This window comes from Homo sapiens, chromosome Y (assembly GCF_000001405.40).
Source record: "Homo sapiens chromosome Y, GRCh38.p14 Primary Assembly".
Classification (NCBI taxonomy): Eukaryota; Metazoa; Chordata; class Mammalia; order Primates; family Hominidae; genus Homo; species Homo sapiens.
Genome location: NC_000024.10, coordinates 26,399,850 through 26,471,938, shown reverse-complemented (window position 1 = coordinate 26,471,938; position 72,089 = coordinate 26,399,850). Strand labels below are relative to the sequence as shown.

Below are 72,089 nucleotides of genomic sequence, written 5' to 3'. Positions count from 1 at the left end.
AAAGCTTTCAAATTAGGGCAACTCTCTCACCTCGTCCTCTTTTTCAAGAGTATTTTGGCTCTTCTTGGTTCTTTGCTTCTCCCTATGATGATTTCACAATACATTTATGAAGTTCCATGACAAATCCTATTGGGTCCAGGCATGGTGGCTCACGCCTGTAGTCCCAGCAGTTTGGGAAGCCAAAGTGGGTGAATCACCTGAGGTCAGGAGTTCAAGACCAGCCTGACCAACATGCTGAAACCCCACTTCTACTAAAAGTGCAAAATTAGCTGGGTGTGGGGGCGAGTACCTGTAATCCCAGCTACTCGGGAGGCTGAGGCAGGAGAATCGCTTCAACCCACGAGGTGGAGGTTGCAGTGAGCTGAGCTTGTGCCATTGCACTACAGCCTGAGCAGCAAGAGCAAAACACCATCTCAAAAAATAAAATAAAATAAATCCTATTGGAATTTTGTATGAAACTGCATTAAATCTAGAGATTAATGTGGAAAGAATTAACATCTTCATGATACTGAGCCTCTTTATTCTAGAACTTATCTACCCAATTAAATCTCTTTATTATTATTATTATTATTTTTGAGACAAAGTCTAGCTCTGTCTCGCAGGCTGCAGTGAAGTGGCGGCATAATCTCAGCTCATTGCAACCTCAACCTCCCAGGTTCAAGCGATCCTCCCACCCCAGCTTCTCAAGTAGCTGTGACTACAGGCATGTGCCACCACACCCAACTAACTTTTGTATTTTTAGTAGAGATGGGGTTTCGCCATGTTGGCCAGTCTGGTCTCGAACTCTTGACCTCAGGTGATCTGTCGGCTTCAGCTTTCCAAAGTGCTGGGATTACAGTCATGAATCACTGCGCCTAGCCTATATCTCTTTATTATTTTTATTACTAATCTGTGTTTCATTAAAGTTTTAAAACATCTTACTCAAAATCTTCTTGCATATATTTTAAGATTTTATTTATTTATATTTTTGATGCTACTGTAAATGTTAACTTTTTATAAATTATGTTTTACGTTTGTTGCTAGCATATAGAAATGCAACTGCAAAAGTGCCAAATAAATGCTGTTAATTCTTATGATTTAGCCATAGATTCTTTTGTTTTCTATGTAATCTAGTCTCTAATAACAGGTTTCTTTCTTCCTTTATTAGCTGTCTACTGGTGCATAATGAATAACCTCACACTTCGTGGCTTAAAACATGCACTTATTTTCTCACAGTTTCTGAGAGTCTCCTGCTCAGGGTCTCACAAGGCTGTAATCAAGGTGACAGCCAGACTGTGGTCCTTTTTAAAACTTAGTGTCCTCTTCTAAGCTCAGGTGGTTGTTGGCAGGATTCCCTTACCTGAAGCCATAGGATGGAGGTCCCTGCCTTGTTCTGGCTGTCAGCTGAGGGTTTCCATCAGCTCCTAGTGGTCCCCAGGGTTTCTTGCCAGGTGGCTCATTCATAGGCCGTCTTACAACATGATAGCGCACTCTAGTCCACTAACAAGCAGTCTTCTATAACATAACATAATCACAAGAGTAACTATTCCATTACTTTTGCCATATAACATGAACCAATCAAAGAAGGGACTATCCCCATCACCTTAGCCATATTCTGTTGTTGGAAGCATGTCTCAGGTCTCATCCACAATCAAAGAGAGGTTGTGATTTACTTGGGGTTACTATAGAGTGGATTTCCAATCCTAATCACTTTTTTTATTGCTGTACTGCATAGGCTAGGCCCCCAGTACAATGCTGAAATCATGATAGTGATTATCCTGCTCTTATTTATAATCTTAAAGGAAATCATTTAGTACTTCAGCATAAAGTAAGATATTTGCTGTAGGCTTTTTGTAAACGCCACTTATCAGGTTTAAAAAGTTCTCTTCTACTCCAAGTTTTCTAAGATTTATTTTTTAAAAAATTATAAATGGCTACCAAGGTTTACCAAACTTTTTTTTCTGCATCTTTTGAGATAATGGGTGACCTTTCTCCTCCATTGTTAAATGGCCCTGACATTGTGGAACAAACTCAACTTGATAATGATTTCTAGTCATTGCTGAATTTGCTTTACTATCTTGCTTTGGATTTTTCAAATTTGTCTTCATGATTGAGATTAATTGGGGAGTGCTTCCTCTTTTTCTATGCTTTGGAATAATTTATATAAGATTGGAATTATTTTTTTCCTGAATGTTCAGTAGAACATTCATGAAAACTTCTCTGAGTTTAGGGTTTGTTTTCTGGGAAGATTTTAAAATACCAATCAAATTTCTTTAATGATTATTCAGTATTTCATTAAAATTATTTTGATAACATAGTTTTGAGTAATTTGCCCATGAAATTTTCAAATTTGTTGCCATGAAATTGTTCATAATAGCTTCTTTAAAAATGAATCTCTTAATCTTTACAACATCAATAGTTATTCACATTTTAAATATTTTTTTAGATACGGGTCTTGCTCTGTCACTCAGGATGGAGTACAGTGGCACGATCATAGCTCACTGCAGCCTCCAATTCCTGGGCTTAGGCAATCCTTCCATTTCCCTCCCAAGTCACTGGGATTACAGATGTGAGCAACTCTCACAGTTTCTGAAAGTCTCCTGCTCAGGGTCTCACAAGACTGTAATCAAGGTGACAGCCATACTGTGGTCCTTTTTAAAACTTAGCTTTTTTAAAAAATAAATCTGGACAGAAATTTATTAGATTTTTAAATGAATTAGTGTTTGACTTTATGGATCCTATTATACTATTTCTATTAATTTCTGCCTTTACCTTAGATATTTCATTCTATTTCTCTTTAAGATTTACTCTGACTTATTAAATCTCCTAATGACCCCATCTCAGTTTTCTCTGTTTATATTGTGTAAATATTCCATTTCTAATGTGAAGCTAGTAGGATGTTCCTTTTTGGGGGGTAATGGGGGTTCATCTTGGCCTCATAAAAGTGTAAAAATCAAAACCAAATAAGCATATATTTCATGTAGGCCAGGCATGGTGGCTCATGCCTATAATCCCAACACTTTGAGGGGCTGAGCAGGAGAATAGCTTGAGCCCAGGAGTTCAAGACCAGCCTGGGCAACATGGTGAGACCCTGTCCCTACAAATAAAAACATTAGCTAGGCAGGGTGGTGTGAGCCTATGGTTCCAGCTACATGGGAGGCTGCAATGGGAGAATCACTTGAGCCCAGGAGGTCAAGGCAGCAGTGAGCTATGTGTCACTGTACTCTAGCCTGGGCAAGACTCTGTCTCAAAAAAAAAAAAAGAAAAAAGAAAACACTTGTTGCTTTTCTCGTATCTTAAGATTATAAATTTACTTCATTGATTTTCAGTTTTTCTTTTTCTTTTTTTTTTTTAATTAAGACAGAGTCTTGCTCTGTCACCCAGGCTGGAGTGCAGTGGCATGATCTCAGCTCACTGCAACCTCCACCTTCTGGGCTCCAGTTATCGTCCCACTTCCCAAGTAGCTGGGAGTACAGGCGTGTGCCACCACACCTGGCTAATTTTTGTAATTTTTAGTATAGACAAGGTTTCACCACATTGGCCTCAGGTGATCTGCCTGCCTCAGACTCCCAAAGTGCTGGGATTACAGGCATGAGCCACCACACTCAGCCTCTTTTTTTTTTTTTTAAGAGAGAGAGTTTCACTCTTGTATTCTAGGCTAGAGTGCAATGGGCCATCTAGGCTCACTGCAACCTCTGTACCTGGGTTCAAGTGATCTCCTGCCTCAGGCCCCCGTGTAGCTGGGACTACAAGCACCTGCCAGCACTCCGGCTAATTTTTGTATTATTAGTAGAGACAGGGTTTCACCATGTTGGTCAGGCTGGTCTCGAACTCTTGACCTCAGGTGATCTACCTCCCTCAGACTCCTAAAGTGCTGGGATTACAGGCGTAAGCCATCACGCCCGGCCACTAATGAATATTTTCATAAATAATCGCAACCATCAAGAATACTATACAAATTATATTTTTAAATAAATAAATGAAACAAGATGAAACTGTGAAAAATGTTCAGGCAGCTGACAAGAAGCCAAGAGGCCAGGTGCCATGGCTCACCCCTATAATCCCAGCACTTTGGGAGGCTGAGACAGGAGGATTGCTTGAGCACAGGAGTTCAAGACCAGACTGGGCAATATGGCGAAACACTGTCTCTACAAAATATACAAAATTAAGCTAGGTGTGATGGTAATGCCCGTAGTCCTGGCTACTTGAAAGGCTGAGGTGGGAGGATCACCTGAGCCTGGGAGATGGAGGCTGTAGTGAGCTGTGATCACACCACTGCACTCCAGCCTGGGCGAAGAGTGAGAACCTGTCTCAACAACAAAAAAAAAAAAAAAAGCCAAGAAAAGGCAGAGAATGAGAAGTAGAGAAAATGAATAGAAAATAATACTTTAAATGTAAATAATCTAAGTATACCAATTAAAAGACAGAGACTGGCACAGTGGATATAAAAACATGAACCAACTATATGCTGTTCATAAGAAATTCACCTTAAACACAATATAGGTAGATTGAAAGTAAAAAGGATGGTTAATGTTATCTTGGTAACATTGTATTTTTTTCAAAAGTATAATTGGCTATATGAATAAAAGATAACGTAGATCAACAGTCTTTTTAACTTAGAATGCTCCACGAGGGCAGAATGTATATATCCTTCCTGAATGAATCAATGAATGAATGACAGCCAAGTGGTACTGGCACATATAATGCAAAGGAAAAAAACAGAGCAATAAAGAGGATATACTATATACAAAAATAAGTTCTAGATAGATTAAATAGAAAAAGGCTATGGACCTATGTACAAATTAAATCTCTATTCATTAAAAATATTCTAAATATTCTAAGTTATTGTATTAAAAGATAAGCAGCCAGGCCAGGCACAGTGGCTCATGCCTGTAATTCCAGGAATTTCGGAGACCAAGGCAGGTAGACTGCTGGAGCCCAGCAGTTCAAGACTAGCCTGGGCAACCTGACAAAACCCCATCTCTACCAAATATACAAAAAAATTAATCGGGCATGGTGGCATGCGCTTGTCACCCCAGCTATCATACTTAAGAGGCTGAGGTGGCAGGATCATCTAAGCCTGGACTTCAAGGCTGTGGTGAACTGTGACTGTGCTACTGCAGTCCAGCCCAGGTGACAGAGTGAGACTCTGTCTCAAAAACAAAAAGCAAAACACACACATGCACACTCACACACACACACGATAGGCAGCAAGGACTAAAACTGGCAAATCGAATCCATGCTTAAATCTCTGCTCCCTTGTAACACCTACCAAATGGCCAGAAAAGAGGAAAAAGTACAAAAGCACAAAGATGAAAAGAAAAAGGACAGACAAGAGATGGGAGTAAAACTGTAAATGATGAAAAGTGCACAAATGAGTAGTAACTGACTTAGCAGAGAAGAAGATACTAAAACTATCTGTAAAAGGGAAGACAAGAAGCAAAAAGGCTTCAAAAAGCCTTAAGAAGAGAGGAATCAGGTACCATTGAAGCTATGAGTGGGGATAAGGAACAAAAAACAGGAGGATTAATTGAAAATAGGTTTAGGGAACAGTTAGATCCCCCATGTCCCAACTCCCACATGTACCTCTAGATGTGTATCCTCCTCCATTCCTGAAGAAGATGGGCAGTTTACTTTTTGGAGAAATTAAAATGGAAAGAGGAAATAAGTTGTTGGATTTATAAGAGGAGAATTAAGTGAAAGTCTGTATGCTGAATGGTGAGATAGCCCCCTCACCCCAATCCTTTTCCCCCACCCAGTTCTCAGCACACAGCCAAAGCCTACAGCCTCAAGTCAGGTGGTTGGAAGAGCTCTCATTGGAGAAACTCAGTGAGAAAAATTATAAATAAGGAGTTACAGAAGTCCCTACATGAAGAGATTTCTTCCCGATTCCTCTCAAATGAAGCCAGTGGTTAACTAGTCCCGTCCATTCATGCATCTAACAAACAGCTTTTCATGGCCTTCCTCTCAAGTATTAATAAACATTCAAAGAACAGTAGATATTTTAAGAAAGTGTCTAACATAAGTGACAGACTCCTTGGCAGGAACTCATACCTATCTCTCAAAATCTACTCTTGCTTTTTATCTTGGTAAATGAATTAAAAATCTGTCCATGGGCAGGGGATGGTGGCTCATGTCTGTTATCTCAGCACTTTGGGAGGCTGAGGCAGGAGGATAGTTTGAAGCCAGGAGTTTAAGACCAATCTGAGTAACAAAGTGAGACCCCATCTCTACAGAACATTTAAAAAGTAGCCAGGTGTTGTGGCATGCACCTGTAGTCTTAGTACCTGGAAGGGTGGGGGCAGCAGGATCAATCACTTGAGCCCAGGAGTTTGAGGCTGCAGTAAGCTGTGATCACACCACTGCACTCCAGCCTGGAAGACAGAGTGACATCACACCTCTTAAAAGAAAAAAAACCTGTGCACAGCTGTTCAGCAACATTACATTTCCCAGCCCCTATTGGTTTAGGTATGGGCATATGTTTAAATTATCACCAGCAGAACCTAAATAGATGTGATGTGTGACATTTATAGCCCAGAGCCTTCAAGAGAGTGAACTGGGCCAGGCACAATAGCTCACGCCTGTAATCCCAACACTTTGGGAAAAAAATATAATACTAAAAAGAAGAAGAAGAACAAAGCATTTAGTTAGTTTGATTTTGGGTTTTTTTTTTTTTCTCTTTTTTTTTTTTTTTGAGAGGCAGTTTCACTCTCATTGCCCAGGCTGGAGTGCAATAGCAGAATCTCGGCTCACTGCAACCTCTGCCTCCTGGGTTCAAGCAATCATCCTGCCTCAGCCTCCCAGCTAGCTGGGATTACAGGCATGCACCACCACACCCAGCTAATTTTTGTATTTTTAGTAGAGATGGGGTTTCGACATGTTGGCCAGGCTGGTCTTGAGCTCCTGACCTCAGGTGATCCACCCGCCTCAGCCTCCCAAAGTGCTGGGACTATAGGCATGAGCCACCACACCCAGCCCAATGAAGCATGTGGAAGTTAAAAACATGGCATCAGAAACAAAAACCCAATGGAGAGGTTGTAAGATAATAGTTAAGGAATGTCCCCAGAGCATAGAACAATAGGAGAAAAAGAAAAAAAAAATGGGAGGCTGAAATTATAAAATAAAACAAGAAAATTTAGCCAGAATTGAAAAATGAAGTTACTTAAAATTACCTAATAATGCCTAGAACAATGATTGTAAACAAATAAAATCCCTTACCAAGGATAGCCCTCCTGAAACTTATTAATATTATGAAGAGAAGATGCTAAAAGTTACCAAAAGAAAAAAAAAAGAGAGAGATCACATACAATGGATCTAGGATAGAATGGAAAAAATGGCAACAGCATTCTCAACAACATAAGACAGTGGAGTAGCCGGGAACATGCCTCAAGCCATAATCCCAACATTCTGGGAGGCTGAGGTGGGTGGATTGCTTGAGTTCAGGAGTTCAAGACCAGCCTGGGCAACACAGAGAAATCCCATCCCTAATAAAAATATAAAAAATTAGCCAGGCATGGTGGCGAGCGCCTGTACGGGAGGCCAAGGTGGGAGAATAACCTGAGCCTGGGAGGTCGAGGTTGCAGTGAGCTAAGAATGCGCCACCGCACCCCAGCCTGGACAACCAGAGTGAGACTCTGTCTCAGAAAAAAAAAAAAAAAAAAAAAGGCCAAGCACAGTGGCTCACATCTGTAATTCCAGCTACTTGGGAGGATGAGGCAGGAGAATCACTTGAACCCGAGAGGTGAGGGTTGCAGTGAGCTGAGATCGCGCCACTGCATTCCAGCCTGGGTGACAGAGCAAGAAAGACAATGGAGCAAAGGTTTAACGGGAAATAAAACTATTTCCAGCAAAGGCTTAATGTGAAATAAAACTATTTCCAATCTTGAATTTTATCCTCAAGTAAACCATTAAAAAAGTAACAAGACAGAGGAAAGATTTTTTTATAGATCGAGGATCTCAAAGCATGTGCTCCAACAAAATGAGATAGAGAAGAAAATATGTGGTCCAAAAAGAAAGCGTATTCAACATAGAAGAGACAAAAGGCCCAGGAGGAGGGCAAAATGATAGGAAGACAGTTGTGCCAAAAAAGCTAGGTATAGATGACAGCTACAGACAGACAGCTCCTGGTACCCATGGACAAAAAACAGAATTAACAGTTAATCCAATATTTTTTGAAATGTAGGAAAAACAAATAGGAAAAAAATAAAGCAATTGTTAACTTTGGGTGGGAACAGGGGAACAGGAAAGAAAATATACTCATCCAGGTGCAGTGGCTCACACCTGTAATCCCAGCATTTTGAGAGGCCAAGGCGGGTAGATCACAAGGTCAAGAGTTCGAGACCAGCCTGGCCAAGATGGTAAAACCCCATCTCTACTAAAAATACAAAAATTTGCTGGGCGCAGTGATGGGAGCCTAAAATCCCAGCTACTTGGGAGGCTGAGGCAGGAGAATTGCTTGAACCCGGGAGGCGGAGGTTGCAATGAGCCAAGATGATGCCACTACACTCTAGCCTGGGTGACAGAGCAGATTCTCTCTCAAAAAAAAAAAAAAAAAGAAAGAAAGAAAAGAAAGAAAAGAACATATACTCGTAGAATATTTTTGGTCTTACCATTAAACAATTTTCCAGGCTGGGCACACTGGCTCACACCTGTAATCCCAGTACTTTGGAAGGCCAAGGTGGGAAGATCATTTGAGGCCAGAGGTTTGAGGCCAGCCTGGACAATATAGTGACATCTTGTCTCCAAAAAAAAGAAAAAAAAAAGTGCCTGTGGTCCTCCTTACTAGAAAGGATGACATGGGAAGATCACTTGAGCCCAGGAATTCAAGGCTGCAGTGAGCCAAGATCCTGCCACTGCACTCCAGCCTGGGTGACAGAGTGAGACTCTGTCTCAAAAAACACCAAAAAAAAAAAGACAAAAAAAACCCCACACATTTGTCCATAGTCATATTAGTATAAACAATGAATACAGGTCTAACAAAAAATTGTGATGTATCTATATTGGAAGGATGAGGAGAAGATATATACACTAGATGATATCTAAAATAGATAGAAGCATATAATTTAGAAGTATAAAAAGTAAAATACATCTAAAAGATTAAAAGACGTTGGCTCTGAGAACAGGCCTAATAGGTGATAAAAAGAACTGCTTCATAAGCTTGTGCTTTATATTATCACCTTTTATATTAAACCAAATGCTTACTATGATTTTTAAAGTCAAATTATTTTAAAAGAAGGCAAAGAGACAGACAGGGAAACATATTTCCAGCACATGTAAGAGTTTAAGAATTGAAGCCCATAATATATTGAGTTCCTACAAACACAATTAACAAAGATCTCAACAGAAATAGTCAAAGGATGTAAAAAGTTAAGTCACAGAGGAAGTACAAATAGCCAATAATCATATGAAAAGACATGTAATCTGGTTATCAATCAGCGAAATGCAAATGAAAACACCATTGATATCAGTTTTCATCCAGAACATTGAAAGATTAACAATATCCAGTATGAGTTAGGCTGTGAAGAAATAGGATTTTTACATAATTGGTTGGAGTGGGTCAACTGGCTATCATTTCAGAAGAGAATTTGTAAGTATTTATGGCAATTTAAAATACACCTATTATTTGACCCTCCTAGGAATTGAAAGTACTCAAACATGTACACAAGAACATATGGAAAATGATGTACTATAGCTCCATTATTCAAAAAGAAAATGGTAAAAGAAATTATGGTCTGCGTTCATAACAATGGGACATATAGAACTATAAAATGAGTAAGGTCTATCTCTGTGTACTGACAAGGAAATGCTTTCAAAACATACTGCTAAGTAATGAATATAAATACATATATATATGCACACTGCAGGACAATATATGTATAGTATGGTCCCATACAAGTCAAATAAAACAGCAGATAAATGTGTAACTGCCATTTAATGTGGATTGAGAGAACATATATCAAACTAACGACAATGGTTATTTCAGAAAAAAAGAAGAGAAATGAGGGGTAAAGTATAATATTCTTTTACACCATTTGACTTTTTTTGCAAGTAAACTTTCATTATTATTTATATGATTTAAAATATGTTTAATAAACCAAAGAAGCACAATACAGTAAAGAAAACATAAGAGATAGTAAAACATTAAACGTAAGAAGGAAATTCTATATGATGCACAATCAAATAAGGTGACAGGTTAATTGTGTCTGCTTTAAATATTGAATACTTTTAAAATATGGTACAACAAATAAAGGGTGAATTGCAGTTAATAGCAATGACCAATTCTTTTTGAGAAGGGCATAGTAGAGCACTGAACCAAATTCAGTCATTTTCACTTTTAATTGTTGTTTCCACTTCTATGTATTATCAAAACTATTATTTCTTTTTCTGTCAGTGTTTTAAGGCTCTTGTTCACAGGCCATTATCTCATCTAAAACAACAAACAGATCCTGCTACCTTTCAGTTAGCACATACCTAATAATCTTTACACTTCCCCTAATTTTCTCCCACACTATACTTGCCCAAATAACAGAGCCCTTCTTTAGGGTTTTATGGTAATTTGAACTTATCTCACTGTTCTTCTTGGCTCATATTATAGATATATTCCAGATACCATAGAGGATATGTAAGAAGTGAAAAGGTTTAAGCCAACTAAAGAATAGAAACAAAAGTGTGATTAACATCCATCCTGACCTTCTTTCACCACTGAAGCCTCTAAATTGAGAGTTACTCTAGGAAAGCACATCAAAAATAGCCTTAGACTAGCCATATGCAGAAAACTGAAATTGGACCCCCACCTTTGACCATATACAAAAATCAACTCAAGATGGATTAAAGGCTTAAATGTGAAACCTAAAACTATAAAAACCCTGAAGAAGATCTAGGAAATACCATTCTAGACAACAGCCCAGGCAACGACTTCATGACAAAGTCAAAAAGCAACTGTAGGCCAGGTGCGGTGACTTACTCCTGTAATCCCAGCACTTTGGGAGGCCAAGGCAGGCAAATCACCTGAGATCAGGAGTTCAACACCAGCCTGGCCAACATGGCAAAACCCCATCTATATGAAAAATACAAAAAAATTAGCTGGGCTTGGTGGCGGGCGCCTGTATCCCAGATACTTGGGAGGCGGAGGCAGGAGAATCACTTAAGCCCGGGAGGCAGAGGTTGCAGTGAGCTGAGATCACCCCACTGCACTCCCCTCCACAAAAAGAGTGAAAACTCTGTCTCAAAAAAAAAAAAAGCAACTGTAATAAAAATAAAAATTGACAAATGCGATCTAATAAAACTAATGAGCTTCTGCACAACAAAAGAAATTTCAATCAACAGACAACCTACAGAATGAGAGAAAATATCTGCAAACTATGCAACCAACAAAGGTCTAATATCCAGAATCTATAACTCAAACAACTGAAGAAGCAAAAACAATCAACCCTATTAAAAAATGGGAAAAGGACATGAACAGACGCTTCTCAAAAAAAGACATACACATGGTTAGCAAACATATGAAAAATGCTCAATGTCATGAATCATCCTGGAAATGCAAATCAAAACCACGAGATACCACCTCACACCAGTCTGAATGACTATTATTAAAAAATCGAAAACAATAGATGCTGGTGAGGTTGCAGAGGAAGGGGAATGCTTATACACTGTTGGTGGAAATGTAAATAAGTTCAGCCACTGTGAAAAGCAGTCTGGAGATTTCTCAAAGAACTTAAAGCAGGACTACCATTCGACCCAGCAACCCCATTACTGGGTATATGCCCACATGAATATAAATTATTCTATCATAAAGATACATGCATATGTATGTTCATTGCAGCACTATTCACAATAATGAAGCCATGGAATCAATCTAGGTGCCCATGAATGGTGGATTGGATAAGGAAAATGGGTGACATATACACCATGGAATACTATGCAGCTACAAAAATAATGAAATCATGGCCTTTGCTGCAACATGGATGGAGCTGGAGGCCATTATCCTAAGTGAATTAATGCAGAAACAGAAAACCAAATACTGCATGTCCTCACTTATAAGTGGGAGCTAAACACGGAGTACATACAGACACAAATAAGGGAACAACAGACACTGAGGCCTATTTGAGGGCGGAGGGTGGGAGAAGAATGAATATTGGGAAACTACCTATCAGGTATTATGCTGATTACCTGGGTGACAAAATTATCTGTACACCAAACCCCCATGACCCTCAAGTTACCCATGTAACAAACTTGCACATGTACCCCTGAACATAAAAGTTGGAAATAAAAAAAAATAGGAAGAAAACAAAAATTAGAGACACAAATGAGAGTTTTAAAAAGAAGACATAAATTAAAAAGTGAAAATTTAGCTATTTAGAAATTAAATTTTCTCAGAAACGAGGTCAAATTTAAGATAAATTCCATTGGAGTTTGATCACTCATGATTTTGATGCTCTTAAGTGTTTCACTGTTGATGTCAATATACCATGAGTTCGTGCTTTCCTACCACCCTGTTTGGGGGTTCCCAGATAATACATACTATCCTTGTTAATATTCTAAGATTTAAAATGTTCTAGTATAAAGTAAAATTTTGAAAAATAAAATGTTACTGTATACAACAGAAAATAGTTACAGAAGCAAACTCCCTCACAATGTTGTTGCTGTAGAAACAGGGATGATGACAGTGATGATGCTTTACTGGTTAACCTCACTTACTCCTCACACCAGTGCCATATAGGAAGTCCTATTATTATTATTCCCATCATTTTAGAGATGAAGGAAGTGAGGCTTGGAGGGATCAATTCTGTAACTCACTCAGGATCTTGAACTTCTAACCACTATGCTTCGCTGACTCTCCTGAATAAAGTCACATTATTATACCTCAATACTGTTTTTTTTTTCTTTCTTCCTTATTTATTTATTTATTTATTTATTTCTTGAGACAGAGTTTCACTCTGTCACCCTGGCTAGAGTGCAGTGGTGCAATTTTGGCTGCAACCTCTGCCTCCTGGGTTCAAGTGAGTCTCCTGCCTCAGTCTCCCAAGTAACTATGATTACAGGCATGAGCCACCATGCCCAGCCTAATACTGGGTTTTCAAATCAAGTTTTTAACCATGAGGACTTGGAACATCCAAGTTTCTTCAAATAATGAAATCCAAACATGTTGTAAGAGTAGACCAAATATTTCCTTAATATCAGATATTATTTTGCAGAAGAGGAAACTAAGGCCCAGGTGCTCAAATAATTTCCTCAAAGGCAAATGGTCAATAATGGAAAGAGCTGGTACTCAGGTTGGTACAATTTAAAAAGGCGTTGGTCTTTTTACCTTACCCTGATACCTTCCAGAACACAGAAACATCCTTTAAGCAATACATACGTTATGTAATACATGAAACACAGTACCCTGTATTATTGCAGGTACAATATGAATATACAGGCCGGGTATGGTGGTTCATGCCTGTAATCCCAGCACTTTGGGAGGCCAAGGCGGGCGGATTACCTGAGGTCAGGAGTTTGAGACCAGCCTGGCCAACACTGCAAAACCCCGTCTCTAGTAAAAATACAAAAATTAGCGGGGTGTGGTGACGCACGCCCGTAATCCCAGCTACTCAGCTGGGGGATTAGAATTGCTTGAAGTTGGGAGGCGAAGATTGCAGATCAGGCCACTGCACTCCAGCCTGGTGACAGAGCAAGACTCTGTCTCAAAGAAAATAATAATAATAATAAGCAACTCCATCTCTCCCCACTTCATCCTTCTCAGCCCTCAATCCTCTGTGATCTGGCTCATGTTCCTGCTGCCTTACTGAGGCTGCTTTAGTAAGGGTACCAGTAAGCTTCTAAATGGCAACTCCAAATGACTATTTTCAGTATACAACTTACTTGGACTCTACTTAGCATCTTCAGTTATTGAACTTCCTCCTTTAACTCACTTCCAAAATACTACTCTCTCCTCCTTCTTTCTCTATTTCTTTGTTGGCTCTTCTTCCTCTGCCTTCTCTTCAAATATTTCTACTTCCTGTCACTCTTTCTAGTTCTCTCTTCTGTTTCCACAATACTTGTTCTATCAACTACTCCTTTCACTTCATTCACAATAATATTGATGATTCCCAAGCATATATCTCTCATCATGTGTCCCCCTCACATATCTGCTCTTTAATTCTTCTTTTTAATTCATTTGATACCTTCTAAAAGTCTCTCATAATTCAGATAGTCCTTCAAGCCAGGAACCTGGGAGTCGTTCTCAAATTATCTTTCTCACTCACCCACTGTCCCATCTCCAAATTTTTATATAAGCTTCAGATTTCATGGACTCTACTTAATCTTTTTTATAGTTGATGTGTCTCTATTTCAGCAGCTACTGTGTTATCATTTCTCATCTTAGACTATTACAATCTTTCTGCCTGTGTTTACAGATCTTTCCAGTCCACTCCCACACTGAGGTCAGGAGATCTTTCTAAAATGTATTTCATCCTCTATCTTGCTTAAAACTTTCAAGCGCTTAACAACTAAATGCAGTATATATTTCCAGATTGGATCCTGGACCAGGAAAAAAAATGCTGTAAAGATCATTTTTTAGAGCATCTGAATATAGACTATATCAGATAACAGAATATCAATGTTACATTTCTTTAATTTGGTAATGTACTATAATCACATAAGGAAATGTCCTTGTTCTTAGGAAATATACACAGAGGTAGTTAGGGACAAACTAGCTAATGATTTAGGGGAAAAAATGATACCTATAGAGAGAGCTAATAGAATAAAGCAAATATAGCAAAACATTTTCAATTGGTGAATCTGGGTAAAGTGTATACTAGATTCTTGCAACTCCTCTATTAGTTTGAGATCATTTTAGAAAAAAAATTTTTGGCTGGGCATGGTGACTCACGCCTATAATCACGGCACTTTGAGAGGCTACAGCAGGAGGCCTGCTTGAGCCCAGGAGTTCAAGACCAGCCCTGGCAACAGAGCAAGACCCTGTCTCAAAAAAAACAAAAAAAAATTTAAACCTCCCACATTCCCTGTTACATGTAAGGTAAAAGTTTGAACTCCTTGGTTAGGCTCTCTATGATCTGACTCTTGCCCCCTCTACCATTATCGGTCATCAACTGAGAGGAGGACCACAACCAACATCCTACTCTCCACACACAAAGATTACAAATTTCTGAACCCACCAAACTGCTTTGTTCCATGTCAAACATGTTCTCTCTACTTCCTGCACCTTGTCTGTCTCACAAGCACCTTCTTATTTGATGCTATTCAAGCCACACCTCCTCTTACTCTGAACTCCTTTCTACTTTCATCTTCCAGATGAAAATAACCACTCTGGGCCGCACGCGGTGGCTCACACCACCCAGCACCTTGGGGGCTGAGGCAGGCGGATCACGAAGTCAAGAGATAGAGACCATCCCAGCCAACATGGTGAAACCCCGTCTCTACTGAAAATACAAAAATTAGCTCGGCATGGTGGCGAGCGCCTGTAATCCCAGCTACTCAGGAGGCTGAGGCAGGAGAACTGCTTGAACCCAGGAAGTGGAGGTTGCAGTGAGCCAAGATCATGCCACTGCACTCCAGCCTGGCAACAGAGCAAAACTCCATATCAAAAAAAAAAAAAAAAAAATCTCAAATACTCGACCAGGTACATTGGCTCACGCCTGTAATCCCAGCACTTTGGGAGGCTGAGGCGGTGGATTACCTGAGGTCAGTAGTTCAAGACCAGTCTGAGCAATATGGTGTAACCCTGTCTCTACTAAAAATGCAAAAAAATTAGCCGGGCATGGTGGCATGCGCCTGTAGTCCCAGCAACTCAGGAGGCTGAGACAGGAGAATTGCTTGAGCCTGAGAGGCAGAGGCTGCGGTGAGCCGAGATCACACCACTGCACTCCAGCCTAGGCAACAAAACAGGACTCTACCTCAAAAAAAAAAAAAAATCTCACTACTCCAAAATTATGTACTTTAAAAAAAATTTTTTTTTTTTTGAGACGGAGTCTCGCTCTGTCACCCAGGCTGGAGTGCAGTGGTGCAATCTTGGCTCACTGCAAGCTCCACCTCCTGGGTTCACACCATCCTCCTGCCTTAGCCTCCCAAGTAGCTGGGACTACAGGCGCCCACCACCATGCCTGGCTAATTTTTTTATATTTTTAGTAGAGATAGGGTTTCACCGTGTTAGCCAGGATGGTCTTGATCTCCTGACCTTGTGATCTGCCCACCTCAGCCTCCCAAAGTGCTGGGATTACAGGCGTGAGCCACCACGCCCAGCCTAAAAATGTTTTTTCTTTCCATGTCCCTACTACAGCTTTTCATCAACTTTCCCAAAGTATGAAAAGAAACACGTATTTTTCACTAAGAGGTCAACCTATTTTCAATGTCTTACACCATTTAAAGATTCTACATGATGATGAACATAAGTTCTAATAAAATTTTATCTGTTTCTCATTATTCATAAATATAATCTATTTATCTAACTGCATCTAAATGCTATTTTATTGCAAATATCCCATTCACCAACTTCAAAAAGAGAAAAACAAAACAAGCATCATTAAAAACAAAGCAAGAAAGTAGCAAAATAGATAATTCCAATATCACCTATAAGTACTCAGTTATCTAAAACAAATGAACTCAGATTGTTGACAAAAAAATCCAAGGCATATTCATTAAAGCAAATAAATAACTCATATAACTTCCAAAAATCTCACTCACGACCTATTTTCCTTTACTTGTGACCCAAATTTAGTTACTGGAGTATCTTAGACACTAACAAAATAGGTAAGATAAGCTTCTGGACAGATTGTAATGGAAGACAGCAAAGGAGTAAAATACACAAAAAAAGTCTATAGGCTGGGAGTGGTGGCTCACGCTTGTAATCCCAGCACTTTGGGAGGCCAAGATTGGGGGATCACGAGGTCAGGAGATCAAGACCATCCTGGCTAACATGGTGAATCCCCATCTCTACTAAAAATATAAAAAATTAGCCAGGCGTGGTGGCGGGCGCCTGTAGTCCCATCTACTTGGGAGGCTGAGGCAGGAGAATGGCATGAACCCTGGAGGAGGAGCTTGCAGTGAGCCGAGATTGCACCACCGCACTCCATCATGGGCGACAGAGTGAGACTCCATTTCAAAAAAACCAAAAAAAAAAAAAAAAATGTCTACATAGAATCTTAACATAGTCTCTTAACATAGTCAGCTAGAACAATTTTTTTCTAAAGAAAACACATCAAATTGAATAATATTAAATGACAGGAAAAGGAGTAAACATTATAGAAACTTCCTTTAAAAATTAAAAACTATTTCAACTTTAAAATGAATGGGTATTAACAGTTCAGGGAGCACATCTGCTTCTTCAGAACAGGCAGAGTAGGAAAAAAATGTTGCTAATTTTTAAGAAATCATATAAATCAGTTTTTTGATCATTATTAAATTATTAATAATAAAATTAACATATTACAACCATTCATACAAATATTTACTACAGACACACCTGAACTCAAGCAGTATTAACATTTCAATTTATTTTAGGAAAGATGAAAAATTTATTCCAACATTTAAGAGACCAATATTTTGGCCAGGCCCAGTGGCTCACACCTGTAATGCCAGCACTTTAGGAGGCCGAGGTGGGCAGATCACCTGAAGTCAGGAGTTCGAGACCAGCCTGACCAACATGGAGAAACCCCGTCTCTACTAAAAATACAAAATTAGCTGGGTGTGGTGGTGCATGCCTATAATCCCAGCTACTGGGGAGGCTGAGGCAGGAGAATTGCTTGAAACAGGGAGGTGGAGGTTGCAGTGAGCCAAGATCACACCATTTCACCCCAGCCTGGGCAACAAGAATGAAACTCTGTCTCAAAACAAACAAACAAAAAAAGAATATCACTTTTCATTTTACTGAATTACCTTTTCTGTTTAAGAGCATACTCCAACATTTTGATCCTCCTCACAAGATCCTTCTTCAAATTTTCTTGGCCCTTCCTTTCTCCCTGTAGGAAGGCAATCTGGGCCTGAGTAGGGGAAAGACAGACAAAATTCAGTTTAGACTAAAAAAAAAGTTTTTTTAACTCAGTAAAGAATCTTTGGAAGTTAGAACAATTAGATGCAAAAATATTTCCTTTACACATTTCTCACAAAGTATGTACAAATATAAAAATGCACTGACTGCAAGGGGGAAAAAGGATTTAAGTTAAAAAGGGAAGTGGGGGCCATCTAAATGCATTTTACTTCAGGGTATGGATTTTACAACACATAGTCCACATCATTTAAGAGTCTACAATATAAAACAACTAATACTGCTGGGTGTGGTGGCTCACACCTGTAATCCCAGCACTTTGGGAGACTGAGGCGGGTGGATCACTTGAGGTCAAGAGTTCAAGACCAGCTTGGCCAACATGGTGAACCCTGTCTCTACTAAAAATACAAAAATTAGCCGGGTCTGATGGCACCTGTAACCCCAGCTACTCGGGAGGCTGAGACAGGAGAATTGCTTGAATCCAGGAGGCAGGGGTTACAGTGAGCTGAGATTGCACCACTGCACTCCATCCCGGGTAGCAGAGTGAGACTCCATATCAAAAAATTAAATAAAACAACTAATATTAATACAAACAAATGCAAGGTTTACAGGACAATTTGCTAAAGTGTTTGTCTTTTTGCCATCAACAAGATCTTTTTATAAAGCAGGGAGGGTTAAAGTAAAATCAGTTCTTATAATCCCCTTGCACAAGCTTCATCATATATTTAAATTTTATGACAGATTCCTTAAGTGACTTTACTTTGTACCTCCCCTACAAACAATAAATTGCTCCCTTTTCTCAATCTCCCCCATTTTTCTCACCCACCTTGACATGTAATCCATAGAAAAAAGAAAGTGAAAGTTGGAAAAAGGAAAATTAGAGACAATGGCCTTCTGCCCATTCCTGCCCCCCACCCCAAGGAATTACTAAAACCCTACATTTGAACATGAAACAAACTGTAAACAACTTTTAAAGTCAGTAAAACTGAGTGGCTAGGAAAGAGTAGCTCTCCAGAATATTAAAAGAACATTTACAATTGAAATAACGTCTTTCACATAAGAAATTGAAACTATGTCACAAACACTAACTTGTTAAAGTGACTCATAATACCTCTTAAAAGTCATAAGGGCCTCAAAACTAGCTATAAATTTCACCATTTTCACATGTACCACCACCCCTATTATACTGACCCACTAAGACAGGTAACAATGTTATTTATATATCTACAGTGCTTTCCATTAAGTGAGCAAAAACTTTACATTTAAGGATAACCTTGCCACATCCCTAAGGAATTGTGAGAATTGTGCAACTCAGGTTTAGCAAGTGAGCCATTAAACTTAATTCTCATTCAAACTTAGTTTGAATGACCTTTGTTTCTATGCGGTACCACAAGAAACATAAAATCTAACTTATCTAGTGTCTTACAACTTTCAAAATGTAGGTAGTGTTAAGCTTTTGTTTTCATTTCAATGTGCTCTTAAATTTTGCATTACAATTAAAGGAAGGATTACATTTATCTTACTGAAATAAAAGTGGTTTGAAAACAATTCCATTGTTTTCAGAGGAAAAGGCATCAAATATCCACAAGACTCTTGAAATTATATATTCTGCAGTAGGATAATTATGTTATCTAACCAGAATAGTAATGACACATGCATTTAAAGCTGATAAAAATGAGTCTTGTCAAAAGGAAGTGACAGCCCAACTTGTCAGGCCAAACACGCTTTGGCATAGAACTTTATATGCTCTTTAAAATGACTTTAATAAAAACAATAAGCTAACCAATGCAATCAAACTTTGAAGGTAATAACAATATCAGTTATCAATTTTGTCCTCTCGATACTCCTTGGCTAGTTTTGCATTTCTGCTAACATCATTGGTCCTGGATGATTCTGAAACTTCAGCCTACAATACCGTAAAGTCTTTACTGTATACGTTCAACTTCAAGCATAAGATAAATTACAATTAAAAGTATAATCAGAGGCTGGGCACAGTGGCTCAGCCCTGTAATCACAGCACTTTGGGAGGCTGACGCGGGAGGATAACTTGAGCTCAGGAGTTTGAGCCTAGCCTGTGCAACACAGTGAGACCACGTCCCTACAAATAATTTAAAAAATCAGCCAGGCATGGTGGCATGTGTCTGTGGTCCCAGCTACTTGGGAGGCTGAGGCAGGAGAATCACCTCAGGCCAGGAGGCCAAGGCTGCAGTGAGCAGTGATCACATTGCCACACTCTAACATGGGTGACAGAGTCTGAGACCCTGTCTCAAAAAAAAAAAAAAAGGGGGGGGCGGTGGGTGAGTGGTGGGGTGGTAATCAGGGCCAGGCATGGTAGCTAATGCGTGTAATCCCAGAACTCTGGGAGACTGAGGTGAGAGGATTGCTTGAGGCTGGAGTTTGAGACCATCCTGGCCAACATACCAAGACATCTCATAAAAAAATTAAAAATATAAAAAGTAAGGTACAATCAGATTTCTCCTTTTCCATCAGATGGATGAAGTTCAGTAATTTAATAATATGGTAGAAAACAGACATTTATATGTTAGCTGTGGTGATATAAACCAGTTTCACTTTATAGAGGACAACTGGTAATATCTGTCAAGTTTGTAAATGCATATACCCTTTAACTCAGCAATTTTAGAATGCTATCCTTCAAATATATACTTGCACATATGTGAAATTAAATAATAAATGACTGATAAAACACAGACAAGAATATGTATACAACCCAAATGACCACCTAAAGGAGACTGCTTAAATAAATTAGTATAATTGAAAGAAAATTAGGACCTGAACCTTTGAGAAAAGAGTAAAAGACTATGAGAATAATGTCAATCTTTTACCTTTTTTTCTCTATGAAACTTAGACGTTAGAAACAAAAAGTCTTAAAACACATTCCTACATAAAAAAAAGAATTCCTTCTGTAAAACGACCTCAGTTGAAAACATAATAATGGTATAAATTCTTACTCTTTTAAAATAAAGATTAAATTCCAGCTAAAAATTCTCCAGATATGGCAGTATATTGCTCTTTGAATTGAACTGAGGAAGGGTGAGGGTGAGAGACATAAAGACGAAAACAGTGAAAGGAAGAAAAAAAGGAAAGGAAAAAAGGTAAAAAGAAAAAGAGGAAAATAGGTCAGACAAGTGGCTCACATCTGTAATCCCAGAATTTTGGGAGGCTGAGGTGGGGGGGATCACTTGAGGTCAGGAGTTTGAGACCAGCCTGGCAAACACGGTGAAACCCTGTCTCCATTAAACGTACAAAAATTAGCCAGGCACTGTATTCCCAGCTACTCGGAAGGCTGAGACAGAAGAATCACTCAAACCGGGAGGGGGAGGTTGCAGTGTGCAGAGATCACACCACTGCACTGCAGCCTGGGCAACATGGTGAGACTCCACCTTAAAAAAAAAAAAAAAAAAAAAAAACAGGATGCGGTGGCTCATGCCTGTAATCCTAGCACTTTGGGAGGCCAAGGCGGGTGGATCACGAGGTCAGGAGTTCAAGACCAGCCTGGCCAAGACCGTCAAACCCCATCTCTATTAAAAATACAAAAAAAAAAAATTAGCCAGGTGTAGTGGCAGGTGCCTGTAATCCAGCTACTTGGGAGGCTGAGGCAGAGAATTGCTTGAACCCAGGAGGTGGAGGCTGCAGTGAGCCGAGACCACACCAATACACTCCAGCCTGGGCAACAGAATGAGACTCCGTCTCAAAAAAAAAAAAAAAACTGTTATGAATAAAATATGTTTAAAAAATTACAAATCATCAACTGCCATTTATCAGTACAACTAAACCTAATGATAACAGGATATATTTCTGAAGAAGAAAACTTTGCAATTATCTTCAAGGAAAATGAATTTTGAACTTCCATGATACTTTATACGTATTTTTCACAGTATAGAAAATTAGATATTCACTTCCTAACCATTATAAACAAAAAAGATAAAAATAATAGAAGGAAGATATTTTACTATTTAAGTCTTCATGACAGAAAGAAAGTTTTTTTATTTAATTTTTTATTTTATTATATTTATTTATTTATTTTTGAGATGGAGTCTCACTCTGTTGCCCAGGCTGGAGTGCAGTGGCACCATCTCAGCTCACTGCAAGCTCCGCTTCCCGGGTTCACACCATTCTCTTGCCTCAGCCTCCTGAGTGGCTGGAACTACAGTCACCCACCACCGCACCTGGCTAATTTTTTGTATTTTTAGTAGAGACATGGTTTCACCGTGGTCTCGATCTCCTGACCTCGTGATTCGCCTGCCTCGGCCTCCCAAAGTGCTGGGATTACAGGCGTGAGCCACCACGCCCAGCTGAAAATCTATTTTCATATAATTTTCAATTCTAATTTGTCAAAAGAATACATGTAAATAGGAATATAAATCTTCTATATTTAAACAGGTTTATCTGCATACACAGTATCTAATAAACAATTATTTAAAATGTACCACTTAATTTATTAGAGCCCCCCAACCCTTTTTTTTTCTTTTGAGACGGAGTCTCCCTCTGTCACCCAGGCTGGAGTGCAGTGGTGCGATCTTGGCTTACTGCAACTTCAGCCTCCCAGGGTCAAAGCAATTCTCCTACCTCAGCCTCCTGAGTAGCTGGGATTACAGGTGTGCACCATCACGCCCAGCTAATGTTTGTATTTTTAGTAGAGACAGGGTTTTACCATGGTGGTCAGGCTGTTCTCAAACTCCTGACCTCGTGATCCACCCACTTCGGTCTCCCTAAGCGCTGGGATTACAGGTGCGAACCACCGCACCCAGCCTTATTGAAGCCATTTTAAACTACCTTGTATTCTAAAATTTAAAAGGGCTAGGATTCAAAAATGAAATCACTGAGAAGTATATTCAAAATGAAAAATACACAAAATTCTTGGGTTGGACACTTTTCAGTAGCTTTTCAGTTACTTGCTATGGAATATAAAGAGCATTCACTTTTACACAAATCTAAAATAAAATATTATAAAGCTTGAATAATTTTACATTCTCAACTTTTGATATGAAAACAAACTTCAAAGTAAAAGAAGAAATATATAAGTAAAGGCCAATTATATGGTTACAGTGTACAATGAAGTTTCAATAATCTGCTTTATGTCTTAATGCCTTCTATAAAATATATCTATTCCTTCTGAAAAGCTTTGGATTATACTATCCTCTTAAATCTAGGCTGCTAGTTTTCTCTGGCACATAATCACTGCCTCTAGCCCTCTCTCTTAACGACAGTGTCTTTATCAGGCTAGGCACGGTGGTTCATGCCTGTAATCCCAGCACTTTGGGAGACCCAGGCAGGTGGATCACCTGAGGTCAGGAGTTCGAGACCAGCCTGACCAGTATGATGAAACCCCATCTCTACTAAAAATACAAAAATTAGCCTGGCATGGTGGCGTGTGCCTGTAGTCCCAGCTCCTCAGGAGTCTGAGAGGAGAATTACTTGAACCTGGGAGGTGGAAGTTGCAGTGAGCCAAGATCATGCCACTGCACTCCAGATTGGGTGACAGAGCGAGACTCCAACACACACACACACACACACAAAAGTGTCATTATCATTTGGTGACATCAAACTTTACCATCAGAATCACCCAGATGACTTGTTAAAACACAGTTTTTTAGGTTCTACCCTCAGAGTTGCTCATTCAGTAGGTCTGGAGTGGGGCCCAAGAATTTGCATTTCTAGTAAGTACCCAGGTGATAATGCTGCTGATCTGAGACCACCCTTGGAGAACCACTGACTTAAACCATTTGCAACACAGTTAGAAGGCCAAAAATAAAAAAACAAAGCAAAACAAAACAAAAAGCAGGAAATAGTCTGTTAAGGAGCAAGGAAAAGAACAGTCCCAGAGGCCAGGCACAGTGGCTTATGCCTGTAATCCTAGCACTTTGGGAGGCCAAGACGGGTGGATCACTTGAGGTCAGGAGTTCTTAACCGGCCTGGCCAACATGGTAAAACCCCCATCTCTACTAAAAATATAAAAAAAAGTAGTCAGGTGTGGTGTCAAGCACCTTTAATCCCAGCTACTCAGGAGGCTCAGGCAGGAGAACTGCTTGAACCCGAGAGGTAGAGGTTGTGGTGAGTCGAAATCATGCCACTGCACTCCAGCCTGAATGACAGAGCAAAACTGTCTCAAAAAAAAAAAAAGCAGCAGCAGCAAAGAATAGTCCCAGAACGCTACCTTTTTTACTCCACAGAACTGTGGAGTCATACAGGCCTTCAAGCTGACAGATGAGTGCATACTAGCTTTTTGATTCTCTTCCAAATTCCTTATTTATGACTATACTTTTGGCAGTCTCCTGATAAAATGAAATCTACCAATGTATTTCAATTCAATCACATGTTTGGGAAATACCTACTTCCCATCAGGTCTAAACTGCTGTAAAGGAGAATATAGGAAAAACAAATGAAACCAAGTTTCTACCCACAATGTACTTCCAATCTAGTTAGGATAAAAGAGCAGTACACATATGTTCACAAAAACAGCTAAGAAAAGATAGTGCAGTACTAATAAATGAGGATTCAAGTGATAAAATCAAATATTTGTATTTGTTCATTTAACAATATTAACTAAACACCTACTTTGTGCCTGGCACAGTTATTGGTACTGGGACTAAAGCAGTGACAAAACAAAACAGAACTAACAATACAGTGAATGAAACATATGTTGCCTAAGACATATGAGTAACCAGTAGCATATGTTATATTTACTTAGAAACAGAAACACTGCTGCAGGCAAAAGCAGTGAATATAAAAGTAAACACAAAAAGCAACTGGATGCCTATTTAACTCTGGAGTCAAGTAGAGAACTGATGTTCAACTTAAAAACTGCTTGCTTGCTTGCTTGCTTATTCATTTATTTGTTTATTTATTTGAGACAGGGTCTCACTCTGTTGCCCAGGCTGGAGTGCAATCATAGCTCACCACAGCCTCGAAATCCTGAACTCAAGCAATTCTCCTGCCTCAGCCTCCCAAGTTGCTGGGACTATAGGCACACACAACCACATGCAGCTAATTTTAACCTTTTTGGTAGAGACAGGGTCTTGCTATTTTGCCAGGCTGGTCTTGAACTCCTAGCCTCAAGCAATCCTCTCACCTTGACCTCCCAAAGTGCTGGAACTACATGCATAAGCCACTGCACCAAGCCTAAAAACTGTATTCTAATCTGGTATTTATTCTACAGCTAGTTTTACTTTTTTTTTTTGAGACACTCTCGCTCTGTTGCCCAGGCTGGAATATGGTGGCACGATCTTGGCTCACTGTAACCTCCGCCTCCCAGGTTGAAGCAATTCTCCTATGTCAGCCTCCAGAGTAGCTGGGATTACAAGCACCCACCAATGCATCTGGCTAATTTTTGTATTTTTAGTAGAGAGGGGGTTTCACCATGTTGGCCAGGCTGGTCTCAAACTCCTGACCTCAGGTGATATCCCTGCCTTGGCCTCCCAAAGTGCTGGGATTACAGGCGTGAGCCACCGCACCCGGCCTAGTTTTACATTTTAACAAACTAGTGAGTCTCCTGAAATTTTCCTAATAAATAAAATTACTGTACCATTGTATTTCTTTATCTATTGTTACATTTCAAAAAAGATAAGATGTGCACTTATGGATTATATTGAAAATAAAGATAAATTTCATTTTATGTTTTTTAGAGATGAGGGTCTCTCTTTGCTGCCAGGTTAGGAGTGCAGTGGCATGATCATAATTCACTACAGCCTTGAACTCCTGGGCTCAAGTGATCCTTCTAGATAACATTTTACCTCTGAAATGCTATAGGAGATACTGGTATATTCTTTCAAAAGCAATCTCTCCATCCCTAAATGTAAGATTACAAACACAGAATTTCGTATACAGAAAACCCTCAACTGCCCAAATTCTCACTTAAAGCACTAAATTAATTACACCCACATTATCACCTTATGGCAGCTTATAAATAAATGTACATCAGTAGGTTTCTTGAGATCCCAAAGGCTACCTCAGAACTTGAATCAGTCAGTTAAATTCCCTCAGCACATCTTCCTATCTTTCAACTCTTTATAAATGTTCCTTATGTTTGCTCAAAGGGCTAGAAATTCTGTTTTTCTTTTTTAATTTACACACACACACACACACACACACACACACACACACATGCAGTTAGCCATTCATATCCATGAGTTCTACATCTGCAGATTCAATCAACCATCTATCAAAAACATTCAATAAACAATAAACACAAAATTTTAAAAATACAGTATAACAATTATTTTCACAGCATTTACATTAAGTATTATAAACAATCTAGAGATGATTTAAAGTATATGGGAGGGTGTGCATAGTTTATATGCAAATACTATGCCACCTTATATAAGAAAATTGGAACTTGAGAATTCAGTTTTTTGTATTGGATGGGGGAGTTCCTGGAACCAATCCCCTACAGACATCGAAGGATAACTGTATATGTACATATACACATATGCAGACAAAAAGAGAGAATAAGATATCAATCAAGGGAGGAATTCTGCAGACTTATGGTATGAGACAGTATGACATTCATAGATTTAACATTCATGGTTAGCACTGTTTTGAGAGCTACCCAGAAGATACTTTGTTAAGGCAAAGGAGAAGCTAGAGGCCCAATCTAGGGGCTAAATACATGAGTCTAGCCTAACATCAAGCATTTGTTTTTGGAAGTTTTTTTGAGACAGGGTTGGAGTGCAATGGCACAATCACAGCTCACTGTAGTCTTGACCTCCTGGGCTCAGGCGATTCTCCTGCTTCAGCCTCTCAAGGAGCTGGGCACACAGGTGTGTGCCGCCATGCCCAGCCAAGCATTTGTATTAAAGTTAAAAGGCAATGACTCTAAACACTTTAAGAAAAAAAAAAACTAGGCTGGGCATGGTGGCTCAACCTTGTAATCCCTGCACTTTGGGAGGCCGAGGCGGGTGGATCACGAGGTCAGGAGATCGAGACCATCCTGGCTAACACAGCGAAACCCTGTCTCTACTAAAAATACAAAAAGATTAGCTGGGTGTGGTGGCGGGCGCCTGTAGTCCCAGCTACTCGGGAGGGTGAGGCAGAAGAATGGCGTGAACCTGGAAGGCAGAGCTCGCGGTGAGCAGATATCACACCACTGCACTCCAGCCTGGGTGACAGAGGGAGACTCCATCTCGAAAGAAAAAAGAAAAAAGAAAAAAAACTAAATCTATTGACGTAAAATGCCCTCTGCCCCCAGAAAGAAAGAAAAATGAAAGAACTAAGAAAATGGCAGCTCTTAACCAGAAAAAGAACAGAAATGTTCTGTACCTCCCCCACCAAAAATCACTGAACTAATTCAGCAAACGCTCTAACCTGAGCAAAAAGGATTCAAGTGAAATAAAACCTTCATTGAAGTTGAAAAGGATATTAACCTGTAGAATATGCGCACATGTAAGAAACATAACGTATTACTCTCAATGGAAATATAATTCAGATAAAGAATTCCACAAAAAGATGTCTTAATCTTAAAATCTGAGGATTTACAGAGCTCTCAGAAAGTATTACTTGCAAATGATAAGTCTTCTATAATGTATGATTTTGTTTATGGTTAGCTCCAAAAGAGTTTTTAACATGTTTTAAATCAAAATGATCATCTGTTGATAGGTATATAATCTCTAAAGAAGTATTCTTCAATAGGCAACACTTCTCATATTTAAAACATTCAGTCGTTATTGTATAAATTATGAATCCATAAATCTTAAGGAACTACATAAAGCCCAAACTCTTCCCAATGGAACAAGGCTATCGACAATCTGTTCCCATCCCCTCTATCTAGCTTTGTCTTCCACATTCCTACTCACACTTCCTATGCTCCAATCAAAGTAGACAATTAGGCTGGGTGCAGTGGCTCAGGCCTGTAATCCCAGCACTTTGAGAAGCCTAGATGGACAGATTGCTTGAACTCAAGAGTTTGAGTCCAGCCATGGGCAACATGGTGAAAACCCGTCTCTACTAAAAATATAAAAATTAGCCAGGTGTGGTGGCTCAAAAGTGTAGCCCCAGCTACTCAGGAAGCTGAGGCACAAGAATCGCTTGAACTTGGGAGGCAGAGGTTGCAATGAACTGAGACTACGCCACAGCACTCTAGCCTGGGCAACAGAGGGGAGGAGGGTGGGCAAAGGAAAGAACGAAACTCACAATTTTATATTTTTAAAAAAATAAGTAGACAATTAGTCTTCAGATGCTACCTGAACTTTCCCATCTCCATGCCTTGGCTTATGCTCTTCTCTCTCCTACCTCTCCAAATGCCCTTTCATTTTCAGATTCTACCAATGTCCTAGTCTAAGCCTACACACACCACAGTAATCCCTTCTCTGAATTCCAAGAGCATTTATTTTCTATTTAAAAACAAAACAAAAAAACCTCTGTATGTACATATTTTAACACTTTATGAGACTTAGATTAATGTTCAGCAAAAAGTCAAGAAAATAAGGACTTTAGCATACTGAATACGTATCACGTACTCCACCAAACACCTCCTATAATTAATCTCATTTAATTAGGACTGTGACATAATTATTGTCTTGTTCTCTTTGAATTTTCAAAATGTTCATAATTTATCTCATCCCAAACCAGATAAGCCCTCTAAAGGCAGAAGCCTTCATTCACACACACAACATAAAATAATTAAGTGCCTACTAAGTGCTTCCCACTTGTATTGAGGACACGCAAAAAGGGGATTTTTGCATTCTACTAGATTATAAATCTGCTGAGGTTAACAGCTAAATAAAAATAGACTCAACTGTTCCATCCCAAAGTGCCTTGCAATACTGTGGTTATTCAATGTTATTTGATTTAAAAGATAAAAGTTCAATCACAGTAAATGGAGAAAAACAGGCAAGAATATACAAAGTAGTATAAACAATAATTACCATGAACTAGAAAGTTTATTTTTCCTTCACCTTTGAAAATTTTTTTAATTTTCAGTTCTTTTGTCTATACAAAGGTGGCTATGAAATATGAATTAGAGCTCCTATTAATAAAACAAAATAAATAAAAAATGTTGGTATTAAAGTGTAAATAATAAATTTATAAATATTATAAATATTATGTACTTAGACAAAAGCAAAGTGACAAAAGCAGATAGGAAATATCACAAAAACAATTTCTCTAAAAAAAACATGCCTAATCCCCTGAATAAAGACACTTCATAGACACTCAGATACCCAAGAGAGAGACTGCTGGAAAAGTCTCCCTCCTAAGTACTTACAGCTCCATTTCATTCATCACTATCTAAATATCTTCCTTCCTATGGGCTCCCACTTCTGGATCACTCTTCTGCAGGTATCCATGGCAATCTCCAATCTACATCTTCAGCCTAGGAAAGCCCAGATTCCTCAAAAGATGGGCTAACATAATGGAGAGTAGGAGCTCTCTATTCCTCTGCTTCTGGAAAATAAGTTAGTCTCAGTCATCCACCCCAAGCATACACATGTTACCAACTACCCAAATGAAGCTTCATTGCTGGTTTGCCAGCCAATCCTACATTTGCCCTACCCTACATGTACATGAGAGCATTGAGAAAAGAGTCAGAAAATAAGGGACATCCACCCTGGGTCACAGATCTATGTACTTAAGCAATGTCCAGCTCCCTAGTTCTTGAGGGATTCTAAGCTCTCTGTAAGCTGGGATGGAAGAAAACGATACCACATTCCTATCTGCTCCAGAGACTCTTTCCAGTGGCTCAAATTCTTTTAACATTTTTCAATAAAACCTTGAAGTTTGTCAGTTCCTCCAGTTAAACAAACAAAAAGGCAGCAACCTCTTCAGAACTCCTTGAATGCCGTATTCTAATATGTCTTTCTTGATAGCTCTCAACATCTTGTGTTTTCAATTCCCTTATCTTTATCAAACTTGCATTAAACCAAATATTCAGATTTTTTCCTAAAACCCTCATTTCTATCCAACTAAGAGTTTGTTTCTCTTCAAATTTGGCTGTCCCCTGGAAATTCCATTCTTATCCACTTTCATTGGGTTCAACAGCTCATTCCATTCTCATCCTCTTCCACTGTGTTCACTAGAGCCACTCCCTCTTTCTAAAACTAAAATCACTCAATGACAGAATGATGTAAAAGAAGACTGGGTTTTGAACTAAGAAACCTGAGTGCAATTCTCATTTCTCTGATTTACTGTATCCAAATAATTTTCTCTCTTTGAGTTTCAGGTTCTCCACCTGAACAACCACTTGATCAGGATGTTAAGCAAGGATTCAAGTACTAGAGGGTATTTTGTTTAGTCTCTAGGATTTCTTAACATTCTCAAATTCTATGCACCTCTGATTTTGTCTAAAGGAAAATGAGAAATATTTAGCTGCCGTTCACGAAAACTATAATAGAAGATCATAAGAAAAGCAGAAGAGAAGTAAAAAGCAATCAAGAAACTATTATTAAAATGTCATAGAAGGAAATAAAAGAATCCAGAGAATAAGAAAAATCTTCAGCGAACTAGGCAGTGTACTCACTTAAAGAGAAAACCTAAGTGGGTAGGCAGTAAGTAGAGAAATGAATTAGAAATATCCTTTTAATATATGCTAAATATAGTTAACATAACATGGTCTATATTTAGATAATCTCCATGCACAGTAAGACGATATTTTTTCTAGGACTGGCCTGGTCTTGCTTATGAAAATCTTAGGTTCCTGTGGCCACAGGTAACTGATACCTGCCTTTAAAATTTTGATGGTTAAAAAAAATGTAATGTTGTTACCACTGCCATTTCCAAAATATTTGGACAAACTTTTAGAGTATCCAGGCTTCTAAGAAATACTCTAAAGAGAGTTAATATATAACAAAATGTGACTTTCTAAATTGATCTGAGTTACACCAGTACCGTGGCCCCATTGCTGCATAGGTCTGTATCCATCTATGCTTAGGGGCAAATGAAGTGATTAGAGAGCCAGGCAGGATGATGGCCAAATCATGGGTTGGCTACCTGTTAACTGTGGAATCATGAGCCAATATTTCAACCTCTTTAAAGCAGAGTTGCCTAATTAGTGAAAAAGCAATAATAGCACAAATAGTTTGTAAAGCTGTGTGGAGATGACATGACATGATAAATATTAAGCATGTAATATGGTGTCTAGCACAGAGTAGAACACTAAATGGATACTAGTTTCTATTCTCTCTATTCACTAAGTTAACATATCACTTTAAAAAATCTATGAAATCATACCTGTTTAAACACTGTTCAACAGCAGGAAGCACTATTAAACAAAAAGTAAAATGCATTTTAAATCAATAGGAACCTATAAAATATTAAAAACATAAAAGAGCACAGTGACTTGTTCCTATAATCTCAGCTACTCAAAAGGTTCAGGCAGAAGTATCACTTGAGAAGCCCAGGTGTTTCAGACCACCTTGGGCAACACAGAAACATTCTATCTTTATTTTTAAAAAGTTAAAAAAATTAAAAAAAAATCATGTAGACAGGGCTAGGTGGGTCATGCCTGTAATCCCAGCACTTTGTGAGGCCGAGGTGGGTGGATCACTTGAGGTCAGGAGTTCGAGACCAACCTGGCCAACATGGTGAAAGCCGGTCTCTAGTAAAAATACAAAAATTACCAGGTTGGTGGTGCACACCTGTAAACTCAGCTACACAGGAGACTGAGACAGGAGAGTCACTTGAACCCCGAAGGTGAAAGTTGAAGTGAGCCAGAATTGTGCATGTCTTTCATACAAGACATCAGAAGGATTTAAACCATTATACTACAAATATTCATCGTGCTCTTTGACTTGCCTGACAATTGAGCAGGTACACAATGACAATTACACTTTAGATGATGTACACTTCAAAGCTCCTCAGTAGAAGTGTGCCGAATTGGTCACCTTGGATCTATGTTTGGTGAATCCTATTATATGGTATTCATTATTTTTCATACCCATGTGGTATAATAATGAGTCTACACTTTTGTATTTTCTGGTTTAACCTTCAGAAAGTTTTGTCAGTCACTCATGGGAACAAGGTATAATATACAAACCTAATCAAAATGAATAAAAATTATCAAATTTGATATACTTACACAAAATAAAGTTGCTACAAGCATTAGATATGAATAAGGTTGTGCATTGGGAAATCACTATTCATTAAAAATAAATACTTTAGGAGTCAATTAAAGAATTTAACATTATTTTGTTTCTAAAATAGTCTGGTTTGAAGGATCATGTTATTCTCTAAAGTATTTTCATTAAATTGATATTTTATCCAAAAGTTAGCTCTCTGAACAACAAAGCCAGTGTATGCATATTTACATTTATCTCATTTAACTGATAACAACAAAACATATATCTCTGATATCCAATAATAACAAAGAGGGGTAACAGGTGACTGTGGTTTATCACAATTCTAGCACTCTATCCTGCTTCCAGTAGTCCCTGGAGCAGCCAAAATCAAATCTTCCTTCATGCAAACATTCTAAACGCATCTGAAGTGAGTTCCCTCAGGTTTCCTCAGCAGAAACCCTAAAATTAAATAAATAACTTCTTTTCCCTTCTTCCTGCCTCACAATCCCTCTTCCCTGAGGAAAATAATTACTACATCAGCGGTCTCGTTACTTCTCATTCTGTAGTGTTTATGGCTTATTACGATCACTTCTTCCCTCTGGTTTTAGCAATGTGATCTGGCGCCTATAATTTCTAGTACTTCATCTTGTTCTCCTTCCCCTCTGGATGGAAACATCCTGTAGAATTAAAGCAAAATTATGCTGTCCCCTCAGCCTGTTATGTCTTGAATTGCTCTCCAATGGTTCTTCTTCCCAATTTCAATGCAGGGAAGTCTATAATCTTACTACTCAGATGATGGCCAAAAATCAGCAGAAGCACCATCACTCCAGAACTTATTACAAATGCAGAATCTCAGGCCCGCTGAATCAGAATGTGCAGCTTCAATGAGCCCCCTGCTGATTTATTCAGGGAAGGGAAGTTCTCCTCTATCTTGAGTGTACATGACATTAAATGTGTATTGCAAAATTACCTGTCCCGGACTTTTGTTCATTTTTTATTTCTGTGGCTATGTTCGAAACAGAGTCTTTCTGGTCACTTGTATTCTGAATGGGATTTCAAACAAAATAATCAATACATACAGTATATTTCATAGACTATACAGTTAATAATTCAAAATATGAATGAGAGTGTAATATCTTCAAGGCCGGTTGTTTCTGAGAAGACACTGAAAACCAAAAGGGATACATAATCACTCATATGTAAATATGATAAAGTTATCCATACATTCATGCAGTGTTACCATCAAGCTGTATCCTCCTGCCTGAATTAGCGTAGGCTTTGATGTTTTCTACTTTGTGTATTGGGACAGGAACATGACAGAATTACAATGTAGAAAACAGAAGTATAGTCTTCATGAAACAAACATTTCCAATTTCATATGTGATATTATTCTTCATATGTCAATTACTACAATAAAACAGTGTCTACATCAATGTGGATATGCCGAGTGATGAGGACAAATGTGATCTAAAATCAGAGCAGCAGCTCATACACTTGGGAATCAATGTCGAAGCAGGTGATTAATGCTCCTGCATGTTTTTCATGTAAGACATCAGAGGGATTTATATCATTATACTACAAATATTTAGCATGCTCTTAAACTTGCCTGACAATTGAGCAGGTTCACAATGACAATGGCACTTTAGTTGAATGTACACTTCCCAAGTGCTCTGTGGAAGTGTCCCGAACTGATCAGCTTAAATATATGTTTGGTGAATCCTAGTATAAAATATTCTTTATTTCTCACACCTCTGTGGTGTCATAATGTGCCTACATTTCTTGAATCCTCTAGTTTAGCCTTCAGAAAGTTTCTTCATCCATTCATGGCAAGAAGGTATAATATATAAACCTCATCAAAAAGTATAATAAACCATCAAATTTGGCAAACTTATACAAAATAAAGTTACTAAAAGCATTAAATATGAATAAGCTTTTCCATTTGGAAATTGCTCTGATATTCATTGAAAATAACCACTTTAGGAGTCAGTTAATGAATTCAACATTATTTTTGTTTCCAAAATAGTCTGGTTTGAAGGATCATGTTATTCTCTAAAGTATTTTCATTAAATTGCTATTTTATCCAAAAGTTAGTTCCTTGAAAAACAAAGCCAATGTATACATATTCATGATTATCCTATTTGAATAGCTAATACCAACAAAACATATATCTCTCATGCCCAATAGTAACAAAGAGGGGTAATGAGTCACTGTGGGTCACCACAATTCTAACACTCTATCCTGCTTCCAGTAGTTCCTGGAGCAGCCAAAATCTAATCTTCTTTTATGCAAATATTCCAAATGCATCTGAAGTGAGTCCCATCAGGTTTCTGCAGCAGAAACCCCAAAATTACATAAATAACATCTTCTTTTCCCTCCTTCTTGCCGCTCAATCCCTCTTCCTTGAGTAAAATAATTACCACATCAGAGGTCTCAATTCTCTTTCTACATTGTTTATGGGTTATTCCAATCACTTCTTCCATCTGGTTTTAACAATATGATCTGATGCCTATAATTTTTATCACTTAATCTCTTTCTCCTTCCCTTTACGATGGAAACATGCTGTAGAATTAAAGCAAGAATATGCTGTCCCTTAACCTGTTATATCTTGCACTGCTCTCCAGTCGTTCTTGCCAGTTTCACTGTGGGGAAGAATATAATCTTACTACACAGATCATGGCCAAGGACCAGTTGCATCAGCGTCACCCAAGAAGTTATTACAAAAGCAGAATCTCAGGCCTCCTGAATCAGAATGTGCAGATTCAATGAGCCCCCTGCGATTTATTCAAGGAAGAGAAGTTCTCTTCTATCCTGAGTGAACATGACATTAAATGTGTTTTGCAAAATTACCTGCCCCAGATTTTTGTCCATCCTTTATTTCTGTGGCTATATTCAAAACAGAATCTTTCTTATCACTTGTAGCCTGAATGGGATTTGAAACAAAATAATCAATACATAAAATATATTTCACAGACTATATAGTTAACAGTTCAAAACAGAAATGAATGTGTAATTACCTTCAAGGCTGCTTGTTTCTGAGAAGACACTGAAAAGCAAAAGGGATACATAATCAATCATATGTAAATATGATAAAATTATCCATACATTCATGCACTGTTACCATCAAGCTGTATCCTCCTGCCCCTATTAGTTTAGGTTTTTGTTTTATACTTTGTGTCTTGAGACTGGAACATGACAGAAATACACTGAAGAAAACACCAATACAGGCTTCATGAAATATACACTTACAATTTCAAATGTGATATGATTTGTCATATGTCTAAAACTAAAATGAAACAGTGTCAGTATCAATGTGGATATGCGGAGGGATAAAAACAAATGTGGTCTAAAAACAGAGGAGCAACTCATGCACCTGGGAATCAATGTCAAAGCAGGTGGTACATGCTTTCACATGTCTTTAGTGCAAGAGATGAGAAGGAAATACACCATTATACTACAACCATTCATCATGCTCTTTAACTTGCCCAATAACTGAGAAGGCACACAATTACGATGACACTTCAGCTGAATGTACACTTCACATCTCCTCAGTGGAAGTGTCCTAAATTGATCAGCTTAGATATATGTTTGGTGAATCCTAGTAGAGAGTATTCATTATTTCTCAGACCCATGTGGTGTAATAATTGCCCAAGTTTCTTGTGTTCTCTAGTTCAGCCTTCTGAAAGTTTTTTCATCCACTCACGGCAATACGTATAATATATAAACCTCAATAAAAAGTATCATCATTTATCAATATTGACATACTTCTACAAAATAAAACTGCTACAAGCATTAGATATTAATAAGCTTTCACATTTGGAAATGACTCCAATATTCATTGAAAGTAACTATTTTATGAATCAATTAATGAATTCAACATTATTCTTGTTTCTAAAATCATCTGGTTTTAATTATCATGTTATTCTCTAAATAATTTTCATTAAATTGCTATTGTATCCAAAAGTTAGCTCCTTGGAAAACAAAGACAATGTATGCACATTCATGTTTATTTCATTTGAATAACTAATATCAACAAAATCTATGTCTCTGATTCCCAAAAGTAACGAAGAGAAGTAACGAGTCACTGTGGTTTAGCTGAGTTCTAGTACTCTTTCCTTCTTCCAGTAGTTTCTGGAGCAGCCAAAATCAAATCCTCTTTTATGCAAATATTCTAAATGCATCTGAAGTGAGTTCAGTTATATTTAGAGTCATAATTTAAAAAATCATTTTCTTTGTACTCATGAAGGCTCCTAATATTCCTACATTTCCCAGATTCAGCAGTTCAGCTCTTTTGCCATCTCTTTTTCCACTTTTGCAAAAACATACATGTCAAAGAAATCATGCATAATCAGATTCCCATGTAAATAAGGTAAACAAAATCTCTAAATCCCAAGACTTTTCTTATTAGTAACCAACCAAATATATACATATGTGTGTATGTGTGTATGTGTGTGTATATATATATATATATATATATATATATATATATATATCTCATGATTGCCAAGAATATTGGTAGTTTTTTTTAGTACTCAAGATATACATTCTTTTATTACTTTGTTTCTAAAGCTAGTTTGATATAATATACCATAGGGGTCTCTCAGGCCTTTTACGAAATAACTACCTCAGCAAACACAGCTTTCCTAAAGAAAAAAAAACAAAACACTTTTCCTGTGCATATTGCAATATGCATATTGGGATGCATATTAAGCTGCATCCCAATATGCTAACTGATGGGAACGAAGCACACATCATTGATGTGCAAAACTTCTAGGGAGGAGAAATTAAACCCTGGGGGTCACCCTCATCCTTCTAACTTCCGCTTTCCATTACGTGACTCCCCACAAGTCTCCTCATCAGAAACCTCCAAATTACCTAGCTAGCTGCTTTCTTTGTTTTGCCTAATTTGACATACGCTCTTTTTCATTCATAAATCTAATATCCATATTGGTGGACCTCATTCTTTGCCCTCCACATTCATTTCTTCATTATTCTCACCACTACTATATTGTGACATCTGTACAATCCCATTCTGACACATGTGAAAATAAGGTTTTGCTTTATTAAAATGTTAAATATATCAGACATTTGACTAACGTGTACAAATTCCTTCTTCACAAAAGCAGCCCCATGGCCTTCTCTCTCCCATAGACACTCTTTCACAGCTGTTTTTCACTGACATCGGTTTCAGTATCTATCATCTCTCATTTTGTCTCTATGCTTTCACCTCATATTATCAGTTATTAGCATAGGCTCAGCAGCCTATCTCACCTATTTTCCTCTCCAGGAGACACTGCTGAGTAGTAAATTAGAATCTCCCAGGATATGAACACTTTCACATACACAAGACTTTGTGGAGCTATTTTATGTTTAACTACGCATAAAACCACTATGTCTATGCCTTCCAGAGAAACAGGCTCTGAAATGTTATTGAACATATTCTATTTAAAAACTTCATTAACTACAGTGGCACTGCCTCTCCTCAATGCACCAACATCTTCAGAAATAACTTGTGAAGACTTGAAAACATGTCAGTAATTAACATGAAAAATGAAGAATGATGTAATTTTTTGCAGGTATAAATAAGACACGCTGACATCCTTACTAGATCCGAGAAAAGCAGAGTGCCATGAGACAGGAAATAAATATGGAACAGAAATATTTTCATTTGTAATGAAAATTATTCTATTTACAGTTTTCAGAAGAGAAAAAAATACACACACACACACACATTCAAACACAAAAACCAGAGCAATACGGCTTTACAGGGTGTTTTTTCTTCAAGGGCCTATTAGTCATTTGACATCTGGGAACACTCTATAGGGATAAACAAAGGGGTTCTAAATTGTGACCTGAGTAGTTTAGAGTTTAACATTCATGAGGGGGAGCCAAGAGGACAAGTAACACTTTGACCATTGGCCATTTCCTCTCCTTACTGTCATTCTCTGAAAAGCACACACTGGATTTTCTCAGGGTCATGACATGTCAAAAATACATGCTTTAAGGGGGAAACAGTTGCAATCAACACAGCCATGGGAGAGATACAGCTATGCTTGCTAGGATTTCCAATATTTCTGTTTCATTTCTAATATAGTAAAAATCAATAAAAGCAACCACATAAGCATATCCATGCTGGTATGTCATCATATTTATGTCCATATGGTATCAGCATGAAGAGAGCATAATTAAATATGCTGCAGTCATCACATGGCATATCATTAGATCACACAATAAATCAAATACCTCACTGGGTCAACGTGGATAGATCTGAAATATATATCACTGATTTTATGAAGACCAAGTTGCAGTTATTGTGTGCACTGTCTGAACTTTTCTACAAGGTTTTAATACACAAAATCAAGTTCTACATGTTATCTATGAATGTGCACATATATTGTAAGAGTTTTTTCATGTGCATTTGGGTGATTTTTCTTTTAAAAAAAAATTTAATTCAAGTTCTTGGTTACATGTCATCAATAAGTTTTAGTAGTATAGAAAATCCTAAGACCATAACAGCTCAGAATGACTGTCTTAAAAGGCAATGTCTACCAAAGAGTCAGGAAAGCATGACTACTTACTTTCTTCATTTTTAAAACTCAGAGGTACCCCATGCACACTCCCAAATAAAACTGCACACAAGTTCTTTAGTTTAATTAGATCCCATTTGTCAATTTTGGCTTTTGTTGCCATTGCTTTTGGTGTTTTAGTCTTGAAGTATTTGCCCATGCCTATGTCCTGAATGGTACTGCCTAGGTTTTCATCCAGGGTTTTTATATATTTAGAACTTACTTTTAAGTCTTTAATGCATCTTGAGTTAATTTTTGTATAAAGTGTAATGAAGGGGTCCAGTTTCAGTTTCCTGCGTAAGGTTAGCCAGTTTTCCCAACACCATTTATTAAATAGGGAATCCTTTCCCCATTGCTTTTGTCAGGTTTGTCAAAGATAAGATGGTGTAGATGTATGGCATTATTTCTGAGGCCTCTGTTCTGTTCCATTCGTCTATATATCTCTTTTGGTACCAGTACCATGCTGTTTTCATTACTGTAGGCTTGTAGTATAGTTTGAAGTCAGGTAGCATGATGCCTCCAGCTTTGTTCCTTTTGCTTAGGATTGTCTTGGCTATATGGGCTCTTTTTTTGGTTCCATATGAAATTTAAAGTAGTTTTTTCTAATTCTGTGAAGAAAGTCAATGGTAGCTTGATGGGTATAGCATTGAACCTACAAATTACTTTGGGCAGTATGGCCATTTTCAAGATATTGATTCTTCCTATCCATGAGCATGGAATGTTTTTCCATTTGTTTGTGTCCTCTGATTTCCTTGAGTGGTGGTTTGTAGTTCTCCTTAAAGAAGTCCTTCAAATCCATTGTGAGTTGTATTCCTTGCTATTTTATTCTCTTTGTAGCAATTGGGTATGGGAGTTCACTCATGATTTAGTGCTCTATTACTGGTGTATAGGAATGCTTGTGAATTTTGCACATTGACTTTGTATCCTGAGACTATGAGGAAGTTGCTTATCAGCTGAAGGAGATTTGGGGCTGAGATAATTTGGTTTTCTAAATATAAAATCATGTCATCTGCAAACAAAGACAATTTGACTTCCTTTCTTCCTATTTGAATACCGTGTATTTCTTTCTCTTCCCTGATTACCCTGGCCAGAACTTCCAATACTGTGATCAGAGTGAACAGGCAACCTACAGAATGGGAGGAAATGTTTGCAGTCTGTCCATCTGACAAAGGCCTAATATCTAGAATCTACAAGGAACTTAAACAAATTTACAAGAAAAGAACAAACAGTCTCATCAAAAAGTGGGCAAAAGATATGAACAGACACTTCTCAAAAGAATACATTTATGCAGCCAACAAACATCTGAAAAAAAGCTCGTCATCACTGATCATCAAAGAAATGCAAATCAAAACCACAATGAGATACCATCTCACGCCATTTAGAATGGCAATCGTTAAAAGGTCAGGAAACAACAGATGCTGGAGCAGATGTGGAGAAATAGCAATGCTTTTACACTGTTGTTGGGAGTGCCATTAGTTCAACCATTGTGGAAGACAGTGTGGTGATTCCTCAAGGATCTAGAACCGGAAATACCATTTGAGCCAGTAATCCCATTACTGGGCATATACTTGGGGTGTGTGTGTGTGTGTGTGTGTGTGTGTGTGTGTATAATGTGTGTATGTACAGTGGCTTGTTCCTATAATCTCAGCTACTCAGAAGGCTGAGGCAGAAGTATCACTTGAGAAGCCCAGGAGTTTGAGAACAGTCTGGGCAACATAGCAAGACTCTTTACTAAACAAAAAATCATGCAGGGTGGACACAGTGGCTCATGCCTGTGATCTCAGCATTTTGGGAGGCCAAGGCGGGTGGATCACGTGAGGTCAAAAGTTTGAGACCAGCCTGGCCAAACATGGTGAAACCCCGTCTCAACAAAAACACAAAAAAAAATTAGCCGAGTGTGGTGGCACATGTATGTAATCCCAGCTACTTGGGAGGCTGAGACAGGAGAACTGCTTGAACCCAAGCGGCAGAGGTCGCAGTGAGCCAAGATTGTGCCATTCCACTCCAGCCTGGGTGACAGAGTGACACTTTATCTCAAAAGAAAAAAAAATCATGAACTTTTGTACTTGCCTTAGACCTTGTAGGAAAAAAAGTATAAGACTTTGATGCTTTATTACAGAGACTCTCATGATTTGTTACAAAGCAGTTCTTTAGAAACATACTTGGAGGATATACTAAAATTATTATTTATACCATTTGTAGGTAACTAATGAATTAAGAACCCTTATTTCCTTTCTTATGTGCTTAGCATATACTTATCAAATGCAAAGAAGAATATATTATCAAAATTTGTTACCTTACATGTGAATTGCAGTATAAAATAGTCATAATTCTAACAGAACCATATCAGACTGACAGAAAATGGCATCATTAGTAGAATCAATATAATGAGCAGGCATTGTCAAAGAACATGACTTCTGGACAAATGAACCAGGTGCAGCTAGAACATTAGTCCCCCTTATCTGCTGTATGTGTAGAAAACACATATTCAACATGATGTTCCTCTTCTCTCACACCACAACAACAATTATCAACACAGAAGATTTCTGTGACCAAATATGTATTATTCCCCAGCAACAAGCAAACAGTCAATTCCGATGGGTGCCCTCTAATTCTGACACTATCTAATTGGGGATTGTGTCAGACCCCACAGGTTGAGGGCTCAGTACCACAAGGCTATTCCCCTACAGCAGTTACAAGTCTGGGCCTCCAGAACTTCTAATCAACTTCTAGTTGGACTTCAAGTTGGGTTTCCCAGGACCCCCTCTTTGGTTTTATTAATTTACTAGAGTGGCTCAGAGAACTCATGGAAACACATTTACCAGTTTCTTATAAAGAATATTAAAGGATACAGATAAAGAGATGCATAGTGCAAGATATGGGGGGAAAGTAACATGCTTCCATGTCCTCCCAGGGCAGTCAACCTCTGGGAACATCCATGTTTTCTCCATATGCCTTCATGTATTGGAGAGCATCCAGGTAGCTGAATACAGCTACCTGGATGCTCTCCAAATCCAATCCTTTTGGGATTTTGTGAAAGCTTCATTACATAGGCATGACTGATTAATTGAACATTCAGCCCCTCTCACATCCCAGGAGGTGAGGGGTGGGGCTGGAAGTCCCAACCCTCTAATCACATCCTGATCACTCTTATGATGAGCCCCACCCTGAAGCCATCTGGAGTCTGCCTGCCGTAAGTCAATCATGAGCACACAAATGATATCATGTTGGAAGTTCTGAGGATTTTAGGAGTTGTATGACAGAAAATGGGGTTGAAGACCAAATATATATTTCATAATATGACATTGGTGGTTTTATTGATGGCAGATTCAGTTACCCATGGTCAACCATGGTCCATAAATAAAATTCCAGATGTATAAACATCTAAGGTTTAAACTGTGTAAGATTCTGGGTAGTATAACAAAATTTGAGCCATTACATCCCAGTCTGCCCAAGATGTGAATCGCCCCTTTGTCAAGTGCATACACATTACATATGATATCTGCTCACTAGTCATTGACATAATCTGTACCTAACATCCAACCAAGAATATCATCATGGCTCATGGATCCAAGATCATGTGAAGCAGATGATCTTCTTTCTGACATATAGTCAAATAGAAGGTCAATAGTAGCCTAAGACTACATGGCAATGCCTACTGCATTTGCCTCGCTTATCACATAGCCATTTTTTCATCTCACATCAGTGCAGAAAGTAGGGTGACTACAGTACATGATATTTTGTGAGCTCATATTCACATAAATTTTATTACAGTATATTGTTACAATTGATCTACTTTATCATTAGATATTATTAATCTCTTATTGTGCCTAATTTATGTATTAATTTTCATTATAGATATATATGTATTTTTAGAAATTTTTGTACACATAGAGTTCAGCACTATTCATGTTTTCAGGCATTCACTAAGGGTCTTGAAATGTACCCCCACGGATAAGAGGAAATTACTTTACTTATTTTGTTGAAACACAACAGTTTCTCCACCTCTTCGGTTTAAACTATTCAGGATAAAGCACTCTAATACAAAAACTCTAGGTCTATGAAAACTGTACTTATTCTATGGCAAAACACAGCATACAGACCAGGGTCAAGGATCCCTGCAAAGACTTTTCAGCTGCCAGTGCAGAAGAGCCTAAGAGAGATCAGCGTCCTTACTCTTCACTAATCCTCTCCTAGGGAAGATTCTGGTAAGTTTGCTCAGTTCTAGCTATTCATTCACCCTATGTAGGGCACAAACAATGCTTAAATTCAGCTTTCACTTTAGCTCCTTCAAAAAAAACACACAGAGGAAATAGCACTCCCTTAAAAGCTTATCCAATCTGAGTCTTGTCTCCTTGTCAGAGAGAAGCTTATAAAGAAACACTGGGGAGGTATGGCAAGTTGCCAGGGAGGACTTTCTAATATATAAAATACATATAAAGGAACCATAAACTCACTGGAGCTACCAAGATGTGCCAACAGTTGTCCCACTACCTAGTGGGAAAAACAACAACAACAAATCTTTGTCACTTTAGGTAAACAAAAATAGTATGACTCTCGGCATTTTTCATGATGGAGAACCCATGTTATAATAATATAGACTGTTTTCATACTGATCCCTCAAAAAAAGAAGGTCAATAAGAAACATATTTGTATGCCTATAGTATTCACTAGCTGGTCTTATTTCCAACTGCAAGGTAAATAGGAAAGACTTTCTGACTCTAGTTTTATAAAGTACAGCCTCTTGAGATTGTCTCTTTCCACTTCTAGTATATCTGGACCCATCTCACAGAGAAGGATGATCCAGTTAGTGCTGTGTAGTACACAGCATGAAGTCATTTTCCTCAACCCTCCCCATTATGTGGCAAATGTCTATATAAATTATGCTTTTTCAACACGTAAACCATAAGCCATTAAATCCTACATTAATAAACTAAAAGCAAAAAGCACAATGGATACCTTAATTGAATACATTCAATTATCTTGGAAATTTATGTTTTGTAATATTGAAAAAGATATCCACTATATTATCCTTAATATATGACTATGCTGGACATATCAAAACTATGGAGACAGAAAAAATATTAGTAGTTGACAGGGGTTAGTTGGGAGGGAGGAATAAAAAAAAGAGAGATGAATTTCAGGACAACAAAAGTATTCTAACGGCAGGTACATTTATTATACATTTGTCCAACTATATAGGAGGTACAATACCAAGAGGGAACTTAGATATAAACTATAGGCTTTGGGTGATTATTATGATCCAGCAATGTAAGCTTCCCAGTTGTAACAAATGTACCACTCAGGTGGGAGATATTGATAATAGGGGGAGCTATGCATGTGAGGGGGGATGGCATACTTGAAAAATCTCTTTAGGTTCTTTTCAATATTGCTGAGAATATAAAACTGCTCTTAAAATAAAGTTATTAACTTTTTTAAAAGATTTTCACTGAATCTTCTATTGCTAATATATTACTACAATATATTGCCATATATTATAGCAAGATGTACTCAATTTGAAACACAATATGAATATTCTCTCCAGAATTATAGTATATAAAAGTATATAAAGCAAATAACTGTATTAACAGGCAAGAAAATAACTGATAAATGATTGATTTTTTAAATTTCATAATTATAAACAGAAATTTAATAAAATATAAAACAAAACTGAACCATCTACATAATTAAAATGAAACAAATTTTTTATTTTAATTTTAAATCAGAAATCATTACTTATTTTATCTAACCATTTTACTGAAAGGTTAATCGAATAAGAACAGATTATAATTACCTAATATTACCATAGTAACTTCTGTATAGAAACCTGTTAAATATTCACCAAAATTCCAAAACCTTACAGCACAGAAACTTAATATTTCATATTAAGTTGCAACTGACACAAATGAAATAAGCACCATGCTATATTATATCACCATGTTATTCATTATTAAATAGAATTTTTAAGACACTAAAATTAAGTTGGGGCTGTAACTGCTGTGAAGAAAATAATTCATATAACAGTCATAAGACTGTCATTCTTAGAAAGGCCTACATGCAAAACTGGCCCTTTGCTGGTGTTTGGAAATTTGCATTTTAAAGGTTTGTCACCATTTTCTGAGAAAAGTACCTCACTGTACCTAAACTGTTTGCATAAACAATGTGGTTGACTCTGAACAGCTGCTTTTCTTCTGGAAGTGTGGAATTTTTGTATATGTGTGAGATAGAATGCCTATGTAACTAGCTTCCATAAAAATCTTGGATACTGTCTAGTCAGACTCATATTGGTAGACAATACTGCCCATGTGCTGTCAAAATTCAAAGCTACAGGAATTCAGCACATCCTGGTAACTCCACAGGAGAGGGCTCCTGGAAGCTTGTGCCTGGCTTCTCCAAGACTTGCCACATGCCCCTTTGCCCTGAGCCAATTTTACTTTGTATTCTTTCACTGTAACAAATCAAAGCCCAGAGTAGGACTGTTTGCTGAGCCCTTACAAGTGAATCACCAAACAGAGGTGGTCTTGGGAAACTCTGACATAATGGCATTATATGAAATTAGTTTTCTTTAAGGTGATGTGACCTGTGACTACAATCAGAAGGCTGTTTATAGAATACCTTTCCCTAATCTGTTTTCCTTAACAGTTGCCTTTGAGATTCCTGTATTTCCGCATGAGTAAATCCATAAAGGAATAGAAATAATTATGCCAAAAAAATGAAAAACAAGCAGCAATCCTATTTTAACCAGAATAAAAAATTGAGAATATGGATGATTAAAAATATACCCCATAGTATGAAAGCTTCTAAAAGAGAAACAAAAAGATCACAGCCAATTGTCTTCAACTCACCAAGGTTTCTTTTATAATAATTGGGGATTAGGCCAGGTGCAATGGCATGCACTTGTAGTCCCAACTACTCCAACGGCTGAGGCAGGAAGATTGCTTGAGATCAAAAGTTCGAGGTTGCAGCGGAGATTGTGCCTGCGAATAACCATTGCACTCCAGCCTGGGAAACAGAGTGAGACCCTGTCTCTAAAATGTATTAGTAGGCTGGGGGTGGTGGCTCATGCCTGTAATCCAAACACTTTGGGAGGCTGGGGAGGGTGGATCACAAGGTCAGGAGATGGAGACCATCCTGACTAACACGGTGAAACCCCATCTCTACTAAAAATATAAAAATCAGCTGGGCGTGGTGGTGCATGCCTGTAGTCCCAGCTACTTGGGAGGCTGAGGCAGGAGAAGTGCTTGAACCCAGGAGGCAGAGGTTGCAATGAGCCAAGATCACGCCACTGCACTCCAACCTGGCCAACAGCATGAGACTCAGTCTCAAAAATATATATATATATATATATATATATTAATAAAAACATACATAAAGTAATTTGCATCATTCAGATCATTGTGATAATTATAGAAATATATGTAGCCATTGGATATAATACTGTACTATCGATCATAGAGCTCATTTAATTTGTTTCTAATCTTTTTTCTTAAGTTCTTATAAAACCAAAAATATCTATTAAAACTAAAAATCATCTTTTAAAGGCAGTTCTTCACAGAACAGGTCAAAAAGTCAAAAACTGCATTTAAAAAGTAGGATGAGTTATCCACTTCTCCTTCCAAACAGCGGGTTTTTATTATTAAGGGCCAATAGTACTTTAAACTCATTTTGGGGAATAAAGTAAGTTATGGACCAGCATGATGGCTCATGACTATAATTCCAGCACTTTGGGAGGCTAAGGCAGAAGGATCACTTGAAGCCAAAAGTTTGAGACTGGCCTGAGCAACAGAGAGAGACCCTTGTCTCTAAAAAATAAAAAATAAAAAAGTTAGCTTGGTATGGTGGCATAGGCTCGTAGCAGTCTAAGCGACTTAGGAGGCTGAAGTAAGAGGACCACTTGAACCCAGAAGTTTGAGGCTGCAGTGAGCTATGATCACACTATTGCACTCCAGCCTGGGAAACAGCAAAAGACTCAATCTCAAAAAAAAAAAAAATCAAGAAAGTTATATATAGATGGTTAAAGGTGTGGTAATCCAACCGACCAAATATTCCAGCTAAGTAACAGATTACCAATATTTGAAGAAATGTAATACCAGAAAAGTGTTTTACATTAAAACTATGTCAAGTTTGAAAATTTAAAAGACACCTTAAGTGTCTTAACTTAATTTGAAAATTTAAAAGACATTTAAAGTTTGAAAATTTAAAAGAAACTTAAAATCTTAAAGGATCAGCATCACTTACACTGTCATTGTGCTGAAGATATAAAGAAGTTTAGCATTAAAGATTAATAGAATACCAGATATAAGTTAGAATAGGTAGCTAATTCTCTTAAAAGAAAATCATATATAGTTGTCAAAAATACCTATGTTAGAAATGTGTTCTAATATTTTCTTTAGGGATTAAATTCAAAAGAAAACAGTAAAAGCAGAGATATTAGAAGAGGTCATGAAAAGGGAATTGCACTAAAACAAAGTGTCCCAGAACACAGAGACTTGGAATACTTAGCATATCACCTATCCATAACATAATATCATACATCCATAACATAATATAAAAGATGTCAGCTTCTCCAAACTGCTCGTCTGTAGACTACTTCCAATTGAAACTTGAAACTCTCAAAATGTAGCTGTGTTATGATTCCATGTTGGAGGGAGTTGGGATGTATGTGCTTTGGACAAGCTGGTTCCAGTTACTGCTGCCAGACTTTTGTTACAGAATGCATCCAGAAGAACTTATCAGGGATTTCAGTACAAACTAAGTATTTCCACAAGGAGCAGATAAGAAGACCACAGTTTTTCTCACACATTACACTTAGGTTTTGACAATTCTGTAAAAGTGTGGGCACATGTACTCAGAAGTCAAGACCATTTTCCCTGACCCTGTCCACATAGCTTCTGCAGTTACAAAAGAGTTACGTAGGATCTTGGTAGATTTGTTCCTCCATATTTGGACACCAGACATACCAATCACATCAACAGCCCACATTACACCTCAAAAATGGTTCTTTTGAAAACGGTACCGCCAAAGAGCTTTTAAAAATTAAATCTAATTGGCTTTTTAGTAATCTTACTTGTTAGAATTGATACACCCTCCTTAAAATTCTCATATTTTTTATTTTTGCCACATCACTTCCTTTGACTCCTCTCCTACTTTTCTCTAGCCACTGCTCATTCTCCTTTACCAACTCTTTTTTTTCTGGGGGCGGGAGGGAATGTTGACATTCCCAGGGTTTTGTCACTGGATGCCTTCTCATTCTACATCTGCATCATGGACAGTTGAGATCGATGATTTTGCCTAAAAATTATAACAACATCATTCTACTTCTGCATCTCCAACCTCAGAGGTGGAGGTAAGGGAAGTTACTCTTCCCTGTTGACCAGCTGTACTTTTCCATTCAGTGAACACATCCTACTCCTTTCTCCTGTGCAGTATAAAGGCCAGTACACAACCTGGAAACCTATGAATGATCCAAGATTTCTCTCTCCCCACTAATGTTTTACATTCAATGTTCACTAAATCATATTAACTGTACCTCTTTTCTGCTTATGCTTTATATTTCTACTGCTACCAAATAAATATGTTTATATTTCCTAGATCAACATGGCCTCTTCATTGATGGTTTTCACAGGAAAAAAAGTCCCTGCCAACTATTACTGTTTTTTTACAAATAAAAAATTAAGTAAAACAAATGAAGAAGGCATAAGGGCAAGAAAAAGACCAACATTTTAAAATGAGTAAATGGAGAAAATTTACTTTATTTTACCATGGATGGGTGAACACCTTACACTAGATTGATAGTAGTTCAAGCATCGAACTACAAGGAAACTACAGCTTTAACTATTGCAAAAGCTTCCTTTCTCTAGCTTACTTTCTTGTACTCAGAATACAATATATAATATATATAACATACCAAATATGTATTTTCATCAGCATGGGCATTGGCAGCACTAAATCCCATGTTGTTCAAGGGCCAACTGTAATTATTGATTCATTTAGTAATTGCAAAGAATTTATTTTACAAATTAAATAGAAGTTCTAATTATATAAAAAGTCTAATTCATTATTATGTGACTATAAAAAAACATGCAATGTAGTAACAAAAATTTGTTTTCTTATTTACACAAAAAGATCATTTAGAATATTAGGAACCATAATTAAATAATAATTTTTTTCAAACAACACTGAGATTATAAACTACCTACAATTAACTTTTTAAATAATTATAAAATCTAGACTACTAAGTATTTTTTAAATGTGTGCAATTTAAACTGATTTTTTTAAACTGCTTTTTTGTAATCAAAACATCTTTATTCTTTTTTATCTATGGTAGTACCATCAAGAGTAATTCACTATCAGAAATCTTACCTGGATTGCCATTTATAGAAAGCTCTTCATATTTCTTTCTTTTGTATTCAGAAATTAGTTTGAAAATGCTATGTATAAAAATAAATGAAATTAATATTTTAATACTATTATCAAAAACATTTACCAAACATACTGAACTATTAGAGTATCTTGAACAATATCAGGATGTTAATTATCCTATACACTTCTCTTCTGTAAGCTCTATAAACTTCTTAGTACCTTTCTAATTAAATAATAAAAACAGGTGAAGTACTCATGAAGTGAAGGCAGTATAGCCCAGCAAACTGTCTCACATCAGCTTGACATAATGGAAAGTCACCTTCCTGGCTCTTACTGGAAGGTCCTGGCTCTATAGCCAAAAGGTATTTCCTCTTAAACAAGTTGCTTCTCTTAGGCACAATGTCTTCTTCTAGATTTTACTATCTTCTTTCACTAGGTTGTTATATAGGTTTAATGAAGTAGCATTTTTAACATTCACAGAGAAATAGTAAAGCAGTGGAATTTGTTCTTGAACTTTATTGCTGAAACTATTTTGAAATCCCAAATCAAACCCAATGTGTATTTTTTCATAGGTTCTAATATTCAAATGCTTCAGTTTAAGAAAAATGTTAAGTCCTAATTTTGCTTATTGTTCTATTATTTGTGGCTTATAATTCAGCGCATCTCAAATATTTCATAATTCACAAATAAATTTATGAATACATTATTTCAGTAAAATAGGTAAGATGATTGTTCACTATTATTGAGCTCATCAATTCCAAGGGCAGAAAACTAACAGATGTCAAGATCTTGCCTGGGCTACCACTATTACTTCTCTACAGACTCTAACTGAACCAGCAGATGTTTGCTAGAATGATGGTTAATCTCCATCAGTGATGTTATCTCCAACTGACATGGAAGACAAAACCCTACTTTCATTTTTTTTAAGTTCTATGAAGTAGATGAAAGTTGACATTTTCTCATTTCCAAGATACATACTAACAAAATATTTACACAACACCCTATGTGTTACTTATCTCCATTCTCAGTTTATAGATCACCTTACACAAATGTTTTTGTAGTGAAAAATCACAATTCAAATATAAGGGGCCACCCATTTTGTTTCTGTTCAAACTGTGACTTAGCTAGCCAGCAAACAGTCAAATGACCTTCCCCTGACTGCAAAATATGAAGTGCTTAACAAAGCTAATTTTCTCCGTATTGTTCCAATTTTAGTATTTGTGCTGCCAAAGCAAGTACAAAGCCTTACTTTTACATATAAATGCTGATAAGTCATGGATGAGGATTAGCTCTGTTAAATCTAACTAACCAACTTGAGACTTAGATAATTCTGATGAATGGCTTCCTCTAAGGTAGAATCTGAAAATATTTTACAAACTTGAGACAGTGATGCAAGCAGCTTGGGAGATCTTCATTATTACAGAAAACAGATCACTTGAGGGGCCAACCACAAGTCGATGCCTCCTACTATAAGGAAGGATGGCATAGAAGTTTTCACTAGCTGAGAAAATTTCTTACACTGTTTATTTAAAAAGTCTCAGGGTACAGATCTGGTAGCAATAAAGAAAAAAACTGTGATCTCTTTCTACAACATTATTTGAATATCTCTGACAGTTTAGAACTATACCAACTAATATTTGAAGAGAAAAAAAAGGGACTCAAAAAATAACTCACCATGAAGTCTAGAAGCCCAGGTTAAAATGTGGGCTTTACATCAGGTTTTGAGTGTGGGTGAAAGTGTCAATTTGCTCAGTATGTATGTTGATAAAGTTAGAATATCCAGCTAACAGAGCAAGGTTCTGCTGTTTTGGAAACAATGGCTGAGCATATAAGTATGTGCAAGTGAACTAAAAAAAAAAAAATTGTAACTTTGAAGCCTTTTTATGGATCAACATGAAGACTGAGGGATCTCAAACAGAAAGGGCATCCTGGTGACAAAGGTTAATCATTACCAGACTGCAAGAGTACTTTCAATGGAAAAAGCAGCAACAGAATCAATGAAAACAAAGCAATGATTAGAATGCCCTTTCCCCTTCTCCTTCTGACTTGTAGACACTGATTGTCTTCCTTGTACTTAGGGAACCTCTTAGGTTCTTGAAAAATTCAATGATCAGGCTATAGTAGATGGTCCCCAGTACACAGCACAAGATTTTTTGATAAACTGCACATTTTGAGACCCAAATAACCAATTAGAAAAATCAAAGATGTGAAACTACTTTATCCTATGCATAGGGGTTATACTGGAAATAAAATGTACAACATTGGAATCCCTAAGGAGAAAAGTCCTAAAAGTTTCAATATCAAGAATCCTGCACCCGCTGCTACTAATCTAGCCTTTTGCTTGATTTCTGGCTGACGAAGTTGCACAACTCTCGAAAAGTTAAAAACTTGAAAATTTGTCACTTGAAAACTACTTGAACCAAACTATGAAATCGCACCTGATATATAAGATGCAATTGTTACAATTATTTTAAACTTCAATTTAGTGTTCACTAGCCTTTTTATGTAAAGACTTACACTCTATTCCCAGCCCCAATGGCATAATCTTCTGCAGTCTGTCCATACACATCTTGAGAAAACACATCAATATTGTGCTTCAGAAGAAGAATGACTATATCTTTTTCTCCAAGAGTAACAGCAAGTATGAGGGCTGATCTAAAATAACCGGGAGGTAATTAAAAACTTTAATGACATTTTAAAAGCTAAGTTTATATACTTTATCAACTTAATATGTTGTCTGTCCATGTAGAATTAACCCAATTACGTGTACTAAGAAACAAGCATCTTGGGTGCCCAAGGGTTTATCTTTGCAAGTTACCATAAAGGTTAAAAGCAAGGAACAAAAAGGAAGCCTCTTGTCCCACTATGGTATGACATAAAGTTGCTAACTTAAAGTCCTTTGATGGGCAAGAAACTGTGCTCAGGCCACCTATCTACAGTAGGCAAATTTAAGTGAAAAATTATTCATTTCTTCCCTAGTCTGATACTATACATTATAATGCCAAATCAGCTAAAGGGTTAGATAAGAGCTATCTGCAGGCTTAAAACAATAATATTAATAGGAATGCTAATAGTAGTAGTCATAGCTTCAGTTAACGATGCTGATAAGCATGTGCTAGGCATTTAATTAAACACTATATATATATAAATATATACATATGGAGGATAATATATCCTTCAAGGGTGGTTGTGTATAAGTAACTTAAGTAACATCATACATATATAATATATTGTATATTATATGTTATCTATAAAATATATAATATACATTATAGATTATATATTATCTATATATAGTATATATTATATACTATATATGATGTTACTTACATTATATTCTTACATACATATGTGTATATATATATTATATATATGCACATAAGCATATGCTCAGCCATTGTTTCCAAAACATCAGCACCTTGCTCTGTTAGCTGGACATTCTAACACTATATATATATATATATATATATATAATGTTACTTACACACAACCATCCTTGAAGGATATATTATTACCCTCCTTTTCACAGAAGAAAACATACTTGGTGATAAGTAATGTTACCAAGGTCACACATCTAGCAAGTGGGAAAGCTAGGGATTAAATCCAGTCCTGTGTGAACCTAAAGCTTGTTTTCATTAAAGTAAAGTTTTATCCATTGAAAGCTATCTTTTCTCCCTCTCCCCATATCAATTAAAAACAACATCAAAACACAGTAGAAATGAAAAACTAACATGAAACCCCTTTCGCTAACATAAAATCATACAATCAAAAGCATCACATTATTACATTATAAATAACACATCATATTACAAATAACAAACATCTATCAATATACAGAGCTTTCTATATATAGAAGCCTTTTATGTGTATAATGTCTATATAGAGAGACAAATCCTGCTATACACTGTTCTTTATGTTACTCAGTCCAAATAATTGTTTTTCTACCTAAGTGATGATCTGTGTTGATATTTCTCACTATATCCCAATAATTAAAAGTTAGTCTTCTTATTAATGTAATATTTGTGACTTGAGTGACTGCTACCACTCTACAATGACACTCAGGTTTAAAAACAATACAATAAGAACTAAGGTCTGTATCTGCTAAGACAATCAATTGCATTTATATTTGCATTTTTGTTTAATAAAACTTCCACCATTATCAGTTTTCTTAGACGCACAGCCAGTAAAAGTGGTTGACATTCAGTCTGTAAAACAACAGCAACAATTTATAATCACATAATTACGTATTTATCAACTGAACTGAAAACCTTATGTAAGATCCTGTGAGCTTAAATATATACAATTGAAAGGACATAAGAGGTAGTCCCTTTCTTTTCACTCCTCGGTGCTTTTCTACGTTCTGCTCCTTCCGCTGGAAACAACCTCCTCTGCCTCACCACAAGAACTCTGGTCATCTCCAAAACTCACTTCAAACACTTCCCAGTTCCAAGAATCTTTGCTTCTGTCACAGCATTTACCATGGCATGTTTCAAGGATTTTATTGTTTCCCACCTGAACCAAGAGCTTCTTGAGGGCAGCAGCTGTATTTTTTTCTCTATGTCCTCAAACTCTAAGACACAGTAATAAATGTTTCAGGTATTTTTATAAATGATCTAAATTATTATCTATAGAGCGGTGTTTCTTAAACTATTAATATATTCCAAAGGATATTTACTTTACCAGAAGTTCAACATTATACCCCAAAAGAAAGACTTCATGATCACCCATGTTTGAAAAATGTTACAAAACTGTGCATTATGTGTCTAGTATTTGAGAAATCTTTTGAACTTCACCTAATCCCTATTTGTAAATACTTATTTTGGAGACTGTTAACATTTAAGAAATGAGAGTTTCAGGGATACAGTTGTGAGAGCTTGCCAGTAAAGGTGATACACACGTGCCTCATTCTCTTCTATTGATGGTGTCAGAATCTCAGATGACAATGTCAGGTGCTCACACCTGACATTGTCATCTGAGATTCTGACACGATTGACAGTTCATTTGAAGCCTCTCTCTTTTTAATTTGAAGAGCCAGGCTCTGAATTAATAGAGATAGGCTTCAAATGAACTTTCACTGCTTATTATTAAATAGTCCATGGGTTTTCTCTAGTAATATTTTTATCTTAGCTGTCAGAAAGCTCTGTATAAAATATTATTCTCAATTACAATCTTAGGACCCTGATGCAAATATTTATGTAATTATAATCTTAGGACCCTGGTATATAACTCCTTTAAAAATTTATTTGTATTCTAGTTTCCATATGAATTCTTACTTTTTTTATTTTAAGTAAAATATAAATCAGAAATAAAAATACAGTGGCTTATCAATTAAAGCTCTAATAATGACCTATATGAATTATTTATAGAATAATGAAAGCCACTAATTTGCATCTTTTATTTATTTATTTATTTATGTATTTATTTATTTATTTATTTGAGACGGAGTCTCGCTCTGTCACCCAGGTTGGAGTGTGGTGGTGCCATCTCAGATCACTGTAGCCTCTGTCTCCCGAATTCAAGCACGAGCAATTCTCCTGCCTCAGCCTCCCGAGTAGCTGGGACTACAGATGTGTGCCACCACACCCAGCTAATTTTCTGTATTTGTAGTAGAGAGGGGGTTTCACCATGTTAGCCAGGATGGTCTCAATCTCCTGACCTCGTGATCCACCCACCTCTGCCTCCCAAAGTGCTACGATTACAGGCATGAGCCACTGCACCCGGCCAATTATTTGCATTTTTAGGAGGCAATGCTGAAGAGAAAAATATAACGTTGTCTGCAATATGCGTAACCTATGCAACTATACCATGATTCACCTTAAAAAGCTTCCATGCATTCTAATGGGAAGATGACTATTTATGGTATATATAAAGAAAAATAATTTATAAAACACCACCATCTAAATTCAAAAGTTCAACCCAATTACCAAGGGATTTATATAAAATATAGACTCCATATTTAAATAAATATAAAATGTCTTGAAAACCTTGAAATATTTACTAAAATATATTATAAAACAGGGCTTGTAAAGTCATCCCTACAGAGGCAAGGGAGATGACCTGAGGAAGTGAAGTACAGTAGCAAAATGTAGACCACATGCCTCATAGAAAGGGGCAACCTCTGCACAGCGTCCTAAACATGAGATAGGCTCAAGGGACACCAGATTGGATTCTTGAAGAGAAGCCTGGAATCCAGATCTGTGCACGAGTCTCCTAAACCTTCCATTGTGAGACAATTTATAGAGGCAAACTAAACACATCTATGAGACACATTTAGACTATAGACCTTGTATTTTTATATTTGCTGTGGATATGTCTCCAAGCGATTCTATATAAAACAAGTATTTTCGTGTAAAATATTTCCTTTCTTTAGTTTCAGATTTTATTTTCCAAAATAGCCTCAAGAATGCAATTAAAATTGTTACTAAGAGTCATAATCCCCACTTTGAGCACTTTTACAACATTCATTAATTCATAATTTATGTTTAATTTTCCCAGATTGTTCACCAAATGGATAATTAGTTCACAGGACTGCTGCAACTAAATTATTAAAATAATATTAAATTATTCTAGTTTCTATATTGTAACCTAATTTTTTTATTTTAGGTAAAATATAAATCAGAAATAAAAATACGATGGCTTACCAATTAAAGCTCTAATAATGACCTAAATGTATTCTCTGTATTCTTACTAACTTCATGGTTTTAAGTGTTTAAAACTGCTATCCTGATTATGCCATAGTTCTGTGTACTTAACTGACATAGTGAGGCAGTCCATAATAGAGCTTCAGCTTTAAAAAAAGGTTTAGAATTTTTTACTCTTGTAATTGAGAGAACCCTTCTTTTAATAATGATGTATTGACCTAATCACCACAATGATAACAAAGAGACTCAGAGTCCTGAAAGAGTCAGTCTCTACTTATTAAAAGAGTCCACAATAGCAAATTTCTAACGACCCTATGAATGGCAGTGCATAAGTGATGGTGGCAAAGAAAAGGTGTTATTCTTACTCTGATAGATATTGCAAGTAATAGTTCTTTTAACTTCCCACCCACAGAGGTAGAGACAGGTAAAAGTCAGGCCATTATTATTGGAAAGGAGAAATTCAAAGGAAGCAGCTCCTATCATCTAACTCTTCTAGAGATTTTTTATGTGTTTGAGATATGGGAATTTATATTACACTTATCTATTCAGTGGTTCTTGACCAGCAGTGTATCAGTGTCTCAAGAAATTGTTTATTGTTGTTGGTGTTGTTGTTGTTGTTAGAGACAGTGTCTTATTCTGTGGCTCTGGCTAGAGGCACCACCATGCCCAGCTTCAAGGAAATATTTTAAAACATACATGTCCAGTAATATTTAATAGTAAATACTAGATTTACTATATTAAAATCTTCAGGGGATATCCTAGACTTAAGAGATTTGCTTTTAATTTCCCCAGGTTACTGCCATGCACAATTCTAACTGCGAACCAGCACAGTTGATAATCACTTCAGTCTCATCTCTCACCCATGTGGCAAATTCCCTTTATCATTTGGGATTTGGCCGAAAAGAGGAAAGAGCAAAAGATAGAGCCATTCACTGAAAATTTCATTTACTTTTCCTGGGTAGGGGTAGAAAAGAGACCAGTAAACTCAAAATCCAACTTGATTTTACTATTTATAAGCTCCTTATCTCCCACCTGCCCATCAAGACATTCTGGACTTGAGAGTAGAGTTTAGATGCTTATCTAAGTGGCTTTTTCTGCCAGAATTGAATAATGTCCATTAATTATGTGTTCTTCTCTCTGCTGAACTGTGTGCCACATCATCACCACTATTCACTGCCAACCTGGTTTCCTCAGAGTCCTACCAAAATTGATCCCTGGGCAATTTTACAACTCACAAACTCTTTCCCAAAGTAAGAATAATCATCCCCAAAACTGAAACGATCCTTGTCTAAACATATAAATTGAAAACAAACAACAAAACACACAAAAACCCTCTCCACAGTATTTTCCCTCATTACCTAATTTCCAAATTAGCTTGTGCATTTCTGATTGCTCTCCTTTTCTTCATATTTCCCCCTTAAGCCTTTCCACAGAGGAATCACTTTCAAATGAAATCACCTTCACATACAATATTTGTCAACAGCAACAAGATGTACATTTATTGTGAAATTCTTTAATTTTCTTTGAAATTTAAAATAAAGCCTATTTATAAGGGCCAATTTTACTTTCCTGTGTCACTTCACACTGATTAGAAAAAAGTAATTTAGTGGAAAAACACTTCACTATTACCCCTCCCAAATTCAGTTGTCATGAATTATAAATTTATTGTAACTCATTTGTTTTTATAATTATTTACCATAAGTGCATGAAAAAAAGCCATACCTTATAATGCTTCTTTAAAAGTTCCAATATTTAAAGTAAAATCTTTGACAGTTAAGGCATTTCAAAATATTTTCATTCAAGGAATGTTTGAGTTTCCAAATATGAAAAATTGACCCTTACATGGGTCAATGTTAAAATAAATGCATTTCACATAGTTTGATAATAACATTGGTTGACCCATACCTTGCTGCATTCTTCAATATTTGTACCATGTAAAAGAAGTTTTTCTATCATGGATGTATCTTCATTATACACAGCATAGTGTAGAGCAGTCCTTCCAAAGAAATCCATAATATTTGGATCGGCGCCATTTGGCAGCAGAATAGTTGCAAAAGCCTCCTGCCCTAGTTGTACAGCCTGTCAGTATTAGACTGAGAAACACGCAAATACTGAAAAATCAAAATAAACACTCCGTAGGATTTACTAACTAGTTATATAGTGGTATTCCAATGAGATAAATTCATTTTATCCTACATATTTAAACCAAATCCATCTCATGCTCAAAGATTCAACTACTATATACCTTGATTAGAGGTGTCCTGCATTCACGGTCGCAGAGGTTAAGCTCACATCTTGTGGACACAAGCAGAAATACCATTTCTGGTTGGACAGTGGCACAGGCCAAATGTAGGGCAGTCCTGTGAGAGTGACAGGACTTTTTAAACCATGTAACTGTAAGCATTAATTAGCATGTTATTTCTCTGTCTTCAACACAAATATGTAATTTTCTTGTGAAGAAGGTACAACATTTGTTAGCACTTATTACTCGCCACATTAATGAAAGAGCAGGCTATTTAATAGAAAAGGCTTGGCTTCTGGATTCAGTTTAATTGGGGCTTAAAATTTACTGTAATCTCTGTCACTTAGTTGTTATTTAGCCTTTCTTTGCTTCAATTTCCTTATCAATAAAATATATGAGAATAGTAGCTATCCCACAGAACACTGCTGTGATGCTTACATAACAATCTATGCACAGCATTTAGAACACTTTCTAACACAAATAACAGCTCAATAATTTTTAGATATTACTACTTACAAAGACATTTTAATTAAGTAAAATGATACAATCATATCTACATTGAGGTATCTATTAAAGATTAGATGTATCATTGTATTTCAGTCATTCTCAGATGCTCATATTCTCACTATTCTCTTATATAAGCTACTATTCTCTTATATATTAACATCTCTTGACATTGGAATACTGTTTACAATTCATTACTTATTACAATTATAACTGGCAATGTTTTAAACATTATCTTATCGATATATAAAGTAATGTGGCATCACCTAATCCATGATGCCTCACATTAAGTGGGATACAGTACATAGAACAGGCAGTTCTACTCATATAATTTGCACCTAAATAAAGTACTGTGGAAAAAGAAGGCAAAAATAAAAAAACAAATTTTTAAAACAAAGTACTTCTTACTTCAATTTTCCAAAAAAAAAAAAATCCAAAGGAAACTCAGGATTCATATGAATAGGTATCGCTCATTTTTTTCAATACTTACAGAATGTTATGTAAATTAGGTATTTGCAATGATTAATAGTAGTATTTGAGATGGTCATAAGTTTTTGAAATGGCAGTTAAAGGTTATCTTTCACTATTTTCTAACTTCAGAATTGCTTTTATTTAAAAAAAAAAGGAATAAAAGACCCAATTAGGATTCAGTCGTAATGCTTCCATTTTAAATCTCAACTTGCTCAGGCTGGGCAGGTAAACATGAAGTTGTTAAGGGTGGAAGAGTCCTGAGAGATGGTGGAATGTGTCTGCTACATAATAGGTATTCAGGTTATGCTTGACAAATAACTGGATTGAAAGAATGCATACATACAGTTGGGGAGTTTATTACGAAAAAAACTACAAATTAAAGCAGTGCTCTTGGAATAGTGATAATCACTTATATTTGCTCGTTTTCATTTTCATGAGGACACTGATAAACTAAAATAATTAAAAATTGTTTGCATATATGTAATAAAGCTATAATAAAAACCTATTTATATACTAAAATCTATGCATAATAAAATAAGCACAAATAAAAATATTCCCTCTGCCTCTGAAGAGGCTAAAAGTTCACAGAAGATACCAATAAACAAAATAATAAAAATAAGGCCAGGCACAGTGGCTCACACCTGTAATACCAGAACTTTGGGAGGCCCAGGCGGGGGAATCACCTGAGGTCAGGAGTTTGAGACCAGCCTGGCCAACATGCTGAAACCCAGTCTTTACTAAAATATACAAAAATTAGCTGGACATGGTGATGCACACCTGTAATCCCAGCTACTCAGGAGGCTGAGGTGGGAGAGTCACTTGAACCTGAGAGGCAGACTGCAGTGAGCTGAGATCATGCCACTGCACTCCAGGCTGGGCGACAGGGCGAGACTCCATCTCAAAAATAAACAAACAAACAAAGAAATAAATAATAAAATAAAATAGAAAGTGAGAATTATTTTTTCTTTGTAAGATTTATATTTCTTCTTTTCCCAATGATAATTTCATTAATAAAACACATGTACTAGAAGTTTTAAACATACTGATCATTTATACATCACAGATAAGAAAAAATATCACAATACACCTGCCAGAAAAGAAATGTTATATTTTGTACACATACTTGGCTTATAAACACCATAGACTGTTTGTGTGCATGTATAATCAAACCAACTTTTTTTCAGAGTACATCTTCACACCTCAACATACATCTGTATCTACTGACATCTGTGAAGGTCCCATATTGTCCCATTGTATGGATGCACCGAAATTTATTGATAAATTTATAAAATTTATAAAATCCATTATAAGGGGTTTTCCAAATACACTGCTATTTTAAGCAGTGCTGAGAAAAACAAATTGCATGTATCTCTATTTCCCAGAGATATTTTAGTATAATGGAATTGATGGGTGAAGGGCACATACATTTTTAAAGTGTGATACTTACCAACAAATTGTCTATTTGAAAAATCATCAGAAATGTAAACTTTAAACAGCAGTATATGTACTGCTACTCTTTACCCTCACAAACTTGTGGATAGAAAAGAGTATTTCATTCCTTTTTTAACTTAAATACCTTCTCCTCCCAGGAACACTAAATATTTTTTCCCATGTGTATAGGTTGCTTTAATATCTGAAAAAAAAATGCTTTGCTCTATTTTAAATGAGAGTTCTTGTTTATTTGAAGAATTATCTGTAAAATGAAAATCACTTTTTTATCTAATATGTATATACACGTATTGTCTTTTGTTAATTTTTTCTTATAAACTGGATTTTTTTTTTATTTTGCTAAATCGACCTTCAGAATGTCTGCTTGTGATATTTGTAGGAATATAAACATGTATCAACATAAGTAGGCATTTGTGTTTTTTTCTGTTATCTTTCTTATTTTGTGTATTTAAAATTTTTAATCTACATTCCATAACGAACTTATTTCTGTGACATAAAAATCTAGCCAGATTTCTCCAAATAGTTAGCAGGCACTTCATTTATGAGTAATTCATCTTTTCCTACTAATATGAAATGTCACCATTATCCAATTTTATTAGATTGGTGCAAAAGCAATTGCGGTTTTTGCCATTACTTGTACTTGCGGCAAAAACCGCAATTGTTTTTGCACAAAGCTAATAAATTCTTACACATATTGGTGTGTTCCTGGATTTTCTAACCTGTTCCATTCACTTATTTGTTGTTTCAGCTGTTAGCAAATAACTTGTGAAAATTAACAGCACATTTTCATATCTAGAAAGGCAAGCCTTTTTTGACTCCATTTCAAAAGTGTTGTTAATGTCATCACAATAGTAAAAGACAGCATGAGTAATTCAAAAATGTTAACACTTTGATAACTTTATTTGGATTATGTAAAATTTATAAACACAGAAAGAGCTCAGAACTTTAGAAAAATGTGTCTTTCTATTCAAGAACACAATCTTCCCACTTCAAAGTTTCCCTCTAAGTGAAAACCACATTGACATAGGTGTCCACCGATATCAAATAAATATTGGATTTTTATCCAAAGAATTTTTAGTCAGGAAGTTGATATATTATGGAAATGCTTTCTGTCATTATGCACTTTTCCATAATGTATGTAACATTATGCTTTAAAATGTGTACATTAAAAATAAAACGCTGTACATGCTGAATTGTATTAGTGAAATCACTTTAAAATGATTTATAAACAAGAAGCATGGTGAGTGATTGGAAACAAGCTGAAGTTTTGTTTTTGTTTTGCTGCTCGTGAAAATGGCCTGGGTGCTCGCCCCCCCCCAAGGTTTCCACATCCCAGGTGCGGCTGAGCTTGCCAGGAAAGAAAGTCCAGCCCCTTTGGTGACAAGACTCGGCCCCCTCACCTCTGCACCCCTTTCCCCCACCCCATTCACCCCCACACCTCACCCCCACCTCCAATCCTCTGTCCTATTGAACCCTCACCCCATCTCCCCACCCCACACCGTCCACACCCCTACCTCAAAAGCCTTCATTCCATCCACCTCAGCCCATTCACACCCCCACCCCATGCACCCCCTACTCCCCACTGCCATCCCCCAACTCACTCCACACCCCGCCAACCCCTATACCCCCACTCCCCGGGCTCCGCTCCACTCACTCCCACCCCAGCCAGGCACCTCCTAGCCCCTGTCCATACCCCGAGCCCCGGACCATCCGCCCCACAGCCCTCAGCCTGGAAGGGGGTACTTCTCCACATCCACGGGCCTCTTCCCGCAGCCCCGGCTCCCGGCCCCCATTACCTTCCCTTCTTGTCTCTCTTATTGGCATCATGATACGTCGACAGAAGGTAGTTCAGTTTCTGCAGACTACCATAGAGGACAGCTCTGTGGATCCTCCTCAGATGAGACAATTTAATGTGGTATTGGTGAAATGGTATTGGTGAAGTCTACCACTCCAGCTCGTAGACTTCCATAATCGTCGCTGCAAATTGTAGCCTGGGAACGCTCCAGCCGTATTTCTCAGCTCGCCTTCTGGGGATCACCGCCTCTGAAGCACAACAAGCAATGCAGTCTGTCCACGGACCTTCGCACAGACTCTCAGCGCCTCCCGCCTCTCAGCAGAAACGCCCAAGAGAACCATTAGGACCAGCGAGCACGTGCACCATAACGGCCCCGCCCAACAGGCCCGAGGGGGAGAAACCACCGTAGCAGCTCTCTGGCGCGCCCAGTGCAGGCGGCGGTTGCTGCTCAGGTGCCCTGGGCTGGCAGGGCTGCCTGGAGCGCGAGGCGTGCCCTGCCCCAAGGCCTGTTTGACTGTCGCCCGCGCGCTCTTTTCTTCCACCGGCTCCCAACGCTCGGATCTTTCTGACCAGCCCCGGCCCCATCTTGGCCTTACCTGGCCTCCCCTGAAGCCCTGGCCTGGGTGCAGGGCCTGCTGGGTCCAGAGCCCACCCCGCCCTGAACAACCCCCAGCCTCAGCCACCCTCAGTTCTTACCCTTTCACAGCTGGGGAGTGGAACCTGAGCCTGAGGTCTTCTGTGCGCCTGTCCGCCGCGCCAGCGCTGTCTGAGCTGTCGCTGTCGGCGCCTGCGCTGTCTGCCTTTGCGAGGGCGGAGCTGAGTTATCCTCAGCACAGACCCCGAGAGCACCGCGAGGGTGGAGCTGAGTTCTCCTCTGCACAGACTTCGGAGATACAGGGAAGGCAGAGCAGTGTTCTCCTCAGCACGGACCCGGTCGGGCGGGCCGGTGGCACCCCGAGGGCGGAGCTGCGTTCTGCTCAGCACAGACCTTGGGGGCACTGCCGCGCTTTGGGACAACTCGGGGCCGCATCAACGGTGAGTAAAATACTTCCTGTTTGCAGCTCTGAGGTGGGTGGCAGCGGTGGACGCTGCAGCCAGCCAGAGTGTAGAAAGGCGTCAGGGTAAGTGCGCTTTCCAGGCTGCACTGCGGGTGGCCTGGGACGGGTTGGGGGCCCTATCTCAGGCGTCACTGCCCGCCTTGGGTGGCTGGTTGGGTGTGCTATCTGGGGCTGTGCTGCCTGCCCCCGGGGGGTGCTTTGGGGGCCCAAACCGGGGCTGCACTGGCCTTGGCGGGGAGCCGGTTGGGGGCACTATCCCAGACTGTATTGCTGGCAACAGTGAGGTGGGCTAAGTGTGCTATCCGGGGCTGCACTGCGCGGCTGTTGGAGGGGGGGTGGCGGTTTCGAGTTGAGGGCGCTATGGGGTGCTGTAATGCCCATGGTGCGGGGAGGCGGGGCGGTTTGGGTGTGTTGGGTGTGCTATTGCGGGGGGCGACACTGCTGGTGGTAGGGGGCAGGGTGGGTTGGGGGCCATATCAGGGGCTGCACTGATTGCTTTAGCTAGGATTTCTGGTACTATGTTAAACAACAGTGGTGACAGGGGGCATCCTTATTATGTTCCAGATCTTAGAGGAAAAGCTTTCCATTTTTACCGACTCCATATGCTTCTAGCTGTGGGTGTCTTTCCTGTAGCTTTTATTATGTTGCGGTATGTTCCTTCTGTACCCGTTTCTTTGAGGATTTATAGCATGAAGCCATGTTGAATTTCATCAAATGCTTTTTCAGTTTCAGTTGACATGATCATACTGTTTTTGTCGTTTATTTGGTTGATATGATGTATCACATTGTATGTTGAGTGACCCTTGCATCCCAGGGATACATTCCACTTGATCATGATGAATTATCTTTTTAATGTATTACTGAATTGGATTCGCTGGTATTTTGTTGAGGATTTTCGCATCAATATTAGAGATACTAGCCTGTAGTTTCCTTCTTTGATGCCTTTGTCTGATTTTGGTATCACAGTAATAATGGTCTCATAGAAAAAGTTTGGAAGTATTCCCTCCTGTTTTCCTTTTTTTTTTTTTTTTTTTTTTTTTTTTGAGACGGAGTCTCGCTGTCGCCCAGGCTGGAGTGCAGTGGCGCGATCTCGGCTCACTGCAGGCTCCGCCCCCTGGGGTTCACGCCATTCTCCTGCCTCAGCCTCCCGAGTAGCTGGGACTACAGGCGCCCGCCACCTCGCCCGGCTAATTTTTTGTATTTTTAGTAGAGACGGGGTTTCACCGTGTTAGCCAGGATGGTCTCGATCTCCTGACCTCGTGATCCGCCCGCCTCGGCCTCCCAAAGTGCTGGGATTACAGGCGTGAGCCACCGCGCCCGGCCCCCTCCTGTTTTTCAAAATAGTTTGAGTAGGATTTGTACTAGGTCTTTAAATTGTTTTGTGTGAAGCCATCAGCAGTGAAGACATGAGTTCCTGGGCTTTTCTTTACTGGGAGACTTTTTCTGATGGCTTCAATCTCATTTCTTGTTACCAATCTGTTCTGGTCTTGGATGTTTTCATTGTTCAACCTAAGTAGGCTGTATGCATGTAGGAATTTGCCAGTTTCTACTAGGCTTTCCGATTTATTGGCATATAATAGCCAGTTATGATCCTTTGAATTTCTGAAGTATTAGTTGTAATGTCTCCTTTTTTTAATCTGTTGATTTTATTTATTTTAATCTTGTCTCTTTTTTCTTAGTTAGCTTGGTTAAAAGTTTGTCAATTTTGTTTAGCTTTCCAGAAAACCAACTTTTCATTTAATCTTGTGTGTTTTTTTTTTTCAATGTTATTTCTGCTACGATCTTATTCATTTTCTTATTTTCGGTTTAGTTAGTTCTTACTTTACTAGTTCTTTAAGATGTATTGTTTATTTGAAGTTTTTCTTTTGTTTGGATGGTAGGCACTTACAGCTGTAAATCTCTGCCTTTGTACTGCTGTCTGTGTAACAAGTTTCGGTATACTGTGTTTTCATTACCCTTTGTTTCATGAAATGTTTGAATTTCTGTCTTAGTATCTTCATTGACCCGCTAGTCATTTATTCAGGAGGATAGTGTTTAACTTCCATGTGATTGTATTGTTTCCAGAATTACTCTTCTTATTGATACCTAGTTTTATTCCTTTGTAGTCAAAGAAGATGGCCACGGAGACAGCAGCGTGGTCAGAGTGGTAGGAGCAGACCATTGGAGAGAGCTGCTCCGTGCCTGGCTGCCGGGTGCTAGAGCCTGCAACCCACTGGCTTGCCTCACTGTGGTTGGTGGTGGCGGTGACAGAGACTGCAGCACGACCAGAGTGGTAGGACGGGCTAACCAGGGCTGCACCTTTCGCAGTGTGGGGTGGGTTGGGGGCGCTATCCAGGGTGTCATTGCCTACATTAGGGGTACTGGTTGGTAGCACTGTACAGGGCTGCACTGCCCATGGCAGGGAGGGTGGGTTATGGGCACTTTCTGGGGCTGCAATGCCCATGGAGGAGGACAGGTTAGGGCACTATTGGGTATACACTACTGGCTGCATTGGGGGACGGACGTGGGGGAAGCTATTGAGGGCAGGACTAGCCGTGGATGGGGGGCGAGTTCAGTGCTATCAGGGGCTGCACTTCTGGCGGCAGTCAGCAGAGTTGGCATCCAAGGAAGGAGTGGTTCTCCTCTCCCTGACTCCACACTCCAGAGGGCGACCCACTCTTGGTCATACTGGAGTGCGGCAGGCACGCAGCGTTTGCATGGAATCCTGAGCACGGCAGAGCCCCCACACCCACCGTGGTTCCTGGGCCTGTGCGCTCTGGGTCTGTGCCTTGGAGGCTGCCAGGCACCCCTGGGGACACCACTGGGGACAGGGCCCTGTGTGTGGAGGCGTCCGGAACAGGAATTGGCACCTGGGTGCAGAGGGCTGGCTGGGTCTGAATTTTTCTGCTTCTCCTGCTCCCCGAGGAGTGCAGCCCCAGTGGGCCCAATGGCTCCTGTGGAGTGGGGAGCTGGGTGCTGTGGTGTCTCCAGCACCCACCCCAGACCCCAGTTCCTGGCCAGCTTGGGCCAAAAGGAGAGGCTGGACATTGGAGGGTAGGTGTGAGTGCCTTTGCTGAAACTGAAACTGGCCCCTGCCACCCAGTGGCCGGCATGACAAGTTGAGGCTCTAACCCTTCCACCCCTCACATCTTCCTCTAGGCTTTTCTGGCTTTGCCCGCCCAGCTGCTCCATGCCAGGAGGAGGAGGAGACACCTATAGCCTGTGACACCACGACTTGCCTTGCCGCGGGTGGGTGGTAGCAATGGAGACTGCAGTGCGCCAGAGCGGTAGGAGAGCGGCCACGCTAGGAGGGCAGGTGCCTGCAGCCAGGGTTGGGGGTCAGGCTTACAGCGATGGATGGGCTGCACCAGTAGCCAGGTGGTAGGAGCCTTGTAGGGAGGGCTGGTCCTTTGGCAGTGGGCCTGGCTTTGCCCTGCCCCTGCCATGGATCTGGCCCTATACTGCCCTGCCTTGCCCTGTACTTGCCCTACTGTTACCTGGACTCTCAGCCCCGTCCTGCTCTGGTCCCATCCTGACCCTGTCTTGGCCCTGTGCTACCCTGTCCCTGCCCTGGTCTTGCCCTGGCACTGGCCCTTCCCTGAACCTGCACTGGCCTGACCTTGACTCTGGCCCTGGCTCTGGCCCTGCCCCTTGTCCTGACCCTGGTCCTGTCATGGCACTGGCCCTGCCAATTGTCATGGTCCCGCTCCTGTTCTGACCCTGACCTGGCCTTGGACATGTCCTGGACCTGCTTTGGCCCATCCCTGGCCTGGCCCCACCATGGGCCTGCCTGTTCTGCCCTCTCCTGGCACTGACCTTGCCCTGTCATGGCCCAGTGGTGCCATTGCTCTGCCTTACCGTGCGCTGGTTGTGCCTTGGCCCCTCTTGGTGCTGGTCACTCCCTGGACCTGCCCTGACCCTACCTGGGCTTTTGCCCTGCCCTCACTATGGCCTGGCCCTGGCCCTAGCCCTGGTCCTGCCATATCCCTGGCCGTGCTCTTATCCAGGCCCTGCCCCTTCTGCTGCCCTGGCCCTGGCCTGGAACCTGGTCCTGTCAAGGACCTGCCCTGACTCTGCCATGGCCCTGGCCCTGCTCTGCCTTGTTCCTAGCCCTGACCCAGACCCAGACCCTATCCTGGCTCTGCACTGGCCTTTTCCTGGCCCTGAGCTGGCAGTGGTCTGCCCCTGGTCTTGCCATCACCCTGCCTGCTGTGCTCTGGATGTGTCGTCACCCTGCCCTGGCCCTACTCTGCCTTTGACCCTGCCCTGGCCTTACCTTGGCCCTCACCCTAGTCTTCACTAGGCCCTGCTCTGGAGCTGGCCCTAGCACAGACCTGGCCCTGACCCTGGCCCTGGTCTTTGTCCTGCCATAGCCCTGGCCCTGAAGTGGACTTGGAGGTGTCCTGGCCCTGGTGTAACATGGCTCTGCATTGGCCTGTCCCTGCCCTGCCCCTACCATCGCCTTGCCCTGCTCTGCCCTGTCCCAGTACTGACCCAGCCATGCTATTTCCCTGCCCTACCCTGCCTTGGCTGTTCCCTGGCTCGGTTCTGGCCCTGGCCCCGACCCTTCCCCGGATATGCTCTGACACTGCCTCAGCCTTGGCACTAGCCTGGCTCTTTCTTGGCATCAGCCCTGCTCTCTCTGTGGACCGGCTCTTGTCCTGTCCTGCACTGGCCATACCATGTCCTGCCCTGCCCTGCCCTGACTCAGCCCTGGTTCAGCCCTGGCCCAGCCTTGGCCTTGGCATTGCCCCTGGTCCTGCCATATTTCTTGCCCTGTCCCTACCCTGGTCTTGGCCCTGACCCTTACCTTGCTCTGGCCCTGCCCTTGCCCTAACACAGCCCCTGGCCCTGTCATGGCCCTGCCCTGGACCTGTCCTGGTCCTGGCCCTTCCCTGCTTGAGACCTTGCCCTGGTTCTCCCCTGGCCCTGACCCTGAAATGCCTGGCCCTACCCTGGCCTTGCACTGCTCTGGTCCTTGCCCTGACTCTGGTCCTGTCACTGGCCTAGCACCAGCCCTGTTGCTGGTCTTACCATGGCCATGACCCTGCCTTGGCCCTGTCTTGACACTGTCCTGGATCCTGGCTGTGCCAAGATCCTGCACTGTCCTTGCCGTTGTTTTGCTCCTGTCCCAAACCTGGTCCTGCCCAGGCCCTGGCCCTGGCTCTGGCCCTGGCCCTGCCCTGGCTGTTCCCTGGCCCTGCCCAGGTCTTGGCACTGGCCTGGCCCTGCCCTGCCTTGGCCCTATGCTTTCCTGGCCCTGCCTTGCCGGCCCTGGCCCTGCCTTGGCCCTAGCCTGGCTTTGACCCTGCCCTGGCCCTACCTTGGCCTTCACCCTAGCCTTACCTGGGCACTGTGTTGGACCTGGCCATAGCACAGACCTGGTTGTGGCCCTGGCCCTGCCATGGCCCTGTCCCAGACCCTAGCCCTGCCAGGTACCTGCCCTGGCCCTGCTCTGGGCCTGGCTTTGTCCCTGGTTCTTAGATGAACCTGGCCCTGCCCCTGCCCTTGTCCTTGCCCTGGCACTGGCCTTGGACATGTCCGTGGTCCTAACCCTGGCCCTGCCCTGGAGCTGCCACTGTCTTGGCCCTGCCCTGGCTCTGGCCCTGCCCCAGCCCTGGCCCTGCCCCAGCCCCAGCCATAGACCTGCCCTGGTTGGTTGTGTCCTACCTTAACCCTGTGCTACCCTGGGCCTGCTCCACCCTGCCCTGGCCCTGCCCTCCCTTTGGCCCTGCCCTCCCTTTGGCCCTGCCCTGACCCCACCTTGGCCCTCACACTGGCCCTAGCACAGACCTGGTCCTATCTGTGGCATTGGCCTGGCATTGAGCCCTGCTCCTGACCCTGCTCCTGCCATGGCCCTGGCCCTGCCAATGACCCCGACAGCGCTGGCCCTGGACCTGTCTTGGTCCTGGCCCTGAACTGGCCCTGCCCTGACCCTGGCCCTGAAGTGGATTTGCAGGTGTCTTGTCCCTGATTTAACCTGGCCCTACCATGGCCCTGTCCTGACCCTGTCCTGGCCCTAATGTGGCCTGGCTCTACCCTGGCATGCTATTCAGGCCCTAGCCCTGACCCTGTCCCTGTCCCTGTCCCTGTCCTGGCCCTAGCCCCGTTGCTGGTCCTGCCATGGCCCTTGTCCTGACATTGCCCTTTCCTGGTCCTGGCCCTGGCCCTGTCCCAGCCCTGCTCTGGCTCTGGTCTGAACCCTGGCCCTGCAATAGACCTGCCTTGGTCCTGCCCACACCCTGGCTCTGGCCCTACCTCTGCCCTGGCCATACCCTTGCCCTGGCCTGGACCCCGGTCCTGGTCCTCGTCCTGCCCCAGCTGTGGCCCTGGTGCTGCCCTGCCTGTACCCTGTTCTATCCTGGGCTGGCCCTGCCATGGCCTGGTCTTGCCATTGCCCTGCCCTAGCCTGCCCTGCTTGTGCCCTAGATCTGCCCTGACCTTTGCGCCTGTCTTGGTTCTAGCCTTGAAAACAAAAAAAAAAGGAAAAGAAGCATTTTGTATTCTCTTTTAGAAAGGGTAGATAACTGGAAAAGTATTAATAATGAAAATAACCGGAAATTGGACTTATAAATTATAAACCATGTAATTATTAGTATTTGAAAATATACTCAAATGTTTCTCAGGTGTTACTCAGGTGTTTCTTTATAGCAACACAAGAATAGCCTAATATAGTAACCATCACCCAATCAAGAAATAGGACATCTTTGCCTCCTTTGGAAGTTCTACCCACCACCCCTTCATCCTCCCCCAGGCTACCACTGTTATAATTTCTATCATTCTAGAATTAGTTTTGGCTGTATTTTTCTTTTTTTTTTCAAGAAATATTAACTGTTCTTAATTTGATATTATATATAAGCCATACAAAATGCCTTTTGAGAAGTTAAAAGAACCATTATATTTTGAGATGGGGTCTTACTCTGTCACACAGGCTGGGGTGCAATGGCAGGATCATGGCTCACTGCAACCTTGACTCCTGGGCTCAAGCCGTCCTTCCACCTCAGCCTCCTGAGTAGCTACGACTACAGGAATGCACCACCATGCCTGGCTATTTTTAATTTTTGTACAGATGAGGTCTCTCTATGTGGTCCAACTTGTGGCCTCAAGCAATCCTCCCACTTCAGCCCCAAAAAAGTACTGCGATTACAGGCATGAGCCACTATGCCCAGCCAAGGAACCATTTTACATACAGAGAATTCTAATTAAATTGACATAGTTCAGACCAGAAATATAAAGTAGACATTGTTACCTTATGTTAAGTCTTTGCCTTTAAGAGGCACATGAACACAGAACACAGATGTGTCTTGCTTGGTTCTGAGACAGTGAAGACATTTCCCCAGTATTTAAATATATTCATATAGCTAGTTATATAAATCTAAATATAAAGCCAATCTCTAATAGGTTTTAAGATGGCATTCACCATCTTTGTGAAAAGTTGAACACTACGAGTTAAGCCCAATCATAGTTTTAGAAGGGGGAAACAGTGATATCATTTACTGAATCAGAATTACTATTAAAATTTTAAAAAACCCGGATGTATTCATTTAACCACAAGCGAGTCTTAATTAAATCAGGACTGCTCAACAAAAATATTCTGTGAGTTATTCATGATTTGAATTCTGATGTATATTAGAGAGCTATTAAATTATGTACACATAAAAAAGTCATGTGGTCAATTATTACTCATTATTAGCTTTTCTGAGATAAGCTATCAAGTCTGCCCTTTCTGCCTTCTTCTTAGTGCTGGCAATGGTCATTTTTGTTCCAGGGATGTACTTTTTGGGATTCTGCAAATACTCCATCAGTGTCTCCTCTCCTCAGGTGATGCCTCTGTTCTCATTGGTGTCTGTGAGAGAATTCAGTGGCCTGACCTGTCTTCTGCATAAATAGAGCATGGAGATTTGGCTCACTCTTGTGCTTGCCTCATTTTACCTTGGTGTGGCATTGGGCACACTTTTTTTTTTTTTTAAGACAAGTTCTGTCTCCATCATCCATGCTGGAGTGCAGTGGCACAATCTTGGCTCACTGCAACCTCTGCCTCCTGGGCTCAAGCCATCCTCCCACCTCAGCCAGCCGAGTAGCTGGGACTACAGGCATGCACCACCATGCCCAGCTAATTTTTGTATTTTTATCGAGACAAGGTTTCACCATGTTGCCCAGGCTGGTCATGAACTCCTGCACCCAATTAATCTGCCCACCTCGCCTCCCAAAGTGCTGGGACTACAGGCGTAAACTACCATGCCCGGCCTTGGACACACTTCTGAACAAAACTCTTCTTGCCTTTCTCTACATCACCCATATTTAATTCTGTCTCTCATCACTGGTACTACGAACTTCCTGTTCAGAAGGCAGATATCCCACTCTTCCAGTTTTAGCTGTTTTAAAAGGAATATAGAATATGTACCTTTTAAAGTTTGGTTTCTTCAACTGAACATAACGTTTTTGAAATTCACTCATTTTTCACGTATCCATAGTTTATTGTTTTTTGTGGCTGAGTAGTATTCCATTGTGTGAGTATTCCAAAATTAGTTTATTCTTCTGATTATTGACATTTGAGTTATTTCCTTTTTTTGCTATTATGAATAAAGATGATAAAGATGCTATGAGTAGTCTACACATCTTTTTGTAGACATAATTATTTTTATTTCTCTTGGGTAAATACCTGAGAATGAAATTCTGGGTAATAGAGTATATAATTTTTTTTTTTTTTGAGATGGAGTCTCGCTCTGTCACTAGGCTGGAGTGCAGTGGCATGATCTCGGCTCACTGCAACCTCCGCCTCCCGGGTTCAAGCGATTCTCCTGCCTCAGCCTTCCTAGTAGCTGGGATTACAGGCGCCTGCCACCACACCCAACTAATTTTTTGTACTTTTAGTAGAGGCAAGGTTTCACTATGCTGGCCAGGCTGGTCTCGAACTACTGACCTCAGGTGATCCACCTGCCTCAGCCTCCTAAACTGTTGGAATTACAGGCGTCAGCTATCGTGCCCTGCTGAAAATATAAAATTTTAGCTTTATTAAGCAACTTGCTGTTTTCTGATGTGGTTGTACCATTTTATACT

The 72,089-nt window shown here is 39.4% G+C and overlaps 1 long non-coding RNA gene and 2 pseudogenes across 1 annotated transcript; 1 reads left to right on the top strand and 2 right to left on the bottom strand.

Moving 5' to 3' along the window:
- Positions 57,008–62,552, bottom strand: ANKRD36P1 (ankyrin repeat domain 36 pseudogene 1; annotated as a pseudogene).
- LOC105377244 (uncharacterized) lies at positions 62,797–70,791 on the top strand. Its single transcript, XR_938675.3, has 3 exons — positions 62,797–63,027; positions 65,156–65,322; positions 66,189–70,791. It is a non-coding gene; the product is annotated as an uncharacterized LOC105377244 (long non-coding RNA).
- Positions 70,709–70,985, bottom strand: CYCSP48 (CYCS pseudogene 48; annotated as a pseudogene).